This window comes from Protopterus annectens, chromosome 14.part0 (genome assembly GCF_019279795.1).
Source record: "Protopterus annectens isolate FY-2018-M chromosome 14.part0, PAN1.0, whole genome shotgun sequence".
NCBI classification, from domain to species: Eukaryota; Metazoa; Chordata; order Ceratodontiformes; family Protopteridae; genus Protopterus; species Protopterus annectens.
The window spans coordinates 1,050,048,797-1,050,120,885 of NC_056748.1; positions in this window are offsets into that span (position 1 = coordinate 1,050,048,797).

Genomic DNA, 72,089 nt, shown 5'->3' on the forward strand with positions numbered 1-72,089 from the left:
TGTCACATATCAGTTGGTGGGCAGTGCTGGGATATTCACATCACATATTGATTGGCTTGTAGTGATGGGGTATCCACATATTAGGATTAATTGGTGAACTATTGAATTCCTGTAGCCTGTAAACAGTGGTCACTGAAGGTGTTTGTACTCTTAATCAGCCACACAGTGAACATTCAGAGTTTCATATCACAATTGTTTTATTTTTTTTTTTGTTAGCTTAGTTAGTCAGGAAGAGCAGGCAAGCATGTCAGCAGAGGAGTATGGCAAGCTGACAAGGAGCCATTTGGCTAAGATGTTCCAGGCTAAAGGACTGGTGCATGCCAACCTGACTAAAGCAGAAATTATTGCAGCTTTAGTTACAGCTGCATCACAGAATAGCAACCAAGAAGACAATCAGACTGGCCCTGGGAATGTACAACTCTCAGAATATGGACAGTTCAGCCTTTCCACAGAGGACATAAAAATTCTTCTGGAGTTAAAGACACTTGAACTGGAGGCCAAACTTTTGGAAATAGAAGCAGCAGAGAGACTGAGATGTCTGGAGGCTGAGGAAAATAAGAAACTGAGATGTCTGGAGGCTGAGGAAAATGAGAAGCTGCAACATCTGGAAGCTGAGGAGAATGAGTGGCAGAGGCAACATGAAAAGGAGATGCTGATTCTTTGCCAAGGTCATGGAGTTAATGGGGAAGGGAGTAATTGAACCCCAGAAGCAACAAAGGTCAGTAAATGTCTTCCACAATTTACAGAGGGAGATCATTTTGATAGTTTCATTCATATGTTTGAAAGGGTATGTAAACAGTATAATGCTGACCAAGGGATATGGATATGGTTCCTGACCCCCTTACTCCATGGTAAAGCTGTAACTGCTATTTCTAAATTGTCTGATACTGATTGCTTAAATTATATTACTGTAAAATATTTTCTTTTAAAACGTCTTAAGTCAACACCTGAGGCTTATAGGAAAAGGTTTAGTGAGCAGATACACAAGGCAGATGAAAGTGTGTGTGAAAATATTGCTGAACTAAGCACTCATTTTCATAGGAGGGTGAGTGGGTGTCAGGTCACCACTTTTGAAGGGCTGGCAGACCTTTTGGTGAGGGAACAAGCCCTTAGCACATTGCCTGAGGACATGAGAGTCTGGTTAGTGGATAGAGAATGTAACACAGCAGATGAGTTGGGGGAAAAGGGAGACCTATACCTAGCAAGCAAGGTATCACTGCACAGGAAAGGGATACCCAGTGCTGCTAATGGGTCTAAGGGAACCCATGGTGGGCAGCCTAGACCGCCCCAACAGAGTCCACCAGTAGCAGGGGAAGCCACTAATCCAGCTACACATTCAGGACCAAGGGTTAAATGTTTTAAATGCAACCAGTGGGGACATGTAGCATATAGATGTCCAGTGACACAAGGTGGGGAACAAAAGGTGGGAGGAGCCAGTAAGTGGTAATGACAGAATGCCAGCAGTAAGCTGTCTCAAGGCAACAAAGGTACCAAACTACCACAAAAGGTTATATCCTATCTTAGTAAATGGGAAAGAGGTCATAGCTAAGAGAGAGTGAGAGAGACATAGTCTATGACCTAACCATTGTGAAGCCTGCAATGGTTAAAGAGGAGCACTACCTGCTTGGGCAATCTACTCCAGGGCAGAGGTGAGTAGTAGTACTCTAGCTGACAGTGAGGCACCACATGACAGAGAAATACCAGACTTGCTGTGGAAAGGGAGCTGGGAAGGGTTACCAACAGAGAGTTGAGACAGGCTCAGCTCTCAGACCCTACATTACAAGGCCTGAGGAAGGTAGCCAGTGAGGCACCTGATTCTCAAGGGAAGGGGGAATCTGTATACTGGGACAAAGGGTTACTGAATAGAGAGTGGACCCCTGAGGGAGGGCTAGAGGGTGAGAGAATACAGCAGTTGTTAGTGTCCAAAGCCTACTGTCTGGCATTTCTAGCCATAGACCAGAATATTCCCTTTGCAGGTCATATGGGCATAAAGCATACCAAGAGACATATTATGCAGAACTTTTATTGATCTGGGATTTCTAGAGATGTAACAGGGTACTGCAGGATCTGTGAGCAGTGCCATAAGGTAGGCAAGGCAGGAGACAAGGTAAAAGCTCCTTTGATGCCTTTGCCTGTGATTGAGGAGCCATTTCAGAGGGTAGCTATGGATATTGTGGGGCATCTGAGTACCCCAAGTTCCAGATGGAAAAAGTATATCCTAGTGGTAGTAAATTATGCTGCCAGATACCCTGAGGCGGTGGCTGTGTCCTCCATTGAGGCAGAAAAGGTGGCAAATACTTTATTAGAGTTTTTCAGCAGGGCAGGTTTCCCAAAAGAAATACTGACTGACAGAGGAGCCAGTTTCACGTCAGCCCTGCTGGCTTGTCTGTGGAAGCACTGTGGGGTGGAGCACCTAAAGACCACCCCCTACCATCCCCAGGCTAATGGTCTTTTTGATAGGTTAAACTCTATACTCAACCATGCTATGGGCATTTGCAGACCAGTTTAAGAGGGAGTGGGACAAATATTTGCTCCATCTATTGTTTGCTTACAGAGAGATGCCCCAGGAATCCACAGGTTTTTCACCCTTTGAGATGCTCTAGGGGAATAGGGTGAGGGGACCTCTAGATTTGATTTGAGATGAATGGGAGTGTGAGTGTGAATCCCACAAGGAGTCTGTTGTGGCATACGTCCTAAACTTTAGGACAAGGCTCAGGGAGCTCATGGGCTTGGCCCAGGAGAATCTGGCAGAAGTCCAACAGCAGAAAAAGGTCTGGTATAAGAGGAATGCTCGAGCTAGAGAGTATGCTGTTGGGCAGCAGATAATGGTTCTCATTCCTGTCAGATACAGCAAGCTGCAGGCAGCCTGGGAGGGACCCTTCAAGGTGGTAAGGAAGGTCAGTGATGTTAACTACATGGTAGAACTGCTAGGCAGGAGCACAAACTGTGCCATGTTAGCATGATGAAACCTTACCATGATAGGGAGGCACTTTGCTAAGTATTTGCAGTACAAGGCAGTAGGAGTCCTAGGGGGATCTATGGCTACAGGGAGCCAGCCAGGAAAATCCCAAATTACTATGGTGGAGCCGAAGGTTGCAGGCATGTGATGGGACAGTGCAGCACTGCACTGAGGTCAGCAATGCCAAGTCAGCTGGAATCTCAAGACAGGGAATGGGGTAAGGTATTCCCAGATAGGCTCAACCCTCTCAAGCAACGTTTCTCAAGGGTTACTTGAAAAACTAGCTTGAGTTTTCGGGGGGGGGGGGAGAAATGTCACATTGTCAGCCTAGCTATCTGGAATTTTGTAAATAATTATATGTCATTTGTGAATATTAATATGACTTATATAGAAATGTAACAAAATGAAATACTGCCAGCCCAGCTATCTGGAATTTTGTAAACATTTACATGTCATTTGTGAATACCACCATGATGCAATTGCTTGTGTTACCACTATATTAGAACTGTATGTTATGGGTATATCAAACTGCTGGACCAGAAGAGATATTTATAAAGTACTGAGCAGAAATGTATATGCATTAGTGTAACTGTTTACTTAAGAATAGCTGAGGTTAAGTTACTTTATAGTTGGGCCATAAATAAAAGGTGTTATCTTTCAGTTTCAGTGCAGTAGCAGACACAATGTCTAGAGCTAGATGTTTTTTGTATTGTCTTGAAATAAAAGTAATTCCTAGGATTGAGATGTGGAAGTGTTTTATTGATTTATGACTTCCAACAGGTGTACAGCTCTGAGCAGAAGCCTTTATGTATTTTTCACAGGAGATGCTAAATGCTGGTAGTTTCTGACAATGGGGGTTTAGCTTGGGAATGAAAGTCAGGTGACAAAAAGTAATGTCATCCAAGCTAACCCAGCAGTAATATTTGATATTAATTTAAGAACTCTGAGAGAGAGAGAGAAGACGGCATTTTGTACATGTCCTTGATCTGACAACATCCACTCACCAAGTCTGCCTGCTTGCTCTGTAAGTAAGTTTTTAGGGCATAGTAACTCTTTTAGATTCAGATAGGAACATAAAGTATAGCTTACATGTTTTCTTTATTTATTTGAGATTGTCCTGCAGTGTTGTTTTAAATATTTCCTGTGATTTTGAACTCTGATGTAACTGATTGCTTACTGAGTATTGTCTTGTTCTTTTATTATTTATTATTAAATATATTTAAACCTTTCTATTGTGGCTGGTCTGTTTAGAGATGTTTAAGCTCTTAAGCGTACTGGCATATATATTTGGTGACACTGTACAGGCCACTCCTAGCTTGTGCACAACATGCTATGTTTTTTACATAGGTAAAACTAACCGTATGCTTAAAGACAGAATACTAGAACACTGCAGGGATATTCAGAATGCAAAAGATACAAATGCTTTGGCACAACATATAGCAAAGGAAGGTGATAGTCACACATTTAAATTCCTTGTTTTAGAAGTTATTGATGAAGGGATTAGAGGTGGTGACCTGAAGAACATTACAGAAGCAACAGAACAGAAGTGGATTCTGCGGTTTCATGCAGATAAGCTTCCAGGCTTGAATAGTAAAGTTTCACTAAAACCATTTCTAAAAGCCAGAGCATTACAACATTAAGATTATTTTTATGCATTCAATTTCAATATGTTATTTATCTAAATAGATTTAAAGTGCCCTTTTAAAAAATGTTTTTATATGTGTTAAGATATTATATTTTTAAAAGCTTTGTGTCAGTACTAATTGAAGAAATTTGATTGGCTGACTTTGTACTTAAATTGAATTGGTTTTCTGATTTCTGTAGTGTGAGGAAGCGGTTAGTTAGACCATGAAAGCGCTTATGTTGTATATAATAAATGAATATATATTTTTTTCTTTTTGCTGTGTCTAACCGAGTTTTTATACCTTTATTACAATACAAAAACTATTCAACTGACCTAACACAAAATTTGCAACCGCCTACCCATCTCATCTTAGACACAGAAAAGATCTCTAAGACACTTTTTGGTCCTCAGCTTAGCTGTCTGCCACCAGTCATGTCCCAGAGCCCCTTTTTGATCATCATGTCCCCCTTCCTAAATTAGCAGGGGAATCCTTAGTGTAAGCACTTCCCTAAATTGCAATGTGTATTACATATGTGCATGCCTCTGAACAAATGCTATTCATCTCTACTAATCACAGCTACTCCTCTGGTTGTAACCCCAGTCCTGCATATGTGATAGGTGTGCAGGTAAATAATCTACTCCACTCTATCCCCTAGTTGATGCCCCAGGGAACAGGTTATCTTAACACATTAGCTGAAATCCCCATTAAATCCAACACCTTTCTGCGGGAACTTCTACAATTCATCAATAAATTGGCTGACCTACATTGTCAATGGTCTACATGCCCAATGATTCCTTAACAATATAAATGCTAACTCTCTTTTAACAATAACTAGCCATCCTGCTAAGGGCCCCAGTATCTCTGAGCTACTCCTCACACATATGGCCACTTCTTGTACTCCATGTCTGTCCATTCTGCCTAGTTAAAATCAGACACCTTTTCTTATAAAACTGGTGGCACTTCCCTTGTAAATGCCTCTGTGCTTAGGAAACTCAAAGGCAAATCTTTTCCAGCTATTTGATGACCTAAAAAAATTTTGCTGTAATTCTCTACTATGGATACCCTTGCTAAAGCTGCTGCCTATACCTCTGACTTCTACTCTCATTTAAACAGTCGTATTGATAAGCTAGTCTGCTCTTAAAGTGGTTGATACAGTTTAGACCACACACAGTGTGATACAGAGCTCAGGTTTGACCACAAATGCAATATCATCTTTTTAAAGCAAGTTTTGCATTACAAATCAGGACTGAATGATCACACCTTCCAAACAACTTGCAGCCCAGGCAACTGCCCCCCTCACTCCCCCTCAGTTATGCCACTGATCCTAGCTGACAAATTTAGTGTATATTTTACTCCACTCACAATTACAGCTACTCCACAGATTCCACAATCACAGCCACCCCCTTTAATTATTTTGGAACAAGTTCTCTCAGTCGTTTCAAAAGCTAAGAACACCTCATCCATGGGTTCAAACAGTATACGAAGTTGTCTGATTATCAGTGTGATGACCCTCCACCTCTGTCCCAGAAATCAAGGAGCCTCAATCCTCACCACTGGCACCAGTGGGGGAAGTTCTCTGGGAGGATAAGAGGTACACATACAGTTTCTCCAGCTGCAGCTCTCTGCATCAAGCACAATCAAGCACAATTTCCCTTAACAGCATACAGGGAGCATAGTCAGTCTGTGGGCTGGTTCCTCTCTCTTTCCCCAGATCGCCAATAAGACTCCCCACTGGCACAGCTATAGAGATGAGTCCTTAGCCAGGGTTCCAAGCCAAGTCCAACAACCCTCTCTCTATCCAAGCAGTGCTTCTTGTCCCTGTCCAAATATCTGGCGCACACACTCTTTGAGATTTGACTTTCTCACACACACACACACACACACACACACACACACACACACACACACACACACACACACACACACACCTGGGAAAGGCGGGCACAGGTTTACTAGCTATGCCCATTTTTTCCCAGACTATAAGGTAGTTATCACTGCCACTAGAACCCCTCACCAACTACTTTAAGACCCTTAAAGGTTGTCCAATTTTACTGCGTAATATTAATACAAATGGTAGTTTGACCAAGAGCAAGGCTATTAGGAGTGGCCCACACAGTGTCACCAAACAAATATGCAAATACTCTCAAAACTTAAATATCTCTACAAAGATCAGCCACAATGAAAAGTTTAAATATATTTAATAACAAATGATAAAAGAACAAGAAAACAGTAAATATATATTCACAGTGACATCAGAGTTCAAATCACAGGAAATATTTCAAATAACATTGAAGGACAGGCTCAGACAAATAAAGAAAAATAATATGTATACTAAGCTTCACTATAATCCTGACTGAATCTAAGAGAATTATACTATTCCCTGCTTACTTAATAGAGCAAGGCAGATGATGTGGTGAATGGTCCTTCTTGTTGTCAGGCCCAAGACAGAATGCAGAATTCTCGGTCTCAATAACAGACGCCTCAAAGTATTACCTAAAATATTATTTCTGAGATAGCTTGCAGAATCATCACTTATGGTCATCTAACTTCTACTTCCAATTCAAACCCCCATTGCTGGAAGCATTGTAACACCAGCATCTTGTACAACATACAGTTCTAATACATTTTGTCCTTTCATCACACCTCTCCCCCCTCGAAGACTCAAGCTTGTTTTTCAAGTGCCCCTTGAGAAACGTTGCTTCAGAGGAATGTGCCTATCTGGGAATACATTAGCCCACACCCTGTCTTGAGATCCCAGCTGCACAGGCACTGCTTATCCCACTGCAGTGCTGCACTGTCATATCATATGTCTGCAACCCTATTCTCCACCTTAGTAATATGGCCTTTTGCTGGCTGACTTGATGTAGCCATGTTAAGGGATTGTGGTCTGTAACTACAGTGAATTTCCTTCCATACAGATAAGGCTGACGTTTCTGCAGTACCCATACTATGGCTAGATATTCATTTTCTACAGCTGCACAGCATTCTAACCTGGGTTGAATCCTATGGCAGTGATATACCACTGGGTGCTCTTCTCCTTCTGAGCAAACGTGGCTGAGTACAGCCCCCACCCCATGGTCTGAACCATCTACCTGCACAACAAATTATTTGCTGTAATCTGGACCAGCTAACACAGGTCGTCCTCCAAAGCTCCTTTAAGCTTCTGTAATGCCTGCTCACATGCTGGGGTCCACACTACCTTATCTGGCCTGTTTTTCCTTGTCAGGTCTGTGAGGGGAGCAGCTATGGTACTATAATTGAGGACAAACTTTCTATAGTACCCTGCTGTCCTTAAAAATGCCCTCAACTGCTTTTTGGTAAGTTAGGCAGGCCATGCCTGAATGGCTTCCACTTTGGCAGGCTCTGGCCTGATCTTGCCACTCCTCACTCTATGTCCCAGGTAGGAGACCTCTGCCATACCCACCTGACACTTACTGGGCTTAATGTTCAACCCTGCCCTCTGTAATCTGCCCAGCACCTCCCTGACATGCTGAAGGTGCTCTTGCCAAGAATTAATATAGATGGCAACATCATCCAGATAAGCAAGGGCAAAATCTCCTTCTCCAGCTAGAATATGATCTAGCAGCCATCGGAAAGTTGTTGGAGCATTTTTCATTCCAAAAGGCATTTTCATGAACTCATACAAGCCGAAAGGAGTCACAAAGGTTGACCTCTCTCTAGCACTGGGAGTCAAGGGAACCTGCCAGTAGCCCTTGGAAAGATCAATAGTGGTAAGATATGTAGCCCCACACAGTTCCTCAGGGCTTCATATGTCCTAGGCATGGGGTAAGCGTCTGACTCTGTGTAACTATTTAGTTTCCTGTAGTCCACAAAGAACTTGGTTCTGCTATCTTTCTTTGGTACCAGCACCACTGGGGAGGCCCAGGGACTGTTGGACTCCTGGATTACCAGAAGTTCCAACATTTCCTGTATCTCCTCCTTCAGAGTCTGATTGACTCTCTCAGGCACCCTATAAAGGGGCCTGCTTAACAGACCTTTGGGGTCCTGTATCCACATTGTGTGGATACTCCCTGGTTTTCAAGTGAACATGCCCCCAAACTCGTGTAACACTGTTCGGATTTCTCGAACCTGGGTTGGGGATAGCTGCTGGGACATTGCTACCCCTTCCACTGAGATGTCAGTTTGAGCCTTACTGAGATCAGTCACCAGATCTCCCTCAGATTCCTCCTACCACCTACTGCAAATACTCAGCACAAGGGCCTATCTATCATGGTAAGGTTTCATCATGTTAACATGGTACAATTTGTGCCCCTGCCTCCTGCCTAGCAGTTCTACCATGTAGTTAACATCATTGATCTTCCTTACCACTTTGAATGGTCCCTCCTAAGTTGCCTGCAGCTTAATGTGTCTGACAGGAATGAGAACTATAACCTGTTGCCCTACAGCATACTCTCTGGGTTGAGCATTCCTGTCATACCAGACGTTTTTCTGCTGTTGGGCTTCTGCCAGGTTCACCTGGGCCAAGCCCATGAGTTCTCTGAGCCTTGACTTGAGGTTTAGAACATACGCCACAACAGACTCCTTGTGGTATTCACACTCACCCTCCCACTCATCGCAAATCAAATCTAGAGGTTCTCTCACCTGATGCTCATACAGCAACTCAAAGGGTGAAAAATATGTGGATTCCTGGGGTACCTCTCTGTATGCAAACAGCAGATGGGGCAAATATTTGTCCCATTCTCTCTCAAACCAGTAGCATGGTCTTTAGTGTAGAGTTTAACCTCTCCACAAGACCATTAGTCTGGGGATGGTAAGGTGTCGTCTTTAGGTGCTTCTCCCCAAAGTGCTTCCACAGAGAAGCTAGCAGGTCTGACATGAAATTGGCACCTCTCTCAGTCAGTATTTCTCTTGGGAAACCTACCCTGCTGAAAATCTCTAGCAAAGCCTTTGCCATCTTCTCTGCCTCAATGGAGGACAGAAACACCGCCTCAGGGTATCTGGTAGCAGAATCTACTACCACTAGGATATACTTCTTCCCTGTGGAACTTGGGGTACTCAGAGTCCCCACAATATCCATAGCTACCCTCTGAAATGGCTCCTCAATCACAGGCAAAGGCACCAAATGAGCTTTGGCCTTCTTTCCTGCCTTGCCTACTTTTTGGCACTGCTCAGAGGCCTGCAGTACCCTGTTACATCCCTTGCAATCCCTGCCAATAAAAGTTCTGCATAATACATCTCTTGGTATGCTTTATTCCCATATGACCTGCAAAGGGAATTTCGTGGCTATGGCTAGAAGTACTAGATGGTAGACTCTGGGCACTACCAACTACTGTATTCTCTCACCCTCTAGCCCTCCCTCGGGGGTCCATTCTCTATATGGTAACCCTTTGTTTCAGTATACGGAATCCCCTTTTCCTTGAAAATCAGGTGCCTCCCTAGCTAACTTCCTCAAGCCTTGTAAAGTAGGGTCTGAGAGCTGAGCCTGTCTCCACTCTCTCTTTGTAGCTCTCCTTCCACTGGAAGTCTGGTATCCTCTGACAGTGGTGCCTCACTGTCAGCCTGGGTACTACTACTCACCTCTGCCCTTGCAGTCACTCTGTCCAAAGGAACATTAGTGCCCACCAGCAGCTGTGCTCACCTTCAGTCTCACTGCTACAGGGTAGCTTCCTCCCTGAAGTAGCCACCTCACCAGCCCTGGCTTCAAGTGTGCAGTCTGTCTGGGTCCGCCCAGGCTACCAAACCCACAAGCCTGTCTCCCAGCCTGACTGCATGTAACTGCATGTACAGAAGGTACTGCATTATCAAAATCATTCTCTATCAGGACATCTGCAATGATATCCTCAAACACACCTACTTGCCTGTTTCCTTTTCCATCCTCCCGGTCAAGGTGAACCCAAGCCAAAGGTATTTGGAATGGGGTCTCAACTAAAGCTCTGACTGGAGTAGACTGTTCAAGAAAGTAATGCTTCTCTTTAACCATTGCAGGAATCACAATGGTTAAGTCAGAAACTGTGTCTCTCTTAGCAGTGGCCAGTTTCCCATCTACTAAGATAGGATATAACCTCTTGTGGTAGTCTGGTACCATTGTTTTCTCCGGACAACTTACTACTGGCATTCTGTTATTCCCACTTGCTGCCTCCCCTACCTTTTGTTCCCCAGCTTGCCTCCATGGACATCTATATGATACGTGGCCCAATTGGTTACGTTTAAAACATTTAACCCCTGATCCTGGCCTTGTACCTGAACTAGTGCCTTCCCATGTTACTGGTGGACTCTGTTGGTGTGGCTTAGGCTGCCCACCATGGGTTCCGTTATATCCATGTGCAAAACTGGGTATCACTTTCATGTGAAGTGATGCCCTGCTTGCTAGCTATAGGTCTCCTTTTTCCCAACTAATCTGTGGTGTTGCATTCCCTATCAGCCAACGAGATTGTCATGTCCTCAGGCAAAGTGCTAAGGACTTGTTCCCTCACCAAAATGTCTGCCAGCCCTTCAAAAGTGGTGACCTGACACCCACTCACCCACTTATGAAATTAAGTGCTTAACTCAGCAATATAATCAAACACACACTTTCATCTGCCTTGTGTCTATGCTCACAAAACTTTTCTATAAGCTTCAGGTGTTAACTTAAAGCATTCCAATAAACAATTTTTAACTGTGTTATAATTTAAGCAATCAGTATCAGACAATTTAGAAATAGACGTTACAGCTTTACCATGGAGTAAGGGGGTGAGGAACTATACCCAGAGCCCTCAGTCAACATTATACTGTTTGCATACTCTTTCAGACATATGAATAAAACTATTAAAATTATCACTTTCCTGGTACTGAGGAAGACCTTTACTGACCTTTATTGCTTCTGGGGTATGATTACTACCTTCCTCATTACCTACATGACCCTGGCGAAGAGTCAGCATTTCCTTTTCATGATGCCTCTGCCTCTCATTTTCTTCTACTTCCAGACATCTCAATCTCTCTTTTTCTTCATTCTCCAAATGCCAAATTAACTTTGCTGATTCTAGTTCCATCTGTTTCTCCTTTCCTTCAGCCTCCAAACACCACAGTTGCTCTGCTGATTCTAGTTCCAAACATTTAAGCCTCCAGTTCAACTCTCTTAAACTTCATATGGATTTTTAAGTCCTCTGAGGAAAAGTTGAACTGTCCTTTTTCTGAGAGCCGTACATCCCCAATGCCAGTCTGGCTGTCTTCCTGGTTTCTGGTCTGCGATGCAGCTGTGATTAAGGCTGCAATCATTTCCCCATTTGTCAGGTTGGCATGCCCCCCCACCCACACACACACATACACACACACACACACACACACACACACACACACACACACACACACACACACACACACACACACACACACACGGGAAAGGCTGGCACAGGTTTCCTAGCTATGCATCCTTTTGCCCAGACTATAACATAGTTATCACTACCATGAGAGCCCCTCGCCAGCTACTTTAAGGCCCTTAACAAAGGTTGTCCAATTTTAATCTGTAATATTAATATAAATGGTAGTTTGACCAAGAGCAAGGCTATTAGGAGTGGCCCACACAATGTCACCAAATAAATATGCAAATACTATCAAAACTTAAATATCTCTACAAAGATCAGCCGCAATGAAAGGGTTAAATATATTTAATAACAAATAATTAAAGAACAAGAAAATACTAAGTATATTCACAGTGACATCAGAGTTCAACTCACAGGAAATATTTAAAAATAACACTGAAGGACAGGATCAGACAAATAAAGAAAAACAATATCTAAACTAAGCTTCACTATATTCCTGACTGAATCTAAGAGAATTATACTATTCTCTACTTACTTAATAGAGCAAACCAGATGACGTGGTGAATGGTCCTTCTAGTTGTCAGACCCAAGACAGAACACAGAATGCTCTGTTTCACTAAGAGACTTCTAAAAATAATATCTAAAAATATTACTTCTGAGACAGCTTGCAGAATGACATCACTTCTGGTCATCTGACTTCTAGTTCCAGTGCAAACTTCCATTGCTGGAAGCTTGCGGGACTTAGCACCTACCTGTAAAAATACACACACAAGGGCTTTTGCTCAGATCTGTGGCAGGTGCTGGAAATCATAAAACAACTGCATACCTCCCCACTTCCAGAGTAGTAATTAGTTCATCCCAAAGACAATACAGAAAGCTTCCTAGTACAGACTTTGTGTCTATGGCTACATTGAAACCTATGAAATAGCATCTTTATGGCCTAGCCTATAGAGTGATTTAAACTTCAGATATATTTTAAAGTTTGCTGGACTGAGGTTAACCTCCTAATTTCCAGTTTCCTCTGTTAAAATATATACATTTAAACAGTTACAATAGTGCATGCACATTTGTGTTCTGTCCAGTAGGGTACACTGTGGATACATTTCAAACAAAAGTACTTTGCAAATACCTTTTCAACACAAACATCTGTACAAATCAGTTTGATATACACATGACATACAGTTCTAATACATTTGTAACACCAGCATCTTGTGCGATATACAGTTATAATACATTTGTAACACAAGCATCTTGTATAAATCAGTTTGATACTCACAAATGACATATAATTATTTAAAAAATTCCAGCTAGCTGTGCTGGCAGTACCTCCTTTCATCACAATCAGTACCAAATATGGTCTATCTGAACCTCTACTTAACCTCTATAATCTAAGCCTCTCAAATGGTTATATTCCTGAAGCCTGACAAATAGCCATTGTAATGCCATTATATAAGGGCAGCCCATCAATGTATAGTGGTAACTATAGACTCATTAATCTCTCTACCATCATATGTAAAGCTATGGAGCATATTATCTCATAAACTCATTAATCTGGACATTGAAAATCTCTTAACCCATGATACTCACCAATTTGTCATGAAGGTTCTACCACTTTAATCGGGTTCATATCACGTTATCGAAAGCCGATAATGTCGAATGCCACAATGTCGAACCCTATGCAGCAAACGCTAAAAATAGCGAAACTGCAGAACATCGAATTCTTTCCTAGGGAAATAATTTGGTTGTCCGTTTCTGTTGCTTTGCTATATTTAGCACTGTGGTGGAAAGTTATGGGGGTTCAGGTAAGTGTGTGATTGTGTGGACATTAGGTTTAGGACGCGGGTTACGTGAGTTAGGTTTAGGGCGCTGGTGAGGTGAGTGTGCGATAGTGACAGAGTTTAGGGTTAGGGGCGGGTTAAGTGAGTTAGGGTTAGGGCGCAGGTAAGGTGAGTGTGCGATAGTGACGGACCTTAGGGTTAGGGCTGGGTTAAGGTAAGTTGATAGATAGTAGTGTTTGTATAGTTTAGTGTAGGGTTAGATGTATGATTTTAAATGTAAGTGTGTGGATTGCTGTTTTTTGGTGCGCCTGTGTTGTGTGAATGTGTTTCGGAATAGCAAATTTTTTCCCTGGGAAAAAAATTTGCTGTTCTGAATGTTCGATATTGTGTGCTTTAGACTATTTAGGTTAGATTAAATGGTGTTCAGTGTTTTCGGCTTTCGATGACGTGATATAAACGCCTTTAATTTCATTAATTTCTTTGAAAAAGTAACTGAAGCAGTCAATAGGATAGTGTTTATGTAGTACATACAGCATATCTGGATGTAATGGAGAAGGACTTTGAAACTATTCCTCGTGCAAGCTTTACTGACAGACTTGGAAATCTGAATATAAATCTTTATGTTTTATGGTAGTTAGCTGACTGACTGACAGAGCCCATGTGATTAGCACCACAGGGATAAGTGTTGGGCCCCTTCCTAGTGTCCATCTATTTCTCAAAATTTCATGATAACAGTTCTGGTCTATGGTTATCTAAGGTTTCAGATGACTGAAACTTATGTGTTATTCTATCTTCCATTAACTCACAATTACTCCAACATGGGTTAGACCATGCTAATTGTTGCAAGAACAATGGTCTCAAATTAAATGTGAAATAATGTAGTATAGTTAATTTTGGTAAACAAAACATTTTCCCATACTATATCATACCATATGGATGACATACCCCTTCCAGTCAAACACTGTCATAAGGGATCTAGGAACTCTTGCTGATAATTCCTTATCATTTGACTTTATGTTTTCTCAGTAGTTGGAAAGCGTTCTATTTAGCCCATCTAATTTCCAAAGGCATCTGCACTAGATCCAGAAAAATCTTAATTCCACTTTATTCATATCACATTAAGCCCATTATTGAATATAATGCACCTTTTTGGCATTTACTTGTCTAAATCTATCACTCAGCTTGAGAAATCTCTGAGATACATAACTAAAAAAGATCAGTGGTCTCATGCATCTTAGTTATCAGGACAGACTAGCAGCCCTCTTTCTATACTCATTCTCTTAATAAACTCTTCCAAGGAGGTCTAGCCTTTTGAGCCATCAAAGATCCAACCCTCTTTGACCTCCTATTGCTTCAGAGAACAAATGGTATCTCAAAAATGTGGTTAAAGGAACTAAACCTTCATTAACAGATGAATAAGATGCTGTCATGATAGATTCATATCCCAACATATCCCTCACCTCTGGAACAAACTTCTAAAATGTGTCAAGCAGAGTAGCACCCTTGCCACCTTCAAGGTAAACCTAGATAATTGGAAGGGTATCCTCAAATTCTCCCCTGATCTATACTGCCTTGCCCCTCTTCAGATTGGAAAGAACTTTTAAATATTTTTTCACTCTTCTGTAATGGTCCACAGACTGATTACCTACTACTTACCTATGAACCTATGAAACCCTGGAACTGCCTGCTTTTTAAAACTCTAAATCACATTGGTATATTGCAAGTAATCTCTAGAATGAATACCTTACACCTTCATATTCTCCCTTCTTTAGTCACTTCCTAAGTTCAATAATTTTTTCTCCCCTGACTCTCTGCCTAAATGTGCCATAATCCTGTTGTTGTTCTCTTGCTTCACACTGTAATTCCTTTAAGAATTATACTAACTTTCCTTTAATTTCTCTAAACTGCTTAAAGTTTTCTCTAAATATTAAATTATTGTCATATAAGTTGTATCTATTTTACCCACTGTTGCCACATTAAGTCTAATTTGGTATAATTATTTAAATTGTAGATGTTTTTTGTATTATTTTTGAAGCTTGTAAAATTATTGTTCTTAAAATATTCTTGCAATACTTTGGAGCTTTTTTTCCTGGGCCTCCACTGAAAATGGACACTTACCCATTTGACTTCCCCAGTAATCAAATTTCAATAAATAAATTAATGTAAAAAAAATCCATATGCAAATTAGATGTTCTTTTTTGGAAGGTATCACTTACAAGAAGAGAAAACGCAGGAATATTCTTTGTCAGTTCATTTTGCCGTGGCTCATGAAAAACTATGCGCTGTATCAGAGCTTCATATCATTATAGTGTTATCTGTTCATAAACATTGATATTCCTTTATATCAAGAATCCCTATCACAAGTATGAGACCCACTACTGCAAGTTGCACAATGGCAAAATATAACCTACTGTTCCTTACAGTGAAACACTGAAAAGCAAAACTGACTATGACTCTGCTAAAACATTTTTGTAGGATGCAAGCCCCTAACCCACCCAGTATGGGGTGATTTACTTAGAGAGGAAATAGTAAGTGCAGCATCCCTATATGGGGTTTGCGACACTCATGCATTGGCCCAGTAATCAAGGTTCCTCAATCCTCATCACCAGCACCAGTGAGGGGCGTCCACATTGGAAGGATAACAAGTACACACACACAGTAAAGTATAATTTCCCTTAAGAGCACACAGAGATCACAGTTAGTTTGGGGCTGGTTTCTTCCTTTCTCTCCAGATCCCCAATAAGACTCCCCACTGGCATAGCTATAGGGTTCAGATATCAGCTGAGTGGTCAAGCCAAAACCTCCAGCACCCTCTCTGTCCAAACAGTGCTTCGTGTCCCTGCCCAAGTAGCTGACACACATACATTTTGAGATATGATTTATATACAAACAAACAGACACTCCTGGGAGGGCTGGCACAGGTTCACAAGCTATGCCCCCTTCTGCCCAGACTATACTGTAGTACTGACTGCCACCAACCACTACTAGCAGATACTATAAAGGCCCTTACCAAAGGGTGTCCAATTCTACTGTGCAATGTTATTATCATCCAACTAGTAAGTGTAACTGAGACTTGAAGGCTATTTAGGAGTGTCTTATACAGTATCACCAAATACATGCAAGTACTCTTAAGAGCTTAAATTATCTCTATACAAAACAGCCACAGTTAAGAGGTTTAAATACATTTAATAATAAAAACACAAGACAATACTTGTTAACTCAACACAATGACATTAGAGAGTTCAGAAATCACAGGAAATAATTTAAAATAACATTATAGGATAGTCTGATATAAATATAGAAAACAGCTAGACTAATCTTGCTATTTCTATCTATCTCTAAGAGAAATTATGTTCTAAATAACTTTACTTACAAGGCAAAGCAAAGTGCTGGTGAGCTGATGTGTTCAGGTTCAGACACAAATACAAAATGCCATACTTTCTTTCTGAGATAGCCCTTATATTAATACTACACATTACTGCTTAGCCATTTCAGATTACATCATTCTTGTCACTTCTCTGATTTAGTTCCCAGGCTAACAGAACTCAAAATTTAACATTTCTTTTGGATCGGCACCTGCCAGAAAAACACAGCAATAAAAGACACTTTACATGTGAAACCTAGTAATTATCTCAGTCTTAGGACAATAGAAAGAATTTCCTAGCCCAGACATCCTGTCTCCTAGCTTGAGATCATACACACTTGTAAATTCTTTACTTATCAGCTTTCTTCCAGCAGGGTGCACTGTGTTTACATTTTTGAAGCTTAGCACATAATACAGTTTTCTTACATTTGTGAAACTAGCCTGTGGATCATATTAATACTTATAATGACATTGAATTATTTATAAAGTTCTATCTACCTGGGCTGGCAGACTCACTTTTTCACAGGATGGTTAATTATCATATCCCCACTAAGTATTATATACTTGCAGAGCTGTAGCTTGCTCATCTAGTGTCCAGTGCCTATCACTGATCTAGCACCCCACCCCTTATGCTCTTCAGTTGAAGGGAAAAAAATCTGCTGTAGCAGATTACCACACAATAAATGCTAAAGTGCTGAAGTGCTCTTCAATACTGCGATTCAAAAATGCCAGTACAGAAATGAATGCATGTCCCAACTGCTACCTCTAACACCTTGCACATGGGGCAGCTATCCCCTTCTCCCCTCCCCCTTGTAATGCTTCTGTATACTAGCTCCAAGGTTGCTGTGCCTCATTGGGAAAGGGAACACTCCAAGGTACCACAACCATAGGTTCAGCATATAGTATATGCTTTTCTAAGCATAGCCCTAAAGTGTGCAATTTGACTGGCTAAACAAAGTCTGTTTAACAGGGACAAACTCCAGTTATCACCACAAAAGGTCTGTTCACCAGACAGCTTAACCTGTCAAACTTGCTGCACTAACATGCTGGCAACAACTGTGTGAAATTATGTGTGTGTGTGTGTGTGTGTGTGTGTGTGTGTGTGTGTGTGTGTGTGTATATATATATATATATATATATATATATAGTTACATATATCTATGGGTCCTAGTTGAATCACTGAGATTACATTTAATTGAACTCCAAATTACAGAGACCAGTTTCCCTAAGAAGCAATATGCCGAACACTGACTTTGCCAAAGTTCATTTCAGTGAAATGCTGGGTACAGCAAATCCTTTTTACAGCATCTTAACAGCTACATGGAGATCATACTACAGTTAAGATTGGGAAATCCACTCTTGCTGTCTATCTCAGAGTTGGTACATATAATTTGCAGGGGGGTTGGGGGGAGCAGGGGGGCTTGCCCCCCCCTGCAAAAATGTTAGGAAATGTTTGTTTTGGTGTTTACTTTTTAACTAGGTGTGATTTCAATGTGTTGTGGTTTAGCAAAGTCAGTGTTTGCATATTGTTCCTTCAGCAAACTGGTCTCAGTAATTTGGAGTTTGATTAAACATAATTTAGATGATTCAGCTAGGACCCATATACATACAGGTGTAGAGCACTGGACTGAATGGACGATGCGCCATCACCCATTAGATCGGTGTCATAATGTTGATGTCACCAATATCGACACATTCTGCACATGCTCTGGGGATTACCTCGGAACAGATTAAACCAATTGTAAGTGCTTTTGCAGGGAGGCAAGCCCACTCCCTGCATGCCCCACATCCTATGCAAATTATATATACTAACTCCAAAACCACACAGTTCCTGATGAAAGGGAACATTCCCTTACCCAGGGATTATCAACACCACACACCTGTCAACCATTTGTGTGTGTCAACCAAATGGTGTTGGCCAGACAGGTGTCAGCACATTGTCAGTTTGATCAGGTGTCCTACACCCACACACACACATATATATATATATATATATATATATATATATATATATATACACACACACACACACACACACACACACACACACACACACACACACGCACACACATGCGTATATACGTATGCATACACACACACACACACACACACACACACACACACACACACACACGCACACACATATATGTGTCTATGTGTGTGTGTGTGTGTGTGTGTGAGTGTATTTTTTATATATATATATATATATATATATATATATACATATATATATATATATATATATATAGATACAGATATATGCATACACACACATATATATACAATTAAAACAACTCCTGTAACACAGCAAACAGATTTGTTATTCTCCATTAAAAAAGCAACTAAGATCACTTAATACCACATCTCAGTGACATAAAAAACAAAAGTTGTGTACTTACTGTAATGCTAGATCAGTGTTGCCTTTTTCTGTCTGTCTCAACTATTGGGTATATTGGATCCAACCAGATATGAATCTAGCAACGTTTAAACTTTGGATTCAAGACTCAGGCTCTCTCCTGTACCCATAATCCCCCTCCACCCTCACAGTTCTTGAGATCGAGTTTGCCTGCCTATATCAAAGGCTTCTCATATTTTATATAAAAGGAAAAGGGGCTTGAAAGGACAGTACAACAGTCTCACATTGTAAAACAGATAAAGCTATGGACAAGTCCAGTACGATCAATTCACAGCCCCCAAAAAATGACAATTTGGTAGGGAGACAAAAGGAGAGAAAGTTGAGAGAGACAGAAGAAGACAATACAGATCTAGCATTTGGGTACGTACATAACTTTCGTATTCAATGTTGTCTTTTCCTTCTGCCTCAACTATTGGAACAGATTCACCAGCTACTAAAACCCAGGAGGTCTCACTGAGGGACATTCTGGAGGATGGTGGAGCCAAATAAAGCCTGGGAGCTAGAATGCAGGTCCAGCTTCTAATGGGAAACAAAGGTATGAACAGTAGACCATTTAGATGCAGATCACTCTATTAAAGAAAGCCGTGGGTGTTCCAACTGCTCTAGTAGAACTGAATAGTCACTGAATATATGCTATATCTGTAGCTATTTTAGAGGAGCTTAAAAGAGGTCTAGACCTTTGAAGAAAGCCGAAATAAAAATTCTTTCCACTTGCTTCTATAACCTTTTCTCTTAGCCGGCTTTTTGGAAGAATATAGAATATGGAATACAGAGGAAGAAAGCCTGGAATTTCTGGTGAATACTGGTAGTGGAGAAACCAAGCGGTCATTTTTGGTGCTTTGATGTCTGAGTGAGGCCAGACAGACAGGAGAGAGAGAGATACCAGTCCAGCACCCAGGGAGGGTGTATCAGATAAGGCCACATAAAAGGGAACCATATATGTCACATCTTTCTGGAGGAGTTTGGACATGAGAGAAATGGGTGGATAAGCATATAGAAAACCCAGGGGCCAAGTGTGGACCACAGCATCAGTCAGTGACCCCCTGTCCTGGGAGATGAGGGCAAAGTAGCTGCTCCACTTGGCATTGATGGAGCAGAACATAGGTCATAGCAAGGCTGGTCCCCAGCAGCTGAAGATCTCGGCAGCTACCAATTAATTAAGAAACTACAAATGAAACAGAAAAATGGATTTGCTCAGCTTGTCTGCTAAAATACTGGACTTCCCCAAGATATACACACTGCCACAAGAAAGCATTGGAAAGGCATTATCCACTGCAAAACCCTTGTGGCTTCCCGATATAATAGATATGAATGGGTTCCTCTGTTGCTTGTTAATGTACCATAGCACCAACCTGTTGTCCATCTGAACCATGGTCACATCCCTGGGGAGGGGGTCCTGAAAGATTTGCAATGCTAGGAGGCTGCCTTCATCTCTAACACACTGATGTGAAGTTTGGCCACTGTTGATGGCCATGTACTCTCAAAGTGCCCCCCCCCCAAGCAGGGAAATGTATGGGAAGTTAACCAACAGAGAATATGTTGCCTGTAGCCTCTTATTAGGCTAATCAGAAACTGCATGGGTTGATACAGCATGGACTATTGAACTGACAGGGTCCACTGCAGCACTCTTATATAAAACCTGACATGAGGGACCAAAGTTGTGAAAATTGTCATTGAACCCAAGAGGCAAAAAATGGATTTGCCAAGGTTTTGTGGTGAGATAGTATTTTAGAAGCCTGTTGATGCAGGGTAAATACTCTGGCATCTGGGAGCTTGCAATCTGCAAGGTAGTATCCAAGTGCCATTCCATGAACTCTATCATCTAAACAGGAGTTAGCTTTGACCTCTCCATGTTGATTGTAATTCCTAGGAAGAGGCATAACTGGAGCAAGGAGTCCCTGGCTTAAACAAGTAGATCCTTCATGGAAGTGGTTATAAGATGGTGATCTAGGTGCAGGAACACCTGGAATCCCTGCAGACTGAGATGTGCTGCAACTAATGTCATGCCTTTGGTGACCACTTGGGGAGCTGTGTTGAGACAGAATGACAGTGCCCTAAACTGAAAGTGACTGGCTCCTAACCAAAAGTGGAAGAACCTCCTGGACTGCTATGCTGTCTTGATGCAGTAGTATGCATCCTGTAGGTCAACTGAGCATATCCAGTCGTCTTTTCTCTAAAGAGACAAAATGGATTGAACCGTGACCATGCTGTATTTTGTCTGTCTTATAAACTGATTTAGATGTCTGAGGTCCAGAGTGGGTTTTAGATCCCCATTTTTCTTTGGAAACAAAAACAGTCTTGAGTACATTAAGGACTCTGCTGGTCTGGATAGATCTCCTGGGTGACTTGTTTCTTTAGTAGCTTTAAGACTTCCAAAACTGCTGTCTTCCTCTGACTGAGTAGAACATGAGGAAGTTTTATTTGCTTGTTTTGTGGTTGGAAAACAAAGGGAATAACATAGCCTCTGGTTATGATTCTCCACAACTAGGAATCATGTGTGATAACTAACCGGGCTTGAGGATGCAGAGAGAAGTGCCCCCACCCCCTGACCTTCTAGAGTATGGCAGTTGAGAAACATTTCAGGAGAACTGGAGGTATTTATCAGCAAAAGGGCCTCAAAATCCCTTGTTCTGGAGACCACCTATGCCATAGGAGCAACATAGGTTCATAGGTTCATAGGTAGGTACTAGGCTATTGGCCCTAGGGCCTATACAAGCCTAGCCAAAGGTACCCTGGCTTTCGCCACCCAAGAAAATTATTTTCCTGTGCCACTGTCGAGCACAGCCACAGAAGTGATTCCCCGGGGTGTATTTCCTATCTCCCATCCAATCATCAAGATTTTTCTTGAACAGTGCTAATGAGGAGCTTTGTTTGCTATAGATAGGTAGTTTGTTCCAGAGTATGGGAAGTCTCTAGGACAGGAATCTATCCCTCTAGCATGTTCTGTTTATTGTGGTGACAAGGTTTAGGTCCCTAGAGCGTGTAGCTCGTAGGGATTGGGATTTCTTTAAGTGGAGCATGTCTAAAAGCTCTGGGTTTGACATAGCTTTGTGTGTTAGGCAGAGATCGCCTCTGAGTAGGCGATATGCAACGGAGTAAAGCTGCAGTTTTTGAGACGGTCTGCATAGGGCATCTCTTTGAGGCCAGTAATCCTCTTTGTGAGGTATTTCTGTGGCCTTTCCAGTTGTTGTAGATGTCTTATGAGGTACATACCAAAAGGGGCATTGTACTCTATAATGGGTCTAATGAGTGACGAGTAGAGGGGAACAATGACCTCTTTTTTTCTGGATGAGAAACCTTTTGTGATGAGGTGTGCCACATAGAAGGATTTCCTGACTACTGTGGCGATGTGATTATCAAAGGAGAGATTACTGTCCACCTGTGTCCCAAGGTCTCTTATCACACTTTCGGTGTTAAGTAGACTACCACCTATGTGGTAGTTCATGGGTACTGAGTTTTTACCAAAAGGAATGACAATGCACTTTTTGGCATTGAGCTTGAGGCCATGGCTTTGACACCAGGCATCTGTCTCAGCAAGGCCTTTTTGTAGGATGTCAACATCTTTTGGAGTTTTGATTATGGCTCCTAGTTTGCAGTCATCTGCGAACTTTGTTAGCCAAAGACCTTCTGTGTTGGCCTGTACTTCAGAAAAGTAAATACCAAACAGGAGAGGACCCAGGACTGAACCCTGTGGTACTCCACTTGTCACTGGTCTGAAGCTGGATTTGGAGTCTGCTACTTTCACAGTGTGGGTTCTGTCAGTGAGCCAGTTGGCAACCCATCTTGTGACATAGGGATTTATACCTAGTTTAGTGAGTTTATCTATAATTCCAGAGTGGGGGATGGTGTCAAAAGCCTTGGTGAGATCTAGATAGGCTGTGTGAACCACCTTACCCTCATCAACGGCTTTGGTGACTGCTTCATATCAGGTTTAGGACACATGATCTGCCTTTTACAGACCCGAACTGGGTGGGGTCCTGAGTTTGGAGATTACCAGTGTCATTGTTTATAAGTTCCATGATGATACGCTCCATAGCCTTGCAGACCAGGCTCGTTAGGCTAATGGGGCGGTAGTTTCTGGGGTCTGTGGTGGCTCCCCATTTGTGGAGTGGGATAAATGTCGCTGTGCGCCATTCAGTGGGCACATAGCCTGAGGTGAGGCTATGATTGAACATGGTACTTAGATGGGGTGCCAGTTCATTCTGTAGTTCATGTAGAACACAGCCTGGGATGTCGTCAGGTCCCATGGATGCTGTGTTCTTGGCTTTGGATAGTGTGTTTTTTACCTGTGCAGCCGTGATTAGGAACTTTGCATTCTTCTGGTATAGAGATGGGCCCTTTAGGGGATAACAGAGGGGTAAACTTAGCACTGAACCTATCTGCCAGGATGTTGGCAATATCCGTTGGTTCTGTATATTTAGTGCCATTGTGCTGTAACTCAGAGCAGAGCTGAGTGTTGCCATTGAGATTCTTGACATAGCTATAGAATGCTTTGTGGTTGTCTTTAGAGTTGTTTTCCCCTGACCCAGGGTGTAGTCTATCCCCAGAGGTTTCATAAGCAAAGCACTGAGACTTGTGGAAACAGTCTCTTGCCACTCTTTTGGTTGAGGGAGAAAGTCTTTGGGCTCAAGAAGGCTGGTTCTTTCATAAAGGGAATTCAAAGAGGATGTTTTGAAGTTCTCCTCAAAATCGCAGAGAAGTATCCAGGCATGTTGATGTAGAGCAATGCTGGTGTATACTGCTTTGGAAGTGACACCTGCTGCATTACATAAAAGGTGCATGGAGAGATTGGATATAGACTGAAGGGTAGCAAGCTCCGAATCTATGGTCTTGCAGGATTCCACAGACAAGGAATCTGAAAGAGAATTGCACAGCTCATCAGTCAAGTCTCTCTGAAATCTGGATAAGTGAGCTAAATAGTTCACAGCACATGATACAAACATCAATGAAGCACAAGTCCACTTTCACAACCTGTCCAAAGGCCTAGACTCCCAGTTAGAGGGATGGACAGCAAAGCTCTCCTCAGAAATCACTTTCTTAGTGGCCATGGAAACTGCCATTGCATTTAGTATGAGCCCTTAGTTCAAGTGAGGGCTGTCTCACCAGGAAACCAGTATCTTGTCAAGTTTTCATGGTATGGGCTCCACAACATTCAGCTCCTTACATGCCTGTTGTAGAACCAAATCAATGAGCTCCTCAGTTGGATGGACATCCTAGGAAGAATATGGCCAGCTCCGAAGGGCTCAAGAAATAGTGATTCCTCCTGGAAGGGTGCATTGGTGGACCGTACTCCTTGTTGTTGCAATGATTCCAATATGTCTCTGATGGAGATGTCTTCCAAAGAAGATTGTAGGGTACCCCCCCCTTTCCCAAAATCAATATCTTGAGTAAGGGACTCCTGGGAGGAAGACCAAAAGCCTCCTCATGCATTAATACTTCTTATGGCCCTCTACAGTGTAGGACTTTGGGGAAGGCTTGGAAGCTAATGGGGAACTCGCTTTATGAGTGCTGTTGAGGCTTAAGGGAGCTGGCTGTCCCTGTTGATAAGGATGAAGTGAAGAGGGGGACCACAGAAACCAGACAGAATTGCGATGGAGCTAGGAGACCTCTTCTCTAGATCAAGAGATAATCCTGTCAAAGGCCAAATCTGAGACTGTACCTGAAGTGGGACCCCCTGGGATCTGAAGAAGCAAACAGAGTAGTTCTCCAAGAGTTGATCCAACTCGGCCCTGAGGCGGACACTGAAGCCAAGCTGCCCAGCACTGATCCACCTAGGGGAAGGGACAGATTCAACAGTTTGTAGTCATTGCATACCCCTGGGTACCCACATCAACCTCTAGGTTCCGAGACACCTCATGATCTGAAGCAGATGGAGTTGGGCTCGTAAGGGACACTATCGAAGTTGAAGCAGACCAGGCTATCGGCTCTGATAAGGGCATCCCATGGGGAGCACTCCACTCCAAAACCACTTGATCTGAAGGTCAGATCAGACAAGGAGAATCTAGCAGGGGGTGGGCTGTCAGGATTGGACCCAGCACTCCCAAAGAGGAAGGTGCAGGAAGGACCACCAGCTGGAACTGGGTCATCAGGAACTTCCTCATTATCCTGTTGATATTGGCTTCTGAAAGACTCCTCAATGACCAAATGGACTTGAAGTAAGAAGCCATTGATGGGGGCCTAGAAGATCAATGAGAAGTCTTCTCCTGTAAGAAAGGTGATCAGAGCTGGGAATGGGCTAGCTCAAGACAGAACCTTGGAGGACGTGTAAGAGATCAGATCCTAATCAGCTTTGTGATGCCCCTGCACTGGTTCAGTAATCAAGGAGCCTTAATCCTCACCACTAGCACCAGTGAGGGACATGCATATTGGGAGGATGACAAGTACACACACAGTAAAGTACAATTTCCCTTAAGAGTACGCAACGATCACAGTCAGTCTGAGGCTGGTTTCTCCCTTTCTCTTCAGATACCCAATAAGACTCCCCACTGGCACAGCTGTAGGGTTAAGATCCCAGCCGACTGGTCAAGCCAAAACCCTCTCTGTCCAACCAGTGCTTCGGGTCCCTGCCCATGTAGCTGACACACACACACACATACACTTTGAGATTTAATTTATATACAAACTCCTGGAGAAGGGTGGCACAGGTTCTCTAGCTATGCCCCCTTCTGCCCAGACTATAAGGTTGTAGTCACTGCCACCAACCACCTTTTATCAGCTATTATAAGGCCCTTCCCAAAGGGTGACCAATTCTACTGTGTAATGTTACTATTATCCAAATGGTAAATGTGACCAAGACTAAGGCTATTCAAGAGTGGCCTGTACAGTGTCCCCAACTACATATGCAAGTACTCTAAGAGCTTAAATATCTCTAAACAAACCAACCACAATTAAAAGGTCTGAATATATTCAATAATAAATAATAAACGCACAAGACAATAGTCAATAACTCAACACAGTGACAACAGAGTTCAGAATCACAGGAAATATTTTAAAACAACATTGCAGGACAGTCTCATGTAAATACATAAAACATCTAAACTAATATTACTATACTCCTATCTATCTCTAAGAGAAATACTATGATGTAAATCTTACTTATAGAGCCAGGCAAATGCAAGTGCTGAATGGATGTTTACAGGTTCAAAGACAAGATACAAAATGCCCAGACTCACTCTCTGAGATAGTTCTTAAATTACTATCAACCATTTCTGCTGGGTTATCTCATATCACATCATTCTTGTCACCTCTGCCTTTAGTTCCCAGGCTAACAGGAAATTAAAATATAACACCTCTGTGTTAAAAATACTTATCTCTTAGAAGTTTTGCCTAGAACTAGAAGTCGTAAAACTGTTAAACACTTTTACCTTGGAAACCTGTAATTATTTCTGTTTTCAGACAATACTAGCTGCAGACATTTTGTTTCCATACAGAGATAAACACCATCGTAACAATTCAACTTATTTTCTTAGAGTTTTGCTCTTTTCCAGTAGGGTGCACTGTGGTTACATTTTTGAAGATCAGCACATAACATACAGTTTACTTTCATTTGTAAGACAAGCATACAAATCATATTACTATTCACAAATGTCACAGAATTATTTACAAAATTCTAGCTAGCTGGGCTGGCAGCCTTCACAAGCTCTGAAAGGGTAACCAGCTCCAATGATCTGGAAATTTTTGAAGCCAGACCTGAAGGTCCCAAAGGATCAGGAGACCCCTTTCTGGATTTGTTCTTATCATTTTATCTTTTTCTTAGCCTTTCTCCCATCTTCTCTCCTTTTCTTTCTCTTTCTTCCTGTCCATAACTGACTTAGTTTTTTCCCCCAATTTCTTGCAATAACAGGAACCAAAAGGGGATGAGGCTGATTCTCTCTCTTTGTAGCAGGAAGAAGGCCTTTCAAAACCAACTTTGTGCAGTGATCAGAAAAGGCCCTAGGTCCAAAAGAGGAACAAGAAGAGCAATCCTCATCAAGATGAGCTGCTCTCAGTCAGTAAATGCACTGTTGAACATTGCGGGACACTCACATATACTCCAGCAAGAAAAATGTAACTAACACTAGAACAAACTCACATACTAAGACAAAAGCAACACCAATCACTATTCAAAAAACTCTTATAAAACACTATCAAATATAACAAAGTTGACAAATACCTAACGGTAGCTTATATCAACAGGAAGAGAATTGCAATTTTTTTAGCAATAAAGAGAAGGGAAAGATGGGAAGAAAACTACTATGAAAAAAAAAACATATGCAAAAGATATAGATATCTTGTGTGGGAAAAATGCTATTAGTGGAAAATATGAAAAAGATAAAAGATATGTGGAATTCTACTATTAATACTAATAAAAGGAAAGAAAGGAGTATAAATATCTAGTCAAAAACTAGTATTATACTTGAAAAAAAAGTTGAGCAACAGAGCTGAGCCCTTGTGTCATGTCTGAGTCTTATGAGCAGCAAATGACAGGAATTATCTGTAGAGGACATGAACCTGAAACTTGGATTCAAGAGTCTAAAAGTTGCTAGCTTCAGATCGGGTTGGATCTGCTACACCAAATAATTGAGGCGATGGAAAAGACAACATTAGATCATAAGTTATGAACTTACCATAACAGTGGATCTTCCCTAGTATATCCACTTAATGTGTTGGAATATCTGTGATCCGATTTAGTAAGCTTGCATATCTCCAAGTTCTCAGGCTCTTTCCTTAGTCTCACAATATATCTGTCTCCTCTGTTGCCTCAGTTTAGGTTTGCTGTGCAACCCCTGATCAGAGCACATAACAGCTACTAGTAAATTGGACGTGAGAGCAGACAGGCTTCAGAGTAACTCTACTAGGCCAGACTACAGTGAAGAACTGTGAGAAATTGGAGGAGGTGAAAGGCAGCTTGTTAAAGAGGACAGATTAGGGATAATGAAGACCCAGCTTTATGGAGGCTATTATACCTTCTGCTTTACATTATCCTGTCCATCTAATTCAAATGTTAGAACAGACTTCCAAGTTACCTGATATCCTGGGTAGCATTATTAAAGAATGTTCTTATGAACAAGAAAAAATGAATACAGGCGCTGTTCTCCAGTAGCAATAAAGGCTTTCCTCTTCCGTAAAAATGAAAACAATAGTTCTATTGTACCAAAGTCCAAAAATCCAAATGGCCCCCAGGTCGATATTTCAAAGTACCAGTTTATTGCTAATTAAAATTCCACAGATTAAGCGCTTTCATCTCCTGTATGGAGACTTCATCAGAATCTGTTTATACATACACATCCTCAGTTTAAATACCTCTTGGTGGGACCATTAATTAATTAATCTTGAATTCTAATAGGCTGGCCATTTATTGTTGCAAATTGCTATTGAGGTGATTCATAAATAAACCATTAGTGCTTTTATAAAACACTTTTTGCACTAATTATATTGTTGAAAAATATGTAAAATCATAGTCCGAACATTTCAAAGTATTTACCTACCTGCAACTTATAACAATACAATTAAAATTGAGTAAATACATAATAAATAATTATTAAATACATATCAAAAAACATATGAGATCTCTAAAAAGTGTATAAAATCCATGATTCAATTAGTGTGTATATGAGCCTAAAATTGTTCCTATGCCTATTGTTATATTATAAAACTATATACTAAAATATACACTAAATTGATATAAAAAGTTATACCAGTATTTATTAACACAAGGCTCAAAGAGTAGCCATCTATTGGTGTCTCTTGGGGTCATTAGCAAGAATCTTGAGGGCTGGGTTAATGGATATGTGGTCGTTTAGTCCATAATTCCCACATGCATCCAATCTTAACTGCCAAACCATCTCTCTAAATTCAAGTTTGGTTTCCCAGTCCCCACCTCTCTCTTGCTTGACCACCTCTTCCAAAATCCAAAATTTGAAATCTGCATCTCTACATGTACAGGTGTTTCTAAATAATGCATTATTGTCATTCATTTTAATAATATCTCTGTTATGTTCGTATATACGTACCCTTAAATTACGTTCAGTTTTCCCTATGTAGTATTTCCAGCATTTCTTACAATAGCACCCCTTTTGTATAACAACTAAAATATTTGTTTCCAATCAATTTCAGATTTATACATGGAAGCTCAAGCTCTTTGGTGTCTGCCATAAAAACACATTGTGCACACCTACCACATTTAAAAGTACCATATTTACTACATGCTCCACTTATAGTATTTTTCTTTTTTTCAAATATATTTTTCAAGTTTCTATTTTTCCTAAAGGCATATCTAAGTGGTTATTGGAAGACATCTGTCTTAGTAGGCATTTTGTTGAACATTCCCCATGCATCGTTGATGCATTTTTTTATCCATCCAATCCCATTAAAATGTGTCAAAACCAAAAAGGCAGTTTCTCTTCATTATCTTTTCTAATACTAGGCATATTTTCTACCTCAATAATACCTCCATTCGTTAGTAAAGGTTTATATAGTGTATCCAATTTATCCAATACTGCTTTTTTGTTAGACTCAATCATATAGTCAGGGTATCCTCTTTCCTTAAACATATTTTGTAATATCTCCATTTCTTCCATTAAATCTGTTGTGTCAGAAGTCATTCTGGCTACTCTAATCATTTGTCCTTTTATTATATTCATTTTTGAATGGTAGGGGTGGTCACTCTTGAAATGTAAATAAGAATTCGAGAAGCACTCCTTCCTAAAAATTCTGGATTTAAATTTTTTATTCACTCTATCTTTTGTAAGTTTCACATCCAGATAATGTATTTCTTCTAAACCTAAATCATAGGTAAACTCAGACCTGGGGGCCATTTGGATTTTTGGACTTTGGTACAATAGAACTATTGTTTTCATTTTTACGGAAGAGGAAAGCCTTTATTGCTACTGGAGAACAGCGCCTGTATTCATTTTTTCTTGTTTGAAGTTGTGTGTTTTTTTCGGTTAATGTTCTTATGAATACCAACCCCAAAAGAAGACCTTAATCTGGCAGTTATGTCCAATTTATAATGCTTAGCACAGGTGTGCAACCCAGTTGAAGCTGCTGTTGTGCAAATATTATCAAATGAGAAATTTCTGAAGGAAGCAGTAGAAGTTGTAATGTATTTGTGGAATGAGCTTTTGCTTTTCTAAGTATAGCTTTACTGTTAGATTGGTGTACTAAAGTTATACAGTCTGTAAGCCATCTGGACAGGGTTACTTTGGAAGCCATTTTCCCCAGCTTGGAGGCTGCATGAGAGATAAATCACTTTCTGATTGCTTTAGTCCACTGTAAAGAGAACTGTATCTGTCTGTAAACATCCAACATGTGTAGCATGTACTCCAGTTTGTTGCGGTGATTCAAAAAACAAACAGGGATATGTAAAGTCTGATTAAGGGAAAAATCTGCAGCAATCTTCGACCTAAAGGATAGATTTGTTCTAATTTACACCCTTTCTTCTTTGTAAATGACTAGATATGGTGGTCTGAAAGACAGGGCATGTAACTCTGAAATCCTTCTGGCAAAGGTCACAGCTTCTAAAATCAAGGTCTTCCAGGAAAGAAATTTCACATCACTGGTAAAAGCTGGCTCAAGAGGAGAATGAGTCAATGCCTCTAGAAGTAGAGTGATATCCTATGAACGAATAACCAGTTTAATAGGAGGGCACAGGCATAGGGTACCTTTGAGAAAGAGAAGAATACAATTGTTGATGAAAGGTTTAAATGATGGCCAGCTGGGCCTGAATGGTGCAATACCAGAAGCCAAAGTCAAAAAGAGAAGAGAGAAAGTACAGTTGTGTAAGTAAACCTACCGTAACAGTAGATGTTTGAATGTTCACTGCTGCAGTGGCCATAGCTATATGGGCTATATCCTCTCAAGGATATAACAACTTGCAAAGCTGCAGGGCACCTTCCATGTGATCAAACCATTAGGTAGCTCAAGCTGATTTGCCTAAAAACACAGGTGTGAGTGCCATGTCCTTCAGAGGATTAACTATCATTAAGTTGAGTCACAGGCAGTCGAGTCCACACATTGCAAATATCGGAATGTTGAACACCAACATTACCAACTGTCCAACTTCCCTGACTTTCGCGGAAGTGTTTCGACCATATGAAGAGACAACCACCTGTGACTCAACTTAACGATAGTAAACCCCTTCAGAGCTTTCATCCCAATTGAGAGAGGGAGGCTGAGCCCTGAAATGAGATAACTATGAGTAAGATATATATATATATATATATATATATATATATATATATATATATATATGCACACACACACACACACACACACACACACACACTGGCATACTCAAAAAACAAAGGGGGAAGGAGGAATGGTGTGCCTACTGCAGCAGTGTTCATTCCAATATCTACTGTTATGGTACATTTACTTCCACAACTGTGCTATGTTCATCATATTGATCACTGCTGCAGTAGCCTTAGCTATATGGCTAGATTATCCTAGCTTACAACATTCGAGAAGTGGAATGGTCAAGAAGCCCCTGAAGAATGGTCCTAGCAAAGCCTTATCTAGACACAGAGAAGGAATTAAGCTTGTAGTGCTTTGTAAACGTATATATAAAGGACCATGTTGCTGCTTCTAGAATATTTCTGTAATCCAACCCTTTCCAAAAAGCCATAGATGAAGCTAAGTCCCTCATACACTGAGCATTGACCCTGCCTGGAATAGTTTTGTTGTGGTGAGAATATCAAAAGGTAAGACCCTGAGACAACTATTTTGAAATAGCCTGTTTTGTCATAGGTTGTCCATTCTTCTTACCTTCACAAGAAATGAACAAGAACAACTGATCCAAATATCTGAAAGATTCTCTTCTGTCAAGATAATACCTGAGCCGTCTGTGGACATGCAAGGTATGGAGAATCATTTCTCCCTCATTTTTAAGTTCAGGAAAGAAAACAGGGAGATGGATAGTTTGGCTTAAAGTAAACTCAGATACCACTTTAGGCATAAAAGAAGGACTAGTTCTCAAGGAAACCCTGTCTCTGTCGGAAATGATATAAGGTTGACTCACCATAAGAGCTTGTAACTCAGATATTCTTTTTGAAGAGGTCAGAGCAATCAGTAAAACTGTCTTCTATGTTAAGAACCTCAAGTCATCCTGATGAGCTGGTTCAAATGGAGCAAGTGTTAGCTACTGTAACACAAAATTAAGATCCCAAGGAGTAGCCACTGGTTTTCTTCAAGATGTCTTAGGGAAAACATCTATCAAAAACATTTTCACATGAGAATACACTGAAAGAGGGGGATCCATGGGCAGACATGCTGAAATGGCACATAAATGAATCCTGATGGAGGAGTAAGAAAGGCCAAAGGATAGTAACCCACACTAATATTGTAAAACCAAAGAAACACTGACTCTAGATGGGTGCTGGTTATGTTGTTGGCACCATCTAGAAAACCTTTTCCATTTGCTAATATATGATTTTCTATTAGCTGGCTTTATTGCCTCCATTAGTACCTGCTGACCTGTTGCACATCCTCAATAAACAGCTGCCTAAAGGGAATTAAAACCTCATCATCCTGGCAGTCAGTTAAAAGTAACTGGGGTCGGGGTGTATTAAACAGCCTTGTTCTTATATGAGTAGATCCATCCTGTGAGGAAGTTTGTGGAAATCTTGTGAAGTACCCCGGAAAAGGGTGGAAAAGCATATAAGAGCATTGCTGTCCATGGAATGGAAATGCACCTGTCTTCTAGACAATCTTGCATGGTGATTCTTCAGAGTAGAGGCAAAGAGGTCTACTTGAGGAACTCCGCAAAGATGGATCAAATCTTGGAAGACTGACCTGGTTTCGATTTGTGAGGGTCTGCCATTGTCCTGCTCAGCTTGTCTTGCCACACAGTTTTGTTCTGATGGGATGTCGGATGCCTGTAGAGTGAGACTGTTCTGTAAAGCTATATCCCAAACTAACATGGCTGGTCTGCATAAGGGGTTAAGATTTGATTCCCCCTTTTTTGTTGATTGTGGTATTGTTTTAGCAACGTGATCCATGGAACCAAAGATGATTCAGAGAGTTGAGTGTCTTGATTAGAGCAAACATCTCTTTTATATTTATATGTCTGCATTTTTTTCTTGGTGTCGCAAACGCCTTGAACTTTTATCCCTCCCTAAGCAAAGTCTGAGGCATCTGTGATGACTGTCTGCTTTGGAGCAGGGGAGGAAAAGGGGAGCACCTGGATTTACAGATATTTGCTGTCTCCACCAAGTGATTTCTCTTCTGCTAAAGTCCAGAACCGTGATTTGTAAGGAAAATTGGTGTTGGTGCTGGGTCCAAAGAGACTTCAGATACCATTGTATCTTTCTCACATGGAATCTTGCCAGGACTATCATGAGAATCATAGATATCATGAGACCCAAAATCCTGAGGTATTCCTTCACAGTGACCAAAGTCTGAGTGGAAAAGTCTAAAGATAGATCTAAATATAGATGTATTTTCCAGTGGAAGAAAAGATCTTTGAACTGAGATGCCTAGCAGACAGACACTCTGTGTGATGGAGTCAAAAATTACTTCTGAGTGCTCTCTTGGAAACCCAGCTTGTGTAAGAGTTTTCTCATCCAAGTCAGAGATTTCTGACACTGAAAAATATGCAGCAAAGATAAGCAAATCATCTAAATATGGAAAAATATGGATACCCTGTAACTTGCAGTAAGCTGTAACTGGAGCAAGACTTTGTGAACACTCTTGGTACAGTGGATAGCCCAAAGGGTAAGGTGGTGAACTGATATTGTGATCCAGACATTTAAAACCTTAAGAAACACCTGAAATCTGGATGAATAGGGATGTGGTCATAAGCATCTTTCAAATCTAGTGCTAGCAGGAAACGTGAAGTGACAGCATTTTTAATTTGGGAACTATCACAAATTGATTTAGAAAAGAAAGATCCAGAACTGGCCTCCAAGCATTTTCTTTCCCTGGCATCAAAAACATCCTTGAATAAAAACCTTCCCCAAACTGGAAAAGAGGAACTGGTTCTAGTACTACCTAGAACAACATATTTGATGGACAGGGGAAAATAGAGGAGTCTGGTCTGGTGGATGAGGAATTACCCCTCAGAAAAGAGGAATTTCCTCCCACTGCCATCAGTAAACTTGATGAATAATCTTCAGTACCCATTTGTATAAAACATCTGTTGCCAAAGACAGAAACTGAGATTGAGACTTTCTGGAAGGTAAAAGGGACTGCCAGGGTGGGAGGGGGGAATGTGGTCCCTAAATAGTCATTCTGATTGTTGGACTTTCCCTTGCTTTGGGGAGTTCCTGTATTAATTTTGGAACCCTTTTGCTGTTGCTTCTTTTAACCAACATTTTGCTGAGACTGTTTACTTGGCTTCTTACCAAAACTGGAACAAAAGAAGCACGGACGCTGGTAATCCTAAATTAGACAGCTGTTTTATTCATGTTGAATTCTGTTAAAAAAACATCCAAATACATAAAACTGGTAATCAGTTTTATGTAATTGGATGTTTTTTTTTTTTATGGAATTCTACATGAATAAAACAGCAGTGTGATTTAGGATTACCAGCGTCTCTCTGTGCTTCTTTTGTTCCTAATAAGTCTGTGAGTTTTTTTGATTTTTATTAGTTATCTTATAAAAACTGGACGAGGGATTAGAGAATTTCCTGGAAAATCTGAATGAAGGGTTAAAAAAATCTTAGAGACTCCCTGGATCAGTTTACCCCTCTCTTCACATATTTTGATAACCTCTGCAGCAGAGAGACCAAAAACTAAATCTCTGTATAAAGGAGAATTTAAAATCTCATTTTTCACATCATCAGGGAGATTGTGAGAATGCAGCCAGGCAAACCTCCTTAAAACAGCACCAGTGGTATCAACAGAGACATACACACACACTTTATGAATTATGACCTGTAAGATGGAAAAAACTAAAACATTTAAAGCAGATTTTCCTCATAAGAAAATGCAGACACAGCACTCTTCATACTTTCACAATTACTCAGAATAAACTTTAACAAATGAGCCTGACAATTCAAAATTCTTAAAATCAAAGTTGCAGAAGCATACATCTTTTTACCATACTTAGCAATTATTTTTTCATCCTTGTCAGAAACTGCAGGATTGTAATTCATTAAATGTTTAGCAGCAGTAAGAGTAACTAAAGCTATAACTGCTGGGTCAGGTTTGAGATGAATGTATGACTATCAGGAAAATTGCAGGCAGTGATACTCACATCCTCCAATGCCAACACCACTGAAGGAATGGGTGAAGGCTCTGGAAATTCCATTTGTAACAGCTCATAGTATTTTCTGTGGGACTGAAAAAACTCAGTGTTCTCCCACTGAAAACACTGGCATGTTCTTGAAATAATCTCAGAGAAAGAGAAACCCCTAGGAAGAATCAGATACTGTGCTCTCTTCTGAATCTGAATCAGAAATCTGAGAAGAAAACCCTGCATCTGCCCCTTCATCTTCATGTCCAGATTCAGAATCTTGAATCTCTTTATGAAAAGAGGCATACCTTTTTGTTTTACCAGAAACCACCTAATAAGAAGGATAAATTGCCTGCAGGTACCACAAGCCAACACCTCAACCCAGGTAGCTCTTCAGCTGAACAGCAAAACAAAAAAAAAGCACTTCCATGAAATATCCCTATCTCTCTCTCTTTACATTCCAGTGATTGGATTATCAGATTATTGCAGTTACATCCACAACCCCCACCCCCACTAGCTCTTCCACTGAAGAGGGGGGGGAGACATTTCCCTGTAATAACTCTATCACTACATTGTAGAGACTGGGTTATTATAGTTACATCCATTACCCACCTGCAAGGTAGCTCTTCAATTGAAGAAAAAAAAAAACAGGATAATGGATGGCTGATCACATGATCACACCCTCCCAACAGTTTGCACCTGGGGCAACTGCCTCTTTCACCCCACCATAGCTATGCTTCTGATTGCCTGAATTAGTCCTTGAACCAAATCTAGTAAACTACTGCTGTCCAGAGAAATTTGAGCAGAAGGAGAACCTTTTATGGTTTTCTACTTCTTTTTCTGACAGGAAAAATTGGGTCAGCAGGGTTGTTGATGGCAGCAGCAGCTTCCCCATGGATGGGTACAACATTCTGACTAAACAGGGAAGACATCCCTACTCCCTCTCCCAGGACTGACAAGAGTGGCTCTCTCTTGCTCACTGAGGGGCCTGTAACAGATGCAGAGGATGTGGCTAAACCCCTGGTCAATAGTAGGTGCAGCACCAGAAGGATTTGGGGTAAAAGATGAGTAGTCGGAGGACATTGCTTTGGCCACAGCAAAGTCAACCACCAGTGGCTGAGGTAAATTGTTAGTCTGCTGTGGTGGCAAAGATTGTTTGCTTAACTTTTACTTTTTGTGGCTGGAAGAAGGACTGAACATGAGACCGGTAGTTTGTTTCATGGGCAAATCGAAAATAGTGCCTCTTTTCCAGGTTAAACAAGCAGTACAAGCTGGTAAAAATTTCAACTCACTTTTTCCCAACAAAAAATAATCAGCATTTTAATGCATTCTGCCATCCCACGAAAGTAAGATAAATGCAGTTTCTCCACAGAAAAATGTTTTTCAACTACTTTTAAAACTGACAGGAAAAATACTCTCTCGTTTGAAAGTACAGTTTAGTCCTGTAACAGTCTATTAAAACACAAACTCCTGGATAAAAGACAATGTTCCTAACCAGGAAAGTACAACTGAAGAATAAATTTAAAATGTGGAAGTTTTTTTTTCCCTAAAGGTAACTTTGCCCAGCAATGGAACAGCACAAGCCAACCACTGATCCTTAAAAGCCGACAGATGAGTGCTCTCTTTGGCAGCAGGAAAGCTCTTAAGGGCTTAGAGCTCAAACCTGTGTATTTAGGCAGCTCAGCTAGAGCCACCTAATGGTTTAAGCATGTGGGAGGTGTCCTTAAGCTCTGAATGCTCATCAGCTATTTTATCCTTGGCAGGATATAATCCATATAGCTAAGGCTACTGAAGCTATGTTCAGTATGATGAACATACTGTAATGCTGAGGGAATTGTAATGTAGAATGGATCCCAGTAGAGAGGCAACTGCCCTGTGCAGGCAGTGCATAAACTGTAGCAATTGTTTGCTATAGTTTAAAAGAAGAATTTTTTTTCTATAAAAGGTGCAGAAGGAGGGTCGAGGGCAAGGTACAGAAATGGGACCTGAATGGCAGGGAAAGTGGGGGGATGTGTGTTGGGCAGCTGACAACCACAGAGAGGAGGAATCTGTGGTCACTGTGGCATTGGGAAGGGAAAGGATAAAGTGTCTCCCCACTGAGACTGTGGGGGACTCCATCCACCACACTGTTATCTGCAAACAGAGGATAGTCAGATGGGAGTGTTCATAGAATCCACTGACTGAGACCATTAAAGTCCACTGTAGAACCATCATATGAAACCTTGCATATGAAACATTACAACAGAAGCTGACATAAAACTGAAAACTTTCAGAATGTGTGAAGCCAGTGAAGGATTAGTAAGAAGGCTGGAATTGCAGTTCTTGAAGTTAAAAGTCTTTTGTCTGGAAGTTTGTCAATGTATGACATTGTGTCCACATTACTTCCTATGAAAATCAAAGTTTATGAAGGTCCTGGGAGACATTTGTTTCATATTTACTGAGATGTCTAAGGACAGACACTAGTGAAACAAATAGTCTGTGACCAACAATATGGACTCCCTTGTTGTGGCAGCCCAAAGCCAGTCATTCATATATGGGAACATGCAAATCCCTCTGAGCCGTAGAGGGGCTGCAAAAACTACCATGTATTTAGTGAATAATACAGGGCTGTGGTGAGACTGAAAGGTGAAACTCAGAACTGACAGGTCTATAAAGCACATCCAGTCACTCTGTTGTAGACAGGGAAGGATGGCTTGTACTGTGACCATCCGAAATTGTGTCTTTTTTATGTACTGGATTAGGCCACTTAAGTCTACAATGGACCTGAGGTCCTTTGGCTTCTTTGGAATTAAAAATAATTTGGAATAGATTCCAGACGCTTTTTGGTCTGGTGGAACATTTTAGACAGCTCTTTTTTGGAAGATGTTAGCAATCTCTTTGGCCACTGCCTTTTTCTGATGGATGGAATAACAGATAGGGGCAGGGACAGCACTATTGTAGTTGAGGAGAATGGAATGACATAATCTCTGGATATTATGCTCTTCACCCATTTGGCCTGTGAGATGACCATCCATCCATATTGGTGAAGAGACAGCCTCCCTGACTGCCTTGAGAGAGGACCAGTTGTACAACGCTTCAGGAATGCTGAAGTTGCTTCTCAAAGAAAGGACAACTGAGTCCATAGTTCTTTGGGCCTTCTCTGCGCCAGAGGCAGCATCATCTAGTGGTCTTTCTTTGTCATGGTTGCCCCTGTCTCAAGAGTCATAAGGAAAGCGTTGGGAATTTTTGAACCATAGAGTTTTAGATCTCCATCTGGTTCCTGGAAAAGAACATCTGTGGTGTCTCAAAATGAATTCTGAGACAGATTGTGTCTTACCTTCCTGCTTGCTCTTCAAGAGTAATTTTGTGGTCTTGGGAACAAAGAGTAAGGACCCATCCAAAAAAGTATTAACAAAGGAAACCTGGAAGTTGTCTGCAAAACTGCACAAGCACAACCAGGTGCAGCACTTCATCTTAATACCAGTACTTGCTGCTCTAATTGTTCTGTTGGCTGCACTTTGTGAGTCACATGGAGGGTTGGAGATGATTAGCATAGTTGCCACCTGAAACTTGAGTTGCTCTTGATTGTCAAAAGTAGCAGTCTTCCTCAAACAGTCTAATGCCTTATCTGCAAGATTTAGGGTTACCACCTGTCCCACTTTGCGAGGGACAGTCCCTCTTCGGGCACTTGTGTCCTGCAAGAAATTTGAAAAAAATGGCAAATGTCCTGAGATTTTAGGACAAAAATATATCCTATATTTTATGTGATAGTTGCATAAAACAGTTATTCTGTATGCGAAACACCTAAATGTTATAAGAAACAGAATAAGCAACTAAAATGCTACAAGAATAAGCCTTTATTTAAGCAAAAAAGTGAAGTTCTGTCCTTTGTACTGGCCGTGGGTATATTTTGCCCTGCATAATTCGATGTGTGTACCAAAAAATGTCCCACTTGGGGCATTTGAAAAGGTGGCAACTCTAGCAAGATTTATTTATTTATTTATTTATTTATATTACATCTGTTAACCGGGAAATTCCAACTGGCCACAAGTCCTTTTTCAGTGGAGGCCTGGGGAGAAAAGCTCCAAAAATCACATGTATAACATTGTCCATTTTCACAGTTACAGAAATATAACTTTAAACAGTTTACATCAAGTAAAAACTAGGATGCCAGTGGAAAAATACATTCCATGAAAAAAGCTAGGATGTATTCTACAGCTTACATCAATGCAACTAAGTTTTAGGAGAACAAGATGTTTTCTAGAGCTTACATCAATAAAACTAGGATGTCTACAGGAAAACATAACAAACAGAAAATGAAGCTAGGGTGCCTAAGGATATGGTAGGTATGAGAAGATGATGTTAGACTAGCCTGGGGAGTCACAGTTACAAATCCAGTTAGTTTGGAGGTAGGTTTTTAGAACCTTCCTAAACTGGGTTAGAGGTATTGTAGCTGAAATATTAGTGGGCAGGGTGTTCCATATTTTGTCTATGAAATCTGAATAAAGAGAGGCTCCTGTGGAGTTGCTGGGTTTAGTGACTTGAAGGAGAAGTTTATTGCTGGAGGGTAATACTCTAGTACTGAAGTAAGGAAGAATTATGTTTTGTAATGCAGGAGTTTTACAGAGGTAGTGGAGAATTGTATGTGCTATTATAAGCTGGTTATAAAGGAAAGGATGGGGAAGTTCAAGCCAGATGAGTTGTTTAAGGGGTGTGCAGTGGTGTGTTTGATGTGGACTACTACTGACAAACCTTACAATTTTATTCTACCATGTTTCAAGTTTAGATAAGTCTGTTTTTCTAAGATTGGTGAGAATAGGAGAGGCATAAAGAAGTGTGGAGTTGAGGTGGGTTTGTGCTATTTTAGCCCTGGTGGTGTTTGTGAGGAATTGTCTATTTCTGTATAGTGCTCCCAGTTTTTGTGAACTTTTTATGGTAAGTGAAATATGAATGCCAAATTTCATATAACAGTCAAATTCAACTCCTCGGAGTTTGGTGTAGTTACTTGGGGAAATAGTTGTTTTATTGTTTGAGGTGATAAAAAAAAAGTTGGTGTGGAGGTGAAGTGGTTTGTAGGGTGGAATATGAGAAATTTGGTTTTGTTGGGGTTAAGTATTACCTGAGATTTAGTAAGCCATTCTTCAACAGAAAAGAAGGAGGCTTTTGCTAGTAAGTGGAGTTCTTGGAGGGTGGGAGAGGAACAGATTGGTGTAGAGTCATCAGCATATTGGATGGCTGAGGCATCTAGAGTAGAAGTATGGAGGTTATTTGTAAATATGGATAACAGTAAAGGACCCAGGATAAGGCTTTGAGGAACACCCAGTGTTACTGGTAGTAGAAGAAAGAGTTCCTGCCTCTACTGTACTGCTTATTGCCTACCAGACAAGTAACTTTGAAACCAAGTGATGGTGGGTTTACTAAGATTGAGTTCTGAGAGGGAATTAATGAGTATCTTGTGGTTAACAATGTCAAACGCCTTGGAGAGATCCAGAAAGATAGCAGAGACATAGTTACCATTGTTACGGTGGCTATTTACTGTTTGACAGAAAGACATGAGGGTTTCTGAAGTATTGTGATAAGGTCTTAAACCATGTTGAGTGTTTGTGAGGAGGTTATGGGTATTAAGGTATTTCATGAGTTGAGTGTGTACACACCTCTCGAGTATTTTGGACACTGGTGGGACTACTGCTATTGGCCTGTAGTTAGTTAAGTCTTTTGAGTTACCTCCTTTGTGGAGAGGATGATAAAGGAGATTTTTCATATTTCAGGGACTAGGTTCTCAGACACTGAGCGGTTGATAAGAATGGAAACAGGGAACGCTATGGCCTCAGTGGCTATTTTCAGAAATTCAGCAGGGAATTTGTCAGTGACTAGGCTGGTAGGTTTAAATTTCCTAATGAACCTTTTAATAACAGTAGAGACAGGATGTAGAAAAAAGCCATAGTTGTTAGCATTGTTATAGGGTGGAAGGTTGGGGGACTGGCTGCTTTGTGGGTTAGCTAGAGTGAGAATGGATTCAGTGAAGAATTTATTGAAATGGATGGCAATATTGAGTGAGGAGTTGGTTATTTTTGGAGGTGGAGTACCTGATTTTCCAGGAAGGAGTATGTTGTTAATGGCAGACCAGAATTTTGGGGGGTTATTTTGATATTTTGTTTGTAAATTGTGGCAGTAGATGGTTGTGTCTTTTCTGACATTTTTCTTTGCCTTGTTGCACAGTTCTAGATATGCTTGCTTATCTATGTGGGATACAGTTTTGTTCCAGAATGCCCAGGCCTTATATCTGGATTTCAGCAGGGATCTAGTCTCTTTACTCAACCAAGGGGAAAAGTTGGCTTTGACTCTAATTTTTCTGGGTGGGGCTTGGGAGTTTAAGATATCTACGAAAGTAGAGTTGAAGTCCTGGACAGCATCATCCAAGTTAAAGTTCCTGAGGAGTCCAGTTACATCTTTTTAGTGTTATGTTGAAGCTAGAAGGAGGAGAAGAGGGGGAAGGCATGCCAAAAGGCAGGTAAAGGCTAGGACTGTGATAGTGAGGGTTGGAACTTTGAATGTTGGCAGTATGACTGGTATAGGGAGAGAGCTAGCTGATATGATGGAATGAAGGAAGGTTGGTATATTGTGTGTGCAAGAGACCAGATGGAAGGGGAGCAAGGCTAGGTGTATCGGAGGCGGGTTCAAATTGTTTTATCATGGTGTGGATGAGAGGGGAAATGGCGTAGGGGTTATCCTGAAGGAACAGTATGCTAAGAGTGTTTTGGAGGTGAAAAGAGTGTCGGATAGAGTGATGTTTATGAAGCTGGAAATTTATGGTGTAATGATGAATGTTGTTAGTGCATATGCTCCACAAGTTGGATGTGCGATGGTTACGAAAGAAAAAGTTTGGAGTGAGTTGGATGAAGTGGTGATGACTGTACCCAAGGGTGAGAAACTGATGATTGGAGCAGATTTCAATGAGCATGTTGGTGAAGGGAACAGAGGGGATGAGGAAGTGATGAGTAGGTATGGTGTTAAGCAAAGGAATGCAGAAGGTCAGATGGTATTGGATTTTGCGAAAAGGATGGACATGGCTGTGGTGAATACGTATTTTAACAAGAGGGAGCAGCATAGGGTGAAATACAAGAGTTTAGGAAAATGCATACAGGTGGATTATATCTTATGTAGAAGGGCCAGTCCAAAGGAGATTACAGACTGTAAAGTGGTGGCAGGGGAAAGTGTAGTTAGGCTGCATAGGATGGTGATTTGTAGGATGACATTGGTAATCAAGAAGAGGAGGAGGAGTGTGAGGGCAGCACCAAGGGTCAAATGGTGGAAACTGAAAAAGGCTAATTGTGAGTTGGAGTTCAGGGAAGAGTTAAGACAGGCACTGGGTGGCAGTGAAGAGTTACCGAATAGCTGAATAACTACAGCAGAGCTAGTAAGGGAGATGGCTAGAAAGGTGCTTGGTGTGACATCTGGAAAGAGGAAGGAGGACAAAGAGACCTGGTGGTGGAATGAAGAAGCACAGGAGAGTATACAGAGAAAGAGGTTGGCGAAGAAGTGGGATTGTCAGAGAGATGAAGAAAGTAGACAAGAGTATAAGGAGATGAGGTGCACGGCAAAGACAGAGGTGGCGAAGCCTAAGGATAAGGTGTATGAAGAGTTGTATGAAAGGTTGGACACTAAGGAGGGAGAAAAGGACCTGTACCAATTGGCTAGACAGAGGGACCGAGCTAGTAAAGATGTGCAGCAAGTAAGGGTAATAAAGGATAATGAGGGAAACATACTCACAAGCGAGGAAAGTGTGTTGAGCAGATGGAAAGAGTACTTTGAGGGGCTGATGATTGAAGAGAATGAGAGGGAGAGAAGGTTGGATGATGTGCGGATAGTGAATCATTAAGTGCAGTGGGTTAGCAAGGAGGAAGTAAGGATAGCTATGAAGAGGATGAAGAATGGAAAGGCTGTTGGTCCAGAGATGACATACCTGTGGAAGCATGAAGGTGTTAGGTGAAATGGCAGTGGAGTTTTTAACTAGCTTGTTTAATGAAATCTTGGAAAGTGAGAGGATGCCTGAGGAATTGAGAAAAAGTGTTTTGGTACCGATTGTTAAGAATAAAGGTGATGTGCAGAGCTGTAGTAACTACAGAGGTCTTAAATTGATCAGTCACAGCATGAAGTTATGGGAAAGAGTAGTGAAAGCTAGGTTAAGAAGGGAGGTGATGATTAGTGATCAGCAGTATGGTTTCAGGCCAGGAAAAAGCACTACAGATGCGATGTTTGTTCTGAGAGTGTTGATGGAGAAGTACAGAGAAGGTCAGAAGGAGTTGCATTGTATCTTTGTGTACTTAAGAGAAAGCATGTGACAGGGTGCCTAGAGAGGAGTTGTGGTATTGTATGAGGAAGTCGGGAGTGTCAGAGAAGTATGTTAGAGTGGTACAGGATATCTACGAGGGTAGTGTGACAGCGGTGAGGTCTGTGGTGGAAGTGACGGATGCGTTTAAGGTGGAAGTGGGATTACATCAAGGATCAGCTCTGAGCCCTTTCTTATTTGCAATGATGATGGACAGGTTGACAGATGAGATCAGACAGGAGTCCCAGTAGACTATGATGTTTGCAGATGACATTGTGATCTGTAGTGAGAGTAGGTAACAGATGGAGTAGACCCTGGAGAGGTGGAGATATGCTCTAGAGAGAAGAGGAATGAAGGTCAGCAGGGCTAAGACAAAATATATCTATGTGAATGAGAGGGAAGATAGAGGAATGGTGAGGATGCAGAGAGTAGAGGTAGCGAAGGTGGATGAGTTTAAATACTTGAAATCAACAGTTTAGAGTAATGGTGAGTGTGGAAGGGAGGTGAAGAAGAGAGTACAAGCAGGATGGAGTGGGTGGAGAAAAGTGTCAGAAGTGATTTTTGACAGACGAGTACCAGTAAGAGTGAAAGGGAAGGTCTACATGAGGGTAGTGAGACCAGCTATGTTATATGGGATGGAGACAGTGGCACTGATAAAAAGGCAGGAGTCAGAGCTTGACGTGGCAGAGTTGAAGATGTTAAGATTTGCACTGGGTGTGACGAGGATGGACAGGATTAGGAATAAGTATATTAGAGGGTCAGCCTAGGTTGGAAGGTTTGAAGACAAAGCCAGAGAGGCAAGATTATGTTGGTTTGGACATGTGCTGAGGAGGGATGCAGAGTATATTGGGAAAAAGATGCTAAGGATGAAGCTGCCAGGTAACAGGAAAATAGGAAGGCCTGAGTTAAGGTTTATGGATGTGGTGAGAGAGGACATGCAGGTGATTGGTGTGACAGAGCAAGATGCAGAGGAGAGGAAGAAATGGAAACAGACGATCCGCTGTGGCGACCCCTAACGGGAGCAGCCGAAAAAAGAAGATGAAGCTACATGAGCTGAAGTTTTTTTTTGTTTTGTATTATCTGATAAGTAGTGGGCTTTTCCTGGTTGGTGCAATGTCTAATTATATATGTCGGTAAGTGGTCACTCATGCTGTCAGGGAGGCAGCCAGAATGACATATAAGAGCTGGTCTGTCAGAATCCAATCAAGTACTGATTGTCTGTTGGAATTTTTGTCAGTTCTAGTGGGGGTGTGGATAAGCTGAGAATATCCATGGAGATTGGTGAAGTTTGTGGGAGAATTGGAGTCACAGGTTGACCCAGTCAATGTTGAAATCCCCCAATATTATGGTTTCATGCTGGAGGAATCTCTTTAGAATCTTGTCAAATGAGTCAAATAATTTAATGCTCTGATGGCAAACATGCTCAAAGTGTACACTCACTTCCACATGCAATACATCTTCTTAATCTCTTTGTTGAGAGGCTGGATCACTGAACTGTCACCAGACACTTCCTTCAAGGTGATCACTGCAACAGTAATGCAGTCCACCACAGGGTCCATTCTCCAATGTGGTTTGTCCAGAGGTGGACAAAAAAGCTTGTCTGGCTTTTGTAGGATGCTGTCTACTATACTGCGCTTCTGCACGCACTCTGCCTCCAGATCTAGCATATAGTCTATAGGAGGGATCACCCAAGAGTTACAAGAGGCAGATCTGAAGACCTCAAAAAGAACATCATCAAGTGAAGGGTAGTTGGTGCGACAAGTGCTCCTCTACTACATTAATTCTAAGATTTTGCTGAATTTCACATGGAGAGGACTGTAGGGACCCTTTCCCTTCACTGAGGTAAATGTCCAGGGTGAGGGAATCTGTATGAGAGTCGATGTACCTTGTCTTGCACTTATGTTTTTAAGATAAAGCCTAAGGGAACTCTTCCAAAGCACCTGAAGACCTATGATAACCTTCATAGAGGGCATGTTTAAGATCTTCAGATATGTACTTTCCATGAGGAGGATGATGACTACGAATGGTTGCAGACTAAAGTGCGCTTAGGGATGCAGCCAAGGTCAATGGAGTATCCCATGCCTGCATAGAAGAACAAGCTATGATCCTCTCGTTAAATTAAAATGACAAAATAGTTAGGTATAAACTCTTATGTCACCCAGTGGATAGCCAACTAGCTCACAGACAGGACCCAGTAAGTAAGAATTGGGGAGTCCACCTATACAAAAAGGCCAGTCTAAAGGTGAGTCTCTTAGGGATTGGTGTTGGACCCACTCTGTTTTGGCATTTATTCTCTAAAATCAAGGCCAATGTCAATGGCCTCTGGCTGACTAAATTTGCAGATGATTGCAAATTAGTAGTAGTCATAGAATCCCCCACTGGCACAAATGTTCTCCAGCAAAAGGCTGATACAGACAAATAACTGGTGTCAGAGCCATGGACTAAAACTAAATGCCAAGAAATGCATAATAGTATCCTTTGGGAAATCATCCACCTCTGGTAACTATCTTATTGACAACACACCTCTAAGAGTTTACACAGTAGTCAGGGACTTGAAGACACACAAAGACAGTAGTCAGGGACTTGGGGACACACATAAACAGTAATCTAGTGATTGACCATCATGTTGTTTACAGTAGTGAGAAAATCATTCTATGTTTTGCAACCTATAAACAAAGGTATGGCATATAGGTCCAAGGAAGTCATTGTTCCACTGTATTTGACATTCATCAGACCTATTACTGAGTACAATTTCCCCTTTGGAATGTACCTAACCAGGCAAATACCAACAATTGGAATGTCCACAGAAATTCCTCACTAAAAGAATACAGGGCATAAGTAGCAGACTGTCTCAAGGCTGTATGACTGTATTCAGTCTCCTACAGGCTGCCAAGGGGAGATCTATGCCTGGCATATAAGGCATTGTCTGATCCCACCCTGATGGATCTCCTGCATATCCACAAAACAAACAACACCAGAATTACCCATTCTAAAGATTTAAACCTTGTCTGTGCTATAAATAGGACCTGCTGAAGGACAGGTATGTATCCCAGAGACTACCCCTTCTCTGGAACAGGGTCTCCATCCATGTGAAGCGCAGTTCCTCTCTAATTCAATTAAAGTATGACTTGGACAGATGGATAGGGAACAGGAAATTTATCCTTGGTTTGGCACCTATGTCTCTAATGGATGCAGGCAGCCTTTAAAAGGTTCATCTCCCAGGCTACTGCTTGTAAATGTTTTATTTGTGTACACTAATCAAGGGTACAAGAACTTGTCAGAGATTTGGGATTCATGACTAGGCTTAAAAAGGCCCTTGTAGTCATTACCCTGGGAAACACCTATGAATCTACGAACAAATTTTAATCCAGCGAAACTGGAGACCTGCATGTCAGTACTGTGCCTGTACTGAAACTGGAGGGCATTTGAGGACAGAGGTAACAATGCTGACAGACCAAATTTCTCTGAAATCAAGTCTAGAGCCAATATCTTCAATGCCAATAACCTTGTCACTAAAAGTGGTACAGAACAAGTTGGCACCAAAGTTGGTGCTGAAGAGCCAGTTTTGATAGGTCAGCACCAAGACTCCATTGATTAATAGAAAGCAATCAGAGTCCAGTAAGTCTGACATTTCAAAGTCAGCACCAAGGGATCTTATTCTCCATGTGCAAATGTAGGAGGCTCAAGGAATGACAATGGCTCTAAAACCCCAGTACTGAAACTCATACCAGGGAAGGAGCTTCTCTCTGAAGAGTCCTATGTCCAGCCAAATCCACTCTACATACTGAGGGGGACAGAATGATACCTATGTCATTTTCGAGTCTTTACAAAGGCTGTCATCATCCTTTCCAGTTTAAATCTGTAGTGCTTCAGACTGATCTAGTAGATCTTAAAGAAACTGTAAAGGGAGGGAAGGAACGTAGAAATTCCCTCTCAGATAAATGACTGCTGGCCATCCTTCTGGGTGAGCAATCATGGATTACAATTTCCTCAGTGTGGGGAAGCCACAGAACAGGAGAAAGAGATGGCACCAACATCCCTGGAGCCAAGACCACTGGTGAAGTGTCAGCCAGGGTTTGAAAATCCTCTGATTTCCTCTCTCTTCGTCCTTCTCCTTTTCATTTTTGTCTGTTTCTCCCTATCTTTATCTTTCTCTTAGGTTCATAGATTCATAAGTTGTTACTAGGCTAACAACCACCAAGGCTTTGACAACCCCAGCCTCACACCTCAAACCATTTGGGTCGCAAGTATCATGGGCATCTATACCAAGGGGCACGTTAGTAGAGAAGTAACTAAGGATTTGTAGGAGGGGGTTAGTTAGGATAATACTTTTCTTATTGATGGCCTCTGTCCATATCGGACATGGGAGCCAGACCAGGAGTAAATTTAAGATTTCCCATCCAACTGTCAAGGTTTCATTTGAATATAGTCAAGGATGACTGTGTTTTACATGGATGGGGGGCCTATTCCATAGTGTATTGATTGATCTAGTGATTCTGTTGCTGTTTTTTTTTTTTCACAATGTGCAACAGATTTGTCAGGGCTGGGTCTGAGGAAGCCCTGTAAGCCAGGCAAAGATCCTCTCTCAGCAACCTATAGGAGGCTGAATACAGAGACACAGCCTTTAGGAGATCAGTGTAGGACAGGGTATTCATGCCCTGAATTCTCCTGGTGAGAAACCTTTGTGGGTGTTCTAGCTGTTGGAAGTTTCTAGTTAGACACATGCCAAAGGGGACACTGTATTCAATGATAGGTCTGATAAGGGCAGAGTGGTACTATAACTTCCTTGGACCTGGATGACATGCCATTACCTATAAGCTGGCGACATAGAATGATTTTCTTACTATCTTAGCTATGTGTTGGTCAAAGGCAAGATTGCTGTCTACATATATTCACTGATCCCTTACTAATGGGTTAGTATTTTATCAATAGTGCAATTAACTTGAGTTGACAATTTCCCAATAGGCATTATAATGCATTTTTTGGCATTGAGTTTAGGCCATGGCTTTGACACCAGCCATCTGTCTGTGTTAAATGTTCTTACAAGATGTTGGTGTCTTGGGGGGAATCTATAATAGCTCCCAATTTTAAATCATCTGTGAACTTGGTGAGCCAGAGGCCTTGAACATTTGTCTTGACTTCTGAGAAGCAAATGCCAAACAGGAGTGGCCCCCATCTTGAAGCCCCGGGATACTCCACTGGTGATTAGTCTCTTGGTGGAGGTGATCTCATCGATCCTGACTTCTTGGGTCCTGTCTGTCAGCCAGCCAGCAATCCAGTGAGTTATGTAGGGATTTATACCTAGCACAGAGAGTTGGTCAACAATGCCTAAGTGAGGTATTGTATTGAATACCTTGGCTAAATGAAGATACAGAGTATGCACTGTTTTACCCTCATCCATTGCCTTGGTGCGCCTCTCAAAGAAGTCTATGATTTAAGTAGGCATGACCTTCCCTTAACAAAGCCAGATTGGGATGGGTCAAGTGTCTGTAGGTTGTCAATGTCTTTCTTTATCATTTACATGATAATTCTTTCCATGGCTTTGTATATTAAGCTTGTTAGACTGATGGGTCTGCAGTTTCCTGGGTCAGTTGATGGTCTGCCTTTGTGGAGAGGAATGATTGTTGCAGTCCTTCATTCACTTGGAATGTAGCCTATTTCAAGGCTGTAGTTGAAGAGTGTTTAAGTGGTCCTGATAGGTTGTGTTATAGACTGTTCAGGAGGCAATCAGGGATGTTGTCATGACACATGGAGGCAGTGTTCTTGATTTTAGCAAGTGCTGCCTGTACCTGGTCCCTGCTAATAGTTAGGGGTAGTATATTGGAGAGGATTTCACCTGGTGGAGCTGGGGGGGAGTGCAGGTGAAGTCTGAGTTGAATTTATCAGCCAGTAGATTTATGTCACCCTGATTGGTAAAGATGGTACTGTTCACCACCAATACGTCATACAGCTGTGTGTTACCTTTAACGTTCTGGACATTAGTGAAGAAGGCCTTGTGATTGTCCTTAGCCTGCAAGGTTATCCTGATCTCATAGTTGATAATGTTTGACTTAATTAGATCTCTTAGTTTCTTATTTAGTTGTATAAGAGAGCACTTGTCTTTAAGGAAATTGTTCGTCCTGAACTTGGCCATGAGTGAGGAATCCACCAGTGGGGTTTGTTTCTGGGTTACTTCTGGTATGTACTTCAGCCTCTATGTAACCATTCACATGTTTGTATAAGGACTTTGTGAATAATTCTGCCTTGGCAGCTGTGGTCTCAGCATTTGGGGATACCTTGACTTTTGACAAACTATAACTTAATAGGATGTAGTTTGCTTTTGAATAGTTCCTAACTGTTACTGGGTTAGCTGGGTTTTCCAGGCTGACTTTTACTTCAAAGGAGACTGCTTTGTGATCCAACCTTACTAGTGAGAAAGTGACACAGGGCCGTGGGACGCTCTCCCATGTTGGTAAATACCAGATCCTGTTTGTTTGATCCTCTGGTTGGAGTGTGCACTGTCTTTTCCTGCTTGTTTGTGTTAATAAAGTCAAGGAAGCATTATACCTGTGAGTTTGAGGCAGTGTAAGTTTCCATTCTAAAAAGGGGTAGTTAAAGTCACCCATGAATAGAGTGTTTGGTTGGATGATGAGTGCCTCTAGTAGGTTCAGGTAAGAGTTATGAGACTCTAGGGGCATAGATGGTGACCTGTAATTAGCTTGATATGGTGAGGGGACCTTATCTGTGGTGATTTGCACGTGGATGAACTCCATGGTATCATCCTGTTTAACAAACCTGGAAGTATGTTTGTTGCTAACACAGACTGAGACACCTCTGTTGTTGGTTTAAATATGTGGTAGGTTATATAGCCTTGCACTGCCAGAGTACTTTTTATGGCTTTAAATCAAGTGTCTGGCATGGCACAGACGTCTACATTCTCCAGGGTGAAGAGGGCTTAAAGAATATGGAGGGTTTTTTTGGTTAGGCTCCAATTATTAACACCTTAATGTATTTGGTGACTTTTTCACTATGTTGATAACTTTGTCTATTTGACATTGTCTAAAAAAATGTATGAAGTGGATAAAATTTTAGTCAATATCTGAACGCCTACAAGTGATAGGTGCAGCTCATCATTGGGAAAGCAATGTGGTCTGATGATTATGTCTTATCATGCTGACAGATATTGGATCCTGCCTGGGGTGACACCAGAAACAAATCCAATTATTAAAATAAATCATTTTATGTTCATATTGTTGAATTATTCTTGGTAAAGGTAAAATGCTGCTCAATGCAAAGCTTGTACCTATCTGTGACATATATTCTGAGAGATCTACTATGTCTCTTTTCATATAGTCCATTGAGGTATATCTCAGGTAATTTACACCCATATGGACTGTGATAGAATCATATTGGTACCTGGGGTGCAGTGACTTGAGTGTGTGTGGGATATTGTGGATCCTGGCTCCAGACATGCAACTAATTACTATATTCTCCTTGTGTAACCTAGTGAGTGGGGTATCTGTGTGTGGCACAATGGAGTCCACAATGTCAAGAGTATTAGGTAAAGTATATGCATGCCTGATGAAATTTGCTCTTGGAGGACCATTGGGTATAAGCTTATGTGAGATGTTTGGTGTTGCTTTTGGTGTGTGCTTTAGTGATTGCTGAGGAGCAGTATTGCTGTTAGGTGGCTTTGGAGGTCTTTGAAATTTGGGAAGGTTTCTTTTAAGTATCTCAGCATAAGACAGTCTGTGTGTGTGGTGAGTGGTGTGTGTGACAGATGAAGTGCGTTATTCCTGACAACCCCATTGCAAGATATTTGCCTCCAAGGAAGTTGTGTATTTACATCTCTCACATGCCATGTTATTTTCTTTAATGATCAACTGGTTGTCTGAGAACATGAAACAATTACTACATTGTTTTAAGATGCCCAAATCTACCAAGCTGGTCACAGAGACAGCTGGAAAATTGCATCTCCATATTGTTTGGTCCTGTAATAGGGTGGACTGTTTAGGATTAAGTACTGGGTTTTAACAGGTGTATTCTAAGGTAGTGTCTGGTGTTAAAGATAAGATGTTATCCAGTGCTAGGATATGGTAGTGTTATTCCATGTGCAAGCTAGCTTGCACTAAGCTTAAGTCTGCACAATTTCACAATGCTTAACAGATTTTAGACCTAATCCTAACTTTATAGGGAATTTTACTGTCTAGGCATTTGTTACTATATAGAGTACTGCTAACCGTTGCAGATCAGAGGGCAGCTCTACTCAAACGTACCTGATTTATAGAAGAGAGAAAAAGCTTGAAAACTTGCCTTCTAGCCAATGAGCAACCACACGTTGAGCTCCCTGGAGTGCTTCCCAACTCAGTAAGACCAGATAAAATACCTTCTGCCACAAAATGGATGATCCTGGATTTTTTTAATGTAAACCAAACAACTAAGTCCCTGGCTAATTCACCCTTCGCAAGGCAGTTTGGAGGCAAACAAAAATAGAAAAGCCAACAAACAGAAAAAAATGACTATTTTGCTACAGAATTAAACACATGCTTAAAAATGCTCAAACAACAGTGATGATCACTATATAAAGCAAGTACAAATGCAGTAAAACAAGAAAATATTCATGGCTTAGCTTGGATGGCTCTGTATATAGTTGAAACAGTTGAAAAGCATTGCAGAGTTCTCTGTAAGTAAACACAGATCCTTGCAAACTTGCCTGATTTATAGCAGAGAGAAAAAAGCTTGAAAACTGACTCCTGTGCCTTCTAGCTAATAGCAGGTAAACAGCTTCTACCACAAAATGGGCGATCCATTAATTTCTTAATGTAAACTCACAGCAAAAGTAGCCATCACATGCAGATTAAACAGCAAACAACTACCTAATATTTAAGTCCCTGGCTAATTTGGAGGCAAACAGAACTAGAACAGCCAACAAAGAGATAAATGACTATTGTGCCAGAAGATTAAATAAATGCTTTAAAAATGCCTAAACAGTAGTGATCACTGTATAAAGCAAGTACAAGTGCAGTAAATCAAGACAATACCCTTAGGTTGGATGATCAGGATGCAGTTGAAATACTTGAAAAGCATTACAGAGTTCTCTGCAAGTGAACACAGAGCCTTGCAAATTTATCTTTCTCCTTCAGAATCTATGGAAGAAGTAGGAAGGAAACCTTTAAGAATCAGCGTTTTTTTCACTCTTGGAGAGAAAAAGGCCATAGCCCTTGCAGACATTGTTAGTGCCCAGGAGATGTTCCAACCCCGGGCATACCGCACAGAGGTCATGGGTATCTTGTGGTAGGAAATTATGTCTACAGCAGGCACATTGTCTGAAGCCTTTATCCATAATTTGGTAAAAGTGAAGTAAAAGTTAAAGCTAGAAGATTAACAACAACCACAACAAAAACAACAACATTATTGCAACTCATAAATTCTTCTGGCAAGGATATAGCTACTAGAAACAAAATCTTCCAAGAGAGAAATTTCAAGGAAGTGGAAGATGCTGGATCAAAAGAAGATTTTTAGTGCTTCAAGAACAAATGTGAGGTCTCACCGACTTCCAATAGGATGCCAGTCTGAGCATTAGTGCCTTGAGCACTTATACTCCTGCATTATAAAAGTTTAAAATGTAAAAGCAGAGGAAAAAACTTGTTTTTGAAACTCAGGAGGTTAGCCTCTGAGAACTATGTCTAAAGAAGGATGAAAAGTAAAACCTTGGGTCTTAATGAAAAAATAGAATTATAGGTCAGGAGACGAGTGTTAAGATGAACCATGAGGCAGGAGTCCAGGAGGAAGATACAGGCCACAAAAGCACTGAATTATAGCAAGTCCATGTAAAACTGGATAAATTATATAAAGAGGTGGTCAAAATGAACCATGTGCTGCTGGAGTATACCAACAAAACCAATAAAATACTGGAGGAAGTGGAAATAATGTTTTGATATGTTCTGATGAGTAGGTAACAAGCATCCCAGTAGAAGTTAAGGGAAAACTCATTGAGATGGAAGATAGATAATGGAGGCAGAACTTGGTGTTCCTGAGGGAGCACAGGATAGAGACTGTAGGTCATTTATGGTGGCAACACTGCATTAATGGACTGGACTACCTCAAGATAAAATTATTTTGAAGAGAGCGCACAGGGTCTACCTGATGATGAATCTGACTTATTGTTTCCCCAAGACCCATTGTAATAAAAGTACAAACTTTCCAACTTAAAGAATGGCTGCTCATAGCGCTTTGGCAAAAAGGAAACATTTTACAAGTGGAAGACCAGGGAGTATTTGCTGACCAAGATTATTCAATAGTTACCCATCAAAAAAGAAAAATAAATTGAACCTTTGTTTAAAAAATGCAGAGCTCTGGGACTGCACTTCAGAATAATCTATGTAGTGAATTTAAAAAGAAGTTATGTTCTTACCATATGTTCCATTTGTGTTGTCGATATTCATTCATTCTTGATTGTTGGGTCTCAGTTCCGTGCTTGGAACCGGCTCTGCCACTGTATCAAGCTCCCACCAGCTAGAAACTCTCGAGCTAAGGGCTACCTATAGTGTCTCTTCCCTTCCCCTCAGATTGAATTTTGCCCATAGAAGGAAAAAGGTTGAACTTTTGTCTGAGCAACTGCCCTACTACAAAACAAGGAATAGTTCCAAATTTCCAGGAGCCTTTGGAGGGGATAGGAGGGTGGGATGTCAAGAATGAATGAAGATCGAAACACTGATGGAACGTTATGGTAAGAACATAGCTTCTTTATCTGATGTTGACAATATTCATTCATTCTTGATTGTTGGGATAGAGTCCCTAGCTACTTCATGTCCCAGGAGGCCCTATTGAAGGATGTTCCTGAGCACCATACAGCCAAAGAATGCTCTTCTCCTGGAGACCATATCCAATTTTAATAAGTGATAAAGGTATGGGGGTACCCCAGGTGGCCGCTGTGCAAATGTCATCCATACAGGCTCTAGAATGAAAGGCTACTGAAGTGGAAACTGATCTGGTAGAATGGGCCTCAACCTTAGTTGATAGGTTCAGCTTATTTTGGTCATAAACAAAGGTAATGCAATCTCTCAACCATTTCGATAAAATAACTTTAGAAACAGGTTTGCCCAGTTGAGTACTTGAAAAGGACAGGAACAATTGGTCTGATTTCCTAAACGATTTGGTTCTATCCAAGTAAAAATGTAATTGTCTGTGTACATTCAGCAAATGCAAGCAGTATTCCCCTTTGTTTGAGAAATTTGGGAAGAAAACTGGTAGGTCTATGGATTGATTAATATTTGAGTCCGATACTACTTTGGGTAGAAAGGAAGGGTTAGTTCTAAGTGATAATCTGTCTTTGTGAAAAATGATATGCAATTCTGATACTCTCCTGGCTGACGTGATGGCCACCAGGAATAGGGTCTTCCAAGATAAAAATTTGTTATCACATGAAGCTGCTGGCTCAAAGGGCGGACGGACCAAACTTTGCAAGACTAGTGTTAAACTCCAAGGTTCGATGGGTTCTTTAAAAGGTGATTTCAAATGTAAAACACCCTTTAGGAAGGTTTTGCAGAAGAGATGAGACATTAATGAAAGGTCATCGAAGCCATTATGAAAATTTGAAATAGCAGCCAGATGAACTCTGATAGTCAAAGCTGAGGCTCCCGATTGGAATAAGGTTGATAAATATTCTAATACCTTATTAATCGAGGCTGAAAATGAGTCAATTCCTTCTCCATTAGACCAAAGCACAAATCTGTTCCATTTACTAAGTAGAGTTTCCTGGTGGATGGTTTATGAGAAGCCAGAAGTATCTTTTGTACTGGGGAAGATAAATTATTCTGCCTGGCAATCACTGGAAGTTGTAGGTTGGGATGGATCAGTCCCTACAGATGAGACAACAGTTCTGGAGTTGGATCCAGAGTCCACGGACAATGGACTAGATGAGGCCAAATAAAGGGGAACCAGACTTGGCGGGGCCAATAAGGTGCAATGAGGATGACTTTGCTTCTCAACCATTGGGCTTTCTTCAAAAACTGGGGAATTAGGGGGAATGGTGGAAAGGCGTAAAGTAGTCCCAGGGGCCAATCGTGTAGCACAGCATCTCTCGGGTACTCCCCCCGAGGGGTGGACAGGGCAAAGTAGCTGATGCATATGTGGTTTAAGGGGGAGGCAAACAGGTTGCAGCAAGGCTGACCCCATCGACAAAAGATTTTTGTCACCAAATTGGGATTGAGAGACCACTCGTGAGGCAGGAGAATGCATCTGCTCAGTTTGTCTGTGAACACGTTGGAATTCCCCAGAATGTGAGTTTCTATCAGAAAGTGGTTGGAGGCAATCACCCATTGCTACACTCTTTGGACTTCTTGACATAAAGGGTAGGATCTGGTTCCCCCCAATTTGTTGATTTACCAGACCACCAAAATGTTGTCTGACTGGATAGCAATTGTCCCCGAAGAAAGGACTGACTGAAATGCTTGCAACGCTGAGAGCACGACCCTCACTAATAGGATGTTGATATGCAGATTGGCCTCTAAGGGGGGCCAAGTGCCTTGGTCTGTCTTTCCCTGATAATGCCCCCACCACCCCATCAGGGATGCATCCATGGTCACTACAGCCTTGGGCTGGGAGGGTGAAAAGGGGTGACTCCATAATTCCTCTTCTGGCTTCATCCACCAATAAAGGTCCTGCTTGCATCAGTTGGTTATGCAGATTGAGTAGGACATTGGGTGTATTAACAGAGACCACTGTGATGCCAAGAGCCATTGAAACAGCCTCATGTGGTACCACGCCATAGGAACTAGGGTGATTGTCACCACCACAGACCCCAGAAGTTGTAAGACTAAACGAGCTGTGACTTTGTCTTGAGACAGTATCACCTGAAGCTGTGACCTCAGTCTTTGTAGTCTGTGGAGAGGCAGAGCAGCCACGCAGGATTTTGTGTTGAATGTTGCTCTGATGAATTCTATGTCTTGTGTGAGGGACAGTTTTGACTTTTCACTGTTTATTGAAATGCCTAAGAACTCTGACAGCTTTAGAATGGAGTCAAAGGCATGAAGCAATAGATGCCTGGTGGAGGCAGTGAGAAGCCAGTCGTCTAAATACAGAAACACACAGAATCCTTGTAGCCTTAGGTGAGCTGCTACCATTGCCATGCATCTGGTGAATACCCTGGGGGGCAGTGCTCAAAATTGGTAATGACTGGCCCCCAGCCGGAAGCAGAGGTATCTTCTGGAGTGCGTGTCCATTTTTATGTGGTAATACGCATCCTGAAGATCTATACAGCACATTCAATTGTCTTTTTCCAGAAAAGGAAGGATCAAATGTACCGTGACCATCCAGAATTCTGCCTGTCGAACAAACTTGTTCAAAACACTGAGGTCTAGAACTGGCCTCCAGTCTCCTATCTTTCTTGGCATGAGAAAGAATCTTGAGTAAAATCCAGATCCTATTTGGTCTGGTGGGACTGTTTGGATGACTCTTTCTTGAAGCAGCTTTTAGATTTCTAGTGCTGCTGTATCCCACTGACTGGGTGAAACATCGGGGATTCATCTTTGTGGTCTTGGATTAAGTTCAAAGGGGATGTGGTAACCTCTGGTAATTATGGTCTGCACCCAGGAATCTGATGTTATTGAGTGCCAGGCTAAGTGTTGCAGAGAGAATCTTCCCCTGACTGCTTCCAGAGGTAAGCAATTGGGCCACTGCTCGGGAGTGCTGGTAGGGTTGTCCAGAGAAAGAGCCTCTGGAACCTTGATTACGCAGGCCCCCTCTGCCACGGGGAGGGGTGTCTTCCTTATGAGTTCCCCCCTCTGCCCCGGGAGGAAAACTCAACATGTGTGTCCTGAAAAGGCCCTTGGGACTTCCTGAACCACATCTTTCCACCCCTCTGATTCCTGGAATAAGGTAGTTGAGGAGTGGAAAAACACACACCCACAGCAGAAAGGGTCCTTCCGTCCTTCTCACACCTGGCTAATGTGTCTCTGACTTTTGGGCCAAACAACGAGGTAGCGTCAACCGGAGTGTTGACAAAGGAAGAATTGAAAGGGTCTTCAAAGTCACATAAGTGCATCCAGGCATGACGCCTAATGGCAACGCCTGTACCCACTGCTCTGGCCGTCCCTTCGGCTGTGTGTGCGATAAGCCCCATGGACGAATTCAATATCGATTCTAGGGTCACAAGCTGGGAGGCAACCTTATCGTGTACCTCATCAGACACTGCCCCTGCCAAGGTCCCTGAGAGCTTAGTTATCAGGTCCCTTTGAAGAAGCGTGAAATGTGCCTAGAAATCCAATGACCGAATGGCAAAGACCCACTTCCGAATCTGTCCATCGTCCAAGACTCCTGGTTTGGAGGATGGACAGCAGGACTCTCCCTTGCGAGTTCCTTCTTTGTGGCTGCCACCACCACCATAGCATCTACCATTAAACCTTTAGACCAGTGGGGTTGATCTTCTTTTGCAGAGAGAATTTTGTTGGGTCTCCGGGGAATAGGCTTCACAGTGTCAGGGGCCTTCCAAGCACACTGCACGATGAGTCTAACCAATTCATCTGCAGGCGGGATCACCCAAGAAGTAGAAGGTCAGGCAAGAATAGCCTGCAAGAAGACAGAGTCCTCAGAGGAAGGATTTGTGGACTTCCAATAACCCCTCTGTTTCAAGATTTCCAGGATGTCTCCGAAGGAGACATCTTCAGGGGTTGACCGTGGGGACCCTTCCCCTTCATTGTAGTCTGTATCCTCGGTGAGATATTCTTCTGGAAAATCTAGGTGCTTCCTCTTGCACGATCTCTTATGGGTTGGCTCCTCGGAGGGAGGTCTGAGGAGGACTCCAAAGAGAGGGGACCCTGCAGCAGAGTGTCTTGCTGCTCTTGTGCCCGCTGCCCGGATGTAGCAGATTGTGACACTGTGGACCAGAGGAAACATAGATGTGACACTCCGACATGGGTGGTGCAAACTGCAAGCCTGCTGAGGCCAGTGCTCTCTCCATAATCTGAAAGGCAGGCCCACCTGAAGAGGGATAGGAGTCCGGAACCGAGAAAGACAACCTCAGAACTGGGGACACACACTGCTGTGACGAGTCCACCTCCAGAGAAGGAGCACCTAGAGGACTTGGAACTGTCAAAGCACCCAGAATCGTAGATGGCGCTGTGGAAAAATATCGGTGCCGAGCTAGGGATCCTGGAGCCGGCAGCCAAGTCATGGTCCTGTGGGTGGGTTGGCTCCGACTGAGCTGAGTACCACAGAGTGGGATCCGGAACTAATGTGAGGCCCAGCATTGGTACCGAAGTAGTTGACACCGGGAGCAGCGTCGAAGTCGAGAGATCCAAGACCTGCAGAAAGGTTAAAGGAGGGAGATAAGTTGGAGTCTTTAGAGAGCAAACCTCAGCTCCGGATGGGAGGAAGGTCCTAGATGGCTCTGGAAGACCTCTGGCTGCCAAGAGCTGATCCTCTAACCTAACTACATCAAGCTCTGAAAGGCTACTGGTGGAATGAATAGACATTCCCGAGGGATGATTCTGGATGTTCAATAAAGGGACTTAACTGTTGACCAAAAAAGGGTTCAATAGATGGGGACTACCTGGTCCTGGGGAAGGATTCGACCTTCGGCACCACAGTCAGCTGACCAATGATTTGTGCTGGAGGGGAAGTGACCGGTATGACTGGGGAAACTATTGTTAGTGCCAAGAGGGTCATAGGTACCGATGAATGGATCGGAATCGGGGTGACTTTTGTAGGCTCAGTAATAGTTTTAGGTACCGAGGTGACTTTTGCAGGCTCAGTAATAGTTGTCGGCACCACAGAGGAAGTTATGGGCTTCAGCTCCGAAATGGTTGTAGGTGTCAATTTCAAAACTTTAGCCTTCAGTTCCGAGGAAGAAACCTGGCCTTTTGAAGATTTTTAGTCATGAGATTTAGAAGAAGCTGGAACAGAGTGACGCCTTTTTTGCATCTTTCTTGGAAAACTTTGACGTCTCCTCCTCAGACAAAGCCTCACTGAAAGGACATTTTAACAGCCCCTTGAGGATTAATTTGTTGTGTCGCACTGCAAGGGTCCAAGCGCTGAAACCCTTGCAGAGTTCACATGTCGGTTGGATTTCTAAATGTGGCACCCCCAAACAATACCCACAATAAAGACGCCCATCCGAAAGTAGCAAAAGAACAGCCGAGGAGTGCTAAAAAAATCCCAGTTCTTTATTGTAAGCGCTTTCGGTCAGCCACACTATACAATGTACTTCTTCAGACAAACCTCTACCCAACATTCAATGCCTTATATAAGGCTTTTAATTAGTTAATAACTTAATAAAACAATTAATAAGCTTCCTCAGATTGATCAAACTGTTACGTGCTATAAGAATGCCATTACAAATGGAATTTAAAATGCTAAAAAGCGCAAAGAAATTTAAACATTATAATTCCTTATATAACACAAACAAAATAAGACAAATATACACCATACTAAAATGTATGCATTATCACGTTGTGTCTGTAGACAATGCAATGATAAACAGCCTCCACTTCCTATCTAGATGTTAGGCTAAAAATGTGAATCAACTATGACCCCCTTTTTTAAAAATAATATCATACTTTATATATTATAAAGAAAACTCAAGGATATTAGCATTAAAAATTGGGCCCTTGTTATGGAAGATAGCACTAGTATGGAAGGCTCAACATAACATATAGAAGAGGCCCAAATTTGAAGAGCATACTAGAATGTCAGACCACAATACCTAAAAGCAATTGGTGTATGAAAAAATGTGGCAGATGCCACCAATGCCAATTTATAAAGGTAGGTAACTGTTTTAGTATACACAACAAAATCTATAGTGTAAAAGGAAGATGTAATTGTGAGACAACAGGGGTAGTTTACCTTGCCCAATGTCAGCAGTGCCAAGGTTTCTACATAGGAAAAACAGAACGGGCACTTAAACAGAGGATTTATGAACACCCATACCAGATTGGCAAGATATCAACTACCAATGCTTTGGCAAGGCATGTTATAGACAATCCCACTTATAAATTCCATTTTATTATCATGGATCAAATAAGTAAAAATATTAGAGGTGGTCTGTGGGAACTGAAGTTGGAAGAATGTGAACGTTTATGGCAGTTAAGAACCAATGCCCATATTCCACCAGGGCTGAATGAATTTAGTTCAATTAAATGCATTCTAAGGTTAAAATCATTGGATACGTAATATGTAGTATGAAATGTGTATACATTTATTCAGTTACATTTTACTATGATGATACCACTCAATTTAAGTAGCAGTTTTCTTTATAATATATAACGTATGATATTATTTTTAAAAAAAGGGGGTCATAGTTGATTCACATTTTTAGCCTAACATCTAGATAGGAAGTGGAGGCTGCTTATCATTGCATTGTCTACAGACACAACGTGATAATACATACATTTTAGTATGGTTTATATTTGTCTTATTTTGTTTGTGTTATATATGGAATTATAATGTTTACATTTCTTTGTGCTTTTTAGCATTTTAAATTCCATTTGTAATGGCATTTCTTATAGCACTTAACAGTTTGATCAATTTCAGGAAGCGTGTTAATTGTTTTATAAACTTATTAACTAATTAAGAGCCTTATATAAGGCATTAAATGTTGGGTAGAGTTTTGTCTGAAGAAGTTCATTGTATAGTGTGGCTGAACGAATGCGCTTACAATAAAGAACTGGGATTTTTTTAGCACTCCTCGGCTGTTCTTTTGTTACTTTCAGTGGTTTTTCACAAGTGTCCTTTGAAAGATGCCCATCCGAGTTGGGCATCTTTCTTCCACATTCCTCACACTGTTTGAATCCAGTTCTTTTCTGACATATTTAAATGGAAATAGAAAGCACATACAGCAAACAATTCTCAAAGTTAAGAGAAAACAAAGATTTTTTTTTTTAAATAGGTTTTACCAACAATGGTAGGTAAGAAAATACCCATAGGAGGTAAAGAAGGGGAGGGGGAATACCAACAATGATATTTAGGTTTTACTAGAGGTAAGAGGGAATTGCGGGCCTATACCAACAATGGTAAAGCGATAAATATACCAAAAGGTAAAAAGGGAAAAATAGTACTCACGCAAACAATATCAATATTAACTAGGAAAAGCTAAATAAACAACTAGATTAAAGTTAAAGATATAAGGTTTTAGTAAGATATTTATGAAAAATAAGGTAGCACTTAACTGAGAGCATGGCTAATGCATCCTAAAACTCTACACAGCAAATGAGATCTGAGGGGAAGGGAAGAGAGGCAGTATGGGTAGCCTTATCTGGAGAGTTTCTGGCTGGCGTGAGTTTGATACAACGACTGAGCCGGAAACAAGACCCAACAATCAAGAATGACTGAAGACTGACAACATCAGATAGTATGTTTTCGTACAGCTGCTGTGTCTTTTATAGACTCAGAAGCAGCACTGAAAGAGTTGGACAGGTGCAGACAGTTTCTGGACTTATTATCAAAGGGAGAAGCAAGAAGAAATGGATGAAAAAAGCAGAAAGAATGGGGTAAATCAGAAATCAGGGTGGTGGTCTCAAAAACCATTCCCAGCATTCCATCAGAAAATGCAAGAGATAAAAACATAAGTGGAAAAATAACTAAATGGATCCAGGAGTCCTTGACGGCAACACAGGAAGAGAGAAGAACAGCACAAAAAGAAGAAGAAGAAGTGATCGAGGAAGAAGAGTAAAGAACTCTACTGAGACTTGTTGAATTGTGCATGATGAGTAATTCTCCAGACAGAATTGATACAGATGGGGAGGGGGCATATATTTGTTTTCAAGAAAACTTAGCGGAGTTTACTGAATGATCACAACACTTCTAGAATTAAAAGTCTGAAAACAGGAGGACTGCATTTTGTCACAAGGTAGAGTGAACTGGAACGTTTTATCTTAATGCAAAATTCAATGTATTAGGCTGGGAAGAAGTAAAGTAGCATGTCACAGTGGCTGGTCTATATAACACAGATATACATTACACTTCAGGAAAAGTAATTTGAATAACAAGACAGGCAGTACCGAGGGAGCATATGACAAGATCTTTTAATTAAAGTACCTGCACACAGATTTCACTCCCAACACAATAAATATGTAAGGGGAAATAACAAGAGGAAAAAGAACTTGAGAAAGTAAAGGGGAGGGGAGTCAATGGTGAGACACTGTGATAGACAAGATACTACAGTTTGGAACAATTATCATTAGGATCAAAAGGATGAAGTAAAGTTAATTTAAAGAAAGCAGTGAGCAAGAGACATGGGGGGGGGGGGGTGCAGTGAAGTGTCATTAAGAGCAAGGACTTGTTACCAAAAATGAAAGGGAATAAAAATAAGAAAATGGAGACTGAGCTGTATATAGTTTATGTTGCGTTCTTAAGGTTTGTAAGACAGTTCAAACATTTTTTTTTTTTTGCAAAGACATGCTATTAGCTTGCAAAGAAAGAAATGTAGACACATTATTTGCCATACTGAAGGAAATAGAAAAGGAAAACTGTTAGGACTTCAGAAATTAGAGACAAAGTCCTGGAAAGACAAAGTTAACAATGACTCTAAAACTACAAGGGCGGAATGCGAATAGGCTTGTTATCCAAATAAGTTAATGAAAATGTTAGAGAGTTTTAAACACAGTAAGGTACAAATGAATAGTAATGCAGGGAATACATACAACTAGGAAACAGAATGAGGAAATAATTAAAAAAGGATTTCAAGAGGGCTATTACGCAGTGGCGATTGAAGATAGGAACAGAGCAGTGATAATGTTACTAAGGAAATTAACCCCCTTTAGGGCACAGCAATGTAAAGAAAAAGAGAAAAGCAGATATGTCCTAATATGTGATAGTTCGAAAGGAAAACAGATGATAAGTTTCATCATACAAAGGCTGGGTATTTACCAGGAGACTGGAATTTAATCACCAAGAGAGAGGATGTTAGTAGGGGAAACTAAAAGGATCTACTTAGAGGGTAGTCTGCTGTGTAAGAAAATGAAGATGTACAGGCTGACAGATGTAGGGGAAACATCTAACACAGATCTACAATATACATACAAATGGCTGCAATTTGGTACATTTTCCAGACTCAGTAGATGGTCCATAAATTATCATGAAGTGAAGAGTATTATCACATATCCAATTTTATTACCAGATCATGCTTTGTCCGTGACAGCAATTACTAAACAGGGATATGAACCAAAAAAGAAAATCCAATAAGGGTAAAACCAGTAACACTTTTAAAAATAATAAAAAAAACCCCGAACACAAGCAGAATACTCCACTTTAATGTTACGTTGAACACATACAAACGTCCCAACAACTAAGCGCTTTCATAACAATAAGTGGCTTCATCAGAGTTACCCTGATGAAGCCACTTATTATTGTTGAAAGCGCTTAGTTGCTGGGACGTTTGTATGTGTTCAACATGACATTAAAGTGGAGTATTCTGCTTGTGTTTGGGTTTTTTATTATTTTTAAAAGTGTTAGGGATATGAACCAGAGACACATCAATGCAGATTAAATATCGGGGTGATAAGCAAGCTCCAGAAAAAAGCAGGAATTCAGATACATATTAAAGAGGAGTTGCTGAGTTTACAGGGTAAACATGGTAACATGACTGAGATGTGAGAAAAAGTAAAGGAAGAGAGAAAACTTAGACTACAGATTCAGGATAAGGTAGAATGGAAATAATGGAAAGACTATGAAAGACTATAATTAGAAAGTTATTAAATTAAAAGAACTGCAAGGAAAAATGAAAATTACTCAGAAAGAAAAGTGGGAATTAGAAGAACTGACAAAAAGTGGAAAGAAGGCCTAGAAGGTATAATAGCACACAAGCAGTCAGCCCGAAAAGGTTTGTATTATGAGAATTCCCCCAACCACCAAAAATACTTGCAGCTAGATTAAGGCTACAGAAAGCAGAGGGAAGAGTTTTTAAACTAAAAGATCCAAAGGAAGCAACAATCATTTGTAACCAAAAAGCAATAAGTCAGATTTTCAGAAAATATTATGAGCAACTCTATAAGCATCAATAAGTAGAGGATAGCTGGGGTAAATGACAATAACATTTTTTGATGGGATACAATTATCTAAACACTCAGAGGAGGACAACATAAGTTTAATGAGACCGTTCACTGTACAGGAAATGTTTTCATGATCAAAATGCTATCAACAGCAAAATCCCAGGATGGGATGGGATTGGATGGTTTCCCAATAATAATGCTAATAATGTATGCAGAATGCAGTAGAGTGAGAAAAGATGGAGTTAGTAATGCTGTTTGGATGTTGGGAAGGCATTCAATAGAGTACATTGGGCATATCTGTGGGTATTATTACAACACATGGATTTTGACAAAACATGTATTACTTTGGTGAGGAAGCTATATACAGGCTCTACAGCAGTAATAAAGGTGAATGCGAGACTAACCAAACAACTTTAAATAGAGAGGGCAATATGGCAAGGATGTCTGTCACTTTTTATCTCAAATCACTTGCCCAACAAATAAGAACCTCCAATGTTCAAGGCTGGAAATGGGTGGGAGGAATTGGAAGACAAATTGGCATTGTTTGCAGGTGATATTCCATTAACCCTGATAGAGATATGTGGAAATATTTAGTAGAATAAGGAAATGTTAAAAAATTTTCAGGCTAAAAAATAAACCAGGAGAATACAAAAGCAATTTGTATGAACTATGCCCCCTTGCAAGAACTGATTAGGGAATATCCCAGCTTATGGGGCATTATAGACTTTAATGCTTGGAAGTCAGGTTGGATGTAAAATCAGGAGGCCAAGAGGGAAACGTGATCAAATACTGGTAAAAAAAAACAATAAGCATGAAAAAGAAGTGGAAGGTAATAGTAAGTGAAGCTGACCAAAGCATCACAGCAATAAAAATGTTTATAGCGCCATTGGTGATATATGTGGTACAGGTGCTATTCTATGATCTGAGAGAAAAATCTGGGGAACAGATTAGGAGGAAAATCCAATTATATATGGGGAGGCAAAAAAATTAAAAGGAGGGGAACAAAATTACTGAATGAAGATAGAGGCTGGCTATATTGCAGTTTCAAGAATAGTATAGAGCTGCAAAGCGTAAGCTCATCTTAAGTATGCAGAACCCAGATATGATGAAAATTGGAAAGATATATTACAAGAGCAGTACTGACAAGTAGGAGGAATGAACGGATGGGTACTCTGGTCACAAGAGGAAAAGGGAAATATAAAGGAACAACTTTGAGAAAGGGTTCAATGTATTTTTAGAATGAAGGAATACCAGCCCTGGAATTTTGAAATCTGAACAATAGGAAAAAAAATAATCCCCTTGGTATAAAGCTCAAAGCCATTGGAAACTGATATAAGAGGAAACAAAAATTGTATTACTGGGTAGAAATGTGCATGGGAGATGTGGGGCTTATCTGGGATGAATTAAGCAGAACGTTCAGAATAGTAAATAAGGAAAACTTGGAAAAGAGAGGACCTTATGAGATTCTGCAAAATATGAAAGAGAAGTAGAAAGAAGAAACTTGGACCTAAATTGATTAAATTATGGCTGAAAATAAGAAAAGAAGGGGAACAAACTAGGGGACTAGTTAGCATAATATACAGAACAATAATCAGAGATGGATGGATAAGAAGATGGCAGGGTTAAATAAAAGGGGATGCACAGGCCCAAGGACTGCAACCAAATCCAGGAAAATTTGTATATTTACCAGGAAGTGTTTATTTAAATATTTTTATTCTGTGGACATGTTAAATAAGATGGTTTTTGGAGTAAGCCTTTACTACTGGAGATGTGAACGCAACCAACTAGGAACATGAGATCACATTTTTTGGGAGTGCGAAAAGCTACAGAAATATAAAAGTGAGTTAAAACAATTGTTAGGAAAAAATGTGAGGCAGAACTGGCAACTGACAAAGGGTGATTTCCTTATAGGTTGGATTGGAAGTAAAAGAGTACAAAAACATAGGGAAGCATTAGCAATTTTATTACTGAAAGTAGAAAAGAAGGGAGTAGCAAAGATGCTGAAAACAGTGTAATAGCTGACAGAGGAGGATGTAAGACAAATAATGTAGGAACAAGAAAATATTAAAAGAAACATGGAGAGAGGTATACCAAATAGGGTTTACATAGGCAAATGATATTTGTGGAATAAAATCAAGAATAAAACTACTGAAGGGAGCACATGAGGGAAAAAAGAAATTTACAAGCAATTCAACCCTTTTCACTTGGAGGGAGTATTGGTCTCACATGATGGTAATACAAATAAATGACAGTGACAAAAGTTAGTCAGATAGAGGAAAATGAGACTATTTATAAATGCAAATTCTGGTTCTGGGTCATCGTCAATGTCACTAGATAAGCTATACTATGTGTTAAAGAAAAGGGAAAGGGGGGGTGACCGCCTCAATATAAGAAACTGCACTGTGCATGAGTTTGGCACAAGCAATTGCATGTCTATTTTGGTTTTGTTGTGAAGGTTAATAAACTTTCAATTAAAAAAATGAGTTCCCACCAAGGAACCTGTCCTCTAATTGGAGGACAGAGCAAAAAGGTCCCTTTTAGAAAAGTTTTACAAAGGCTATGTAAAACTAAAAAGCGGGAGTCAGTACCTTAGCGAAAGGAGGAAATTATAGCCATCTGCACATTGCTTGTCAAAAAACTGGAACATGAAGAAAAAAGTTGCAAGAAGAAATTAATACGTGTGGAATAGAAGCATTAGTAGGGTCTGTTCCTTCACTGTTTTCCCAAGCTAAAAAAGGTTTCCATTTGCTACTATATACTCTATGGGGTAGACTGTTTATGGGATGCAGAATGAATCTGCGTCACATCATGGGGCAAGGAAGGCTAGCTGGCCATCTCTGGAACTGGAAAATCAGATGGTTAACTTTAGGTTGGGGTTGAGCGGATCTGGGTGAGATGACCTGAACGGGTGGAAAAGTAGATCCTTCCTAGGATCCAATAGCCTAGGGGGCTCCCTCATGTGAGGCTTCAGTAGGGGGAACCAGATTTGCCTGTGTTTATAAGGAACAATGAAGTTCACTAAGGCTTTGCATTAGATTCGGTTCTGTATGAATCAGGACTTTAGGGGAAGAGGAGGAAATACGTAAAGGAGACAGGGTGGGCTGTCCAACGACAGCATCTCTTTATGACTGCCCCTTTCAGGGATTAGGGCAAAGTAGTAGCTGCACTTAGTGTTGTCTGATGAGGCAAATAGATTACAGCAAGGACAGCCCCAGAGATGGAAAATTTTGCACGCCACTGCAGAATGGACCTGTTTAGCCTTTCAGCAAGACAATCTGTCCTCCCAGAAAATTGCATTGCTATCAAGAAGTGATGCAAAGCAATCACCAACTGCCACAGTCTAATGGCTGCGTGGCATAAGGGCTAGAACCTTATTTTTTCCTGCTTGTAATGTGCCAAACTACCATCTTGTATGGAAATCACCCCTGGGGGCAAGAAGTCCTGATGTTCCTGCAACACAAGGATGACTGCTGTCATCTCCAGGATGCTGATGTGAAGGATGGCTTCTCGTTGTGTCCATGTACGTTGGACCATCCTCCCCAGATAATGCCCCCAATCTACCCCAAGAAGGAAGTGTTCATGGTTACCAACACTGTAGGAAGTAGCATCACAAATGGCCTTCCTAGGAGAACAAAGGGGGAAGTTAACCACCTACATACCTGTACTTTGCAAAGGTGGGTAATTCTTAAGGGTGTAGACAGATGATCTGTTATCTGTGACCAGTGTGCTCTGAGTAGCTATTGTACAATTTTTATATGGAACTGAGACAGATGTACCATTACTACAGATGAAGCCATCAACCCCGTGACTTAAAAGACTAGGACCACTGATAAAGGTTTTGAATGTAATGTCTCAAGATCTGAGCTCTCTCTGAAGGAAGAGAAACAATGCATGCAGTTATGTCCAGGTGGCATCATATGAACTGAATGGATTGAGTCAGTTGCAGATTTGATTTTTTTTGTATTTTACAGCGATGCCCAAGGACAGAGCAAGCTGAAGAAAGTAATCTCCTACCTTAATCAGGGATTCTTTTGATGTGGCAGCAAGGAGCCAGTCATCTAGGTATGGAAAAATTCAAATCCTTTGTAGCCTCAGGTAAGCAGCTACCACCACCATGCAGATGGTGAACACACAGACAGGGCTGTGGTGATACCAAAGGGCAGTGCTCTGAACTGGAAGTGATTTGCTCCCAGGAGGAAGTGTAGGTATCTTCTGAAAGTTTTAGCTATTTTGATATGAAGATAAACATGCTGAAGGTTGATCGAGTATAGGTTCATAGGTAGGTATTAGGCTATCTGCCCGAGGGCATTTATAAGCCTAGCCAGAGTGTGTCGGCTTTCGCCACTCCATTTATTAATTAACTGATCCTATGTCAAGCAGAGCCAATGAAGTGATCCCAGGAGTGTATTTTCTGTTACCCATCCATTCGTCAAGGTTTCTCTTGAAGAGTGTTAGTGAGGGGCTCTGCCTGATGTAATTTGGAATTTTGTTCCAAAGCATGGGGAGTCTCTGTGACAGGAATCTATCCCTCCAGCATGTTCTATTTATTGTTGTGACGAGGTTTAGCTCACTAAAGCGCGTGGCTCGCAGTGACTTGGATTTCTTTAGGTGGAGCATGTCCATCAATTCTGAGTTGGACATGGCTTTGTAAGTCAGGCAGAGATCACCTCTGAGTAAGCGATATGCCACTGAGTACAGCCGAAGTTTTTTCATTCGGGCTTCATAGGACATATGTTTGAGGCAAGTAATCCTCTTTGTTTGTGGTCTTTCCAGCTGTTGGAAGTGCCTTGTGAGGTACATCCAAATGGAGCATTGTACTTTATGATGGGTCTAATGAGTGATGAGTAGAGGGGCACTATAACCTCTTTATTTCCTAGATGCGAACCCTTTAGTAATCAGATGGGCCACATAGAAGGATTTCCTAACTACTTTGGCAATATGATTTTCAAAGGAGAGATTACTATCTACCTGGGTCCCCAGATCTCTTATTACCTCTTCTGTATTAAGGGGGCTGCCACCTATGTGGTAATTCGTGGGTGTTTTGTTTTTCCCAAATGGGATAACTATGCATATTTTGGCATTTAGCTTGAGGCCATGACTTTGACACCAGGTGTCCGTCTCAGTAAGGCCCTTTTGGAGGATGTCCATGTCAGCTTGACAGTCAGTTATGGTTCCCAGTTTGCAGTCATCAGCAAACATGGTTAGCCATAGTCCTCCTGTGTTTGCCTGTACTTCTGAGAAGTATATGCCGAACAGTAGGGGTCCCAGGACCGAGCCTTGTGGGACACCACTTGTGACTGGTTTAGAGTTGGACCTGGAGCCCGCTATTCTTACTGTGTGAGTTTGTCTGTAAGCCAGTTGGCAACCCATCTCGTGACATAGGGGTTTATGTTCAGGCTGGTGAGTTTTTCTCTAATACCTGTGTGGGGAATGGTGTCGAAAGCCTTGGCGAGGTCAAGTAGGCTGTGTGAACCACCTTTCCCTCATCTATGGCCTTGGTGACTGTCCCGAAGAAGTCAACCAGGTTTAGTAGGCATGATCTGCCCTTAACAAAGCCGAACTGGGTCAGGTCAAGTGTTTGGAGGTTCCCAATGTCTTTGTTGATGAGTTCCATGATGATGCGCTCCATAGCTTTGCAGACCAGGCTAGTGAGGCTTATGGGGCAATAGTTACCAGGGTCAGTTGTGTCCCCTTCTTTGTGGAGAGGAATAACTGTTGCTGTGCGCCATTCTATTAGCATGTAGCCTGTGGAGAGGCTGAGGTTGAACAGCGTGTTTAGGTGGGGGGTTAGTTTGTTCTGTAGTTCGTGCAAGATGCAGCCTGGGACACCATCTGGTCCCATTGACGCTGTGTTTTTGGCTTTTGAAAGGGCTGTTTTCACCTGTGCATCTGTGATTTTTGGGACATTACACTTTTCCGGTATTGTTGTGGGCCCTTTTGGAGGTGAGGGGGGGGGGGGTGAAGTTTGCACTGAATCTGTCTGCCAGGATGTTGGCAATATCAGTAGGTTCAGTATATTTTGTGCTATTTTGCACTAGCTCAGACCATATCTGTGAGTTGCCACTTAGATTTTTAACATAGCTAAAGCAGGCTTTGTGGTTATCGTTTGAATCCTTGGCTATATTTCTTTCGAAGTTAGCCTTGGATGATTTCATGAGGGACCTTAGTTTCTTACTGATACTGATCAGGGATGTCTTTCCTTCTTGGGATTTGCTTTTTTTCTGAACTAGTTTCCTCCTTCTATTGTGTAGCCTGTTTATTGCAGGGGTCCACCAAACTGGTTTCCTTCTCTTAGAGGAGCGAGTCTTGGTTTTGCTAGGGATGGCACGATCCATGCATCCTTGAAGGTGCTCATAGAGTGTATTTGTAAAGGTTCCTGCATCTTGGGCAGCGTTATCCTTTAATGTGGGGGCTGGGAAACTTACCACCTCTGTCTTAAGTAAGGTGAAGTTTGCTTTAGAAAAGTTTTTTACTGTGGTTTCCTTAGTTGGGGGTCGTGGTGGGGTGTAGACATCCAGAGTGGTTAGTTTATGGTCTGATCTAACCTGTGACGGGTTGACCTCCGGTGTGGAACACCTGTCACCCATGTTGGTGATGACCAGGTCCAATATGTTTTCACCTCTGGTAGGGGAGTTTACCAGCTGATCCAGGGCATTTGAGTTGATGAATTCCAGGAAGCGCAGGGCCTGGGAATTTGTACTCGAGTAGTTTTCCCAGTGAATGGTAGGGTAATTGAAATTGCCCAGTATCAGGGTGTTCGGTAGGATATTCATGTTTTCCAGTGTCTCCAGAAAGGTGGAGTGGTGGTCCTGGGTCATGGAGGGTCATCTGAAGCAGGCCACAATTTGCATTGCAGATTTGCCCGATGTTAGTTGCACACGGATGATCTCAGAGGTATCATGCTGCGCCACTAGCCTGGAGGTGTAGGCATCCTTGATGAATATGGATACACCCCCTCCTTTTGTGTTTCGGTCTGTGTTCTGTGGCCGAAACGTGTGGTATGAGTTGTAGCCCAGTAGTGCTGGGGTGCTCTCTGGAGCCTTGAACCAGGTTTCAGTTACTGCACAGATGTCAACGTTCTCCATACTGAGGAGTGCTTCGAGCGCGTGCATTTTGAGATTTAAACTCCTGTCTTTGAGTAGCATAACCCTCAGTTTTTGTTAATTGTGCTGTGTACGGAGGTGGGTTTGACAGTTATGTACTTACCATAATGCTAGATCCATGTCATCTTGTTTTCACCTGCTTCAACCTTTGGTATATAGGAT